Below are 72,089 nucleotides of genomic sequence, written 5' to 3' on the forward strand. Positions count from 1 at the left end.
CCTTCAGTTTCACTGGCAGCTTCATCGGTTGTGGCAACGGGGACCTCGGCGGGATACTCCTTGTAAGACTCTACTGTGACATCAATCCCGCCGATGGTTTCTTCTGTGATGATAGTCTCCCGCTCCTCCTCTGATCCAGCAGCAGTACGCTCAACCGCTCCCGGCTGGTTAACGGGTGTGATTTCATTGCCTGATCCAGCAGCAGTTGGCTCACCTGCCCCCTGCTGGTTGAAGGGAACAAGTTCATTGCCCAGCGGACTGAGTGGCTTGAGTGGCACCCCCACCGTCGCTGGCCTCACTGGTGAAGGTCTTTCAGGTTGAGCGGTGGGTTCTTGAATTGTGATCCCCTTCCGTAGTCTGGAAAGTGGGATCATGTCTTCACGCGCTTCTTCATCCACCGCTTTCCCTTTCCCTTTCTCCTGCCTTGTCGCTCGCCGAGGGGGTGTTGGATTTTTTTGCAATGCTTCTTTGACCTTCGGTTTCTTGACAGGCGCTGGAGCAGGGTCTTCTTTTTTCTTTGACCTCTTTTCACCAGAAACCGCTCCCGGAGCTTTTCCTCCCTTATCTCTACTAGCCAGCTCTGCTCCAAATAGATCCTCCTCTATCTCCCGAGCGAAGTGGAGGGGTTCCTTTTCCTCATCGATGGGAGTTTCATTGGATATTGTTTTTTCAGAATCGGGTTCACCAGCGGCCTCTTTCGGGTCAACTTGGGGTGTCACCTCCACTCTTATTATTTTCCCTCCCCTCCCCCCCCCCCCCTCACAACCTTCATTTTCCTTTTTGGTGGAGGGGGTGCAGCCGCTTGCGCCTTCCTCTTTTTCTGCTTGGGGATGAAAGTGAACCCCTTGGACTCCAGCCATATTTTTTGGAAAGCCGCTGGAAGCAGCCGCTTCATTTGCAGCTCTGGGGCTGGAGTGGGCAGATCCACGCCCGCGCGTCGGCATAGCTCTGTAATTAAGGTCCCCTGACCAAGCGTTCTCTCTCTATTCCTTCTATCCAAGATATCTATGCTAATTATTGCGCCCAAATCCACATCAGCGTTCTCCTCCAGAATCGAGCGCAGGCAAAGGAGGAAGTCAGGATGGATGTCTGTGGTGTGCGTGGTGATCATCACTCGGCTCAGCGACCACTTCACCCATTCCTTCTTATCTTCGTCCACCGACCCAAATTTCAAGTTCCCCTTTTCGTATTCAGGGGTGGTGGCGAAGGTCCTGTATAGCGCCTGCAGCTCAAGCGAGCTACAGGTCTCCATTGCCCGTAGCCTGTCCTGCATCTCCAGGGAGAGGTAGTGGTGTTTCCAGCCTAGGTCTCCATTGTCCTGCATCTCCTGGGATGGGTAGTGGTGTTCTCGAGCAATCTTTTGGCGCGCTTCTCCTGCACGGGGAGAAGATCAAAATTTAAATATTTGATAGTCCAATATGTGCGATGCTCAAGTTCCAGAGGTAAGTGGTAGGCTTTTCCATACACAAGCCGGTATGGGGACATTCCTATTGGAGTTTTGAAGGCTGTTCGATATGCCCACAGCACATCATCCAATTTTTCTGCCCAATTCTTACGACTTTTATTTACTGTGGTCTGGAGAATGTATTTGATTTCTCTATTTGAAATTTCCACCTGACCGCTTGCTTGTGGGTGATAGGGGTAGTAAGATATTGACAAACACCATATTGTTGAAGGCAAATTTGCAGTGCCTTATTCACAAATGGGTGCCTTCATCGCTTATTATCATTCTGGGGACCCCGAACCTTGGGAATATAGTATATTTTAGGAAGCGGATCATAGATCGAGCATCATTAGTAGGGAGCACATGCGCTTCAACCCACTTGCTCACGTAATCCACCGCCACCAGAATGTATAATTTCCTATTCGAATTCGGAAAGGGACCCATAAAGTTTATCCCCCATACATCAAAAATATCCACAAACAAGACTCCAGTTTGGGGCATCTCATTCTTTTTCGAGATAGAACCCATTCTTTGACACTTGTCGCAAGATTTGGCAAAGGCATCTGCATTTTTCTGTAGGGTAGGCCAAAAGAAGCCCGACTGCAAAACTTTGGCCGCTGTGCGCAGGCCAGCGAAATGCCCTCCTACATGGGACCCATGACATTCATTTAAGATCAGCGGGATCTCAGACTCCGCTACACAGCGGCGGATTATCCTGTCTGAGCCGATGTTAAACAAATAGGGTTCACCCCAAAAATAATTCTTTGCCAAATTGAGCAATCTCTTCTTTTCCCGTTGTACTGTATGTGCAGAAAATTGTCCTGTAGTTAAGAAATTTTCCAGGTCAGCAAATCATGGCTTCTTCTCTTTCACCAGGAATAGCTTTTCATCTGGGAATAATTCATTGATTCCAGGAGATATGTCCTCTTCTTGCCTTAACCTACTGAGATGATATGCCACATGATTTTCTTTCCCCTTCTTATCCTTGATCTTGATGTCAAATTCTTGGAGCAACAGGACCCATCTAATCAAGCGGGTCTTTGTCTTCTTTTTCTCCATCAAATATTTGATAGTTGCATGATCAGTGTGAACAATGGTCTTGCTTCCGATGAGATACTGTCTGAATTTCTCGAAAGCAAAGACAATAGCTAGCAGCTCATTCTCGGTTGTAGTATAATTCTTCTGAGTGGAATCCAAAGATTTGCTTGCATAGTATATGGCATTCAATTTGGATTCCACCCTTTGTCCTAATACAACGCCGACGGCATAATCGCTTGTATCCGTCATCAACTCGATTGGCTCGCTCCACACTGGTACAGAAATTATAGGAGCGGTGGTCAGCTTCTCGTTCAAGACGAGGAAAGCCTCATCACACTCGCTTGACCAGTGAAAGTGAGAATCTTTGCACAACAATGCAGTAAGCGGTTGTGTGATTTGACTGGAATCCTTGATGAAGCGACGGTAAAACCTCCGCGTGTCCAAGGAAACTTCGCACTCCTTTCTCATTCAAGGGCACTGGCATTTTTTCGATTACACTAACTTTTGACCTGTCTACCTCTATACCGGCAGCTGAGATCTTACGGCCTAAGACAATTCCTTCATTTACCATTAGATGACACTTCTCTCAGTTCAGCACGAGGTCAGTCTCAATGCAGCGGAGAAGTACTTTTTCCAAGTTATTCAGGCATCTGGAAAATGTCTTGCCACAAACCGAGAAGTCATCCATAAACACTTCTATGCAGGAATCCAGGAGATCACTAAATATATGATACATACAACGCTGGAAGGTGGTCGGGGCATTGCAGAGCCCAAACGGCATCCTTCTGTAAGCGAAAGTATCATATAGACACGTGAATATGGTTTTCTCACAGTCCTCCGGCTTAATGGGAATCTGATGGTAGCCTGAGTAGCCATCGAGGAAACAGTAGTATTCGTGTCCTGTGAGCTTCTCCAGGCATTGATCAAGGAAGGGAAACGGGAAATGATCCTTCTTTGTAGCTGCATTCAATCTTCTGTAATCGATGCAGACCCTCCATCCAGTGACAGGCCTTGTCTTGAAGACCTCCCCCTCGTCGTTTGTCTGTTCGACAAAGCCTCCTTTCTTGGAAACCACCTGGGTTGGGCTGACCCACTGGCTGTCACTGATAGGGTAAATGATTCCTACATCGAATAGCTTGATCACCTCTTTCTTCACCACTTCTTGCATATTTTCATTTAAACGCCGTTGAGGCTGTCTGCATGGCTTTGCATCAGCGTCCAGCCTAATATGGTGCATACACACCGCTAAGCTGATTCTTTTGATGTCAATAATTTACCATGCAAACGCTGTTTTCCTTCTTTTGAGAAGTAAGACGAGCTGAGCCTCTTGGTCCGGCAACAGTGAGGCGGAGATTATCAGCGGCTAAGTCTCCTCCAGGCCAAGGGATATATACTTTTAGGTGCTCAGGTAATTTCTTCAGTTCATCCTTTATGCAGGTGTCACTCGTTGGTTCCCTCGTGGCTTCGTCTATGGACTCAGTGGGCGCTGGTCTCTCACCGCTTGCCTCACTAACGTCCTCTTCAGCTTCCAGCTCGAGCGACCCATTATCTGAAATTCTTTCCAGATTTTCAAGTGTTATGCAGTTCTCAAAAGTTGATAATTCATTTAACTCATTAATAAAATCACATTTTTCTTCTTGAGGTTGGCGCAGTGCTTTGTTCATGGAAAATGTGACTTTATCACCACCAAAGCTCAGTGATATTTCGCCTTGGGCGACGTTTATAGTAGCTTGAGCAGTGGCCAGGAAAGGTATCCCTAGGATGATTGGAATTTCACGAACTTCGCTCATTTCCATTATAATGAAATCTGCAGGGAAAATAAATTTGTTTACTTACACGAGTACATCAAGAATAATTCCTTTAGGAAGTCTTATTGATTTATCGGCAAGCTGAATTAGAGTTCTGCATGCTTTTAATTCATAAAACCCTAACTTAGAGAAAAGAAAAAATGGCATAAGATTGATGTTTGCTCCTAAATCACATAATGCCGTAATCGGCTCTAAATTTCTTATAGTACAAATAATAATAAAACTCCCAGGATCGCTGAGTTTCTTTGGGAGATCCTCCTTAAATACGGCGTTGCACACACTTTCCAACTGTATCGCTGCTACTTCGTCAAGGAATGCCCGCTTTCGATTGATAATGTCCTTGATAAACTTAGCGTAATGTGGCATCTGTGACAAAGCATCAGCAAACGGTATAGTAATTTTAAGACTACGAAAAGTATGTACAAACTTATCAAATTCCTTAAAATTGTCCTTTTTCCCAAATCGAGTAGGAAAGGGAGCCCTAGCCAATGGCTGAGCGGGACCTTTTTCCTTCGGTTCAGGCACCCGAGCGGCTAGTATCGCTCATGGTTGGGATGGACCTTCTTCCTCTACTGGAATCTGGATAATTTCATCTTGCACAGGCAAATTAGCAGCAATAGGGGTAGGAGGAGTATTAGTACCTCTGTCAGGCAGCGGTGGTGATTGTGTCCGCTTCCCACGCCTTGTTACGATGGCCTTCGCTTGGTTCGGGACGGTCTCGACTGTCCCAGGCAACGTTCCTTTCTGCTTCAACTTCATAGCTTCAGCTATCGGCCTGACCTGGATCTCCAGCATTTTGATCGAGGCAGATGTATTTCTTTGGAACTCCTGATTCGCGTGGTCTGTGTTCCTCCAGAGTTCCTCCAGACTCAACGGTGCTTGGGCCGCTGTGGAAGGTTGGGCAAAAATAGGTGCCTGCTACGGAAAGTGGGGGGCTTGAAAATACTGTTGTTGATTTGGATAGAATCCCCCTTGATGATATTGTTGCGCAGCGAACTGTTGTGTCCGTTGGAATTGTTGCTGAGGACACAGTCCAGCGGGGCCTTAAGCATGCCCTTTTTGGAACTTCTGGAATTGAGGGGCATTTCTGCCAGCCATATAGAAGACCTCCGCTAGGTTTTGAGCCTCTTCAACTGAGCACTCAGCAACCTGCGGGCTTTGTTGGTCTGTATAAGCGCATTCTTCAATCTCTATGGCCTCATGCATTGCCTGCTTTCCTTTATTACGCAAATCCTACTTCATGAGCTTAGATAGCTCCTTGACTTGGATAGGCAAACTGTCTATCCGTGCATCGTGGGAAACCAAAGCCGGAACCTGGTATAAACCCCTCGATGACTCCGGCCTGTTGGTCTCTGGCCAACTTGTCAGATTGGCCGCCATTCTCTCTATTAAAGCCCTAGCTTCAGAGGCACAACGCTCCATCAGCGAGCTTCCTGCCGCTGCATCCAGAGACATCCTCAGTTCAGGAGTGATTCCTGAGTAGAAAATTTGCATCTTCATGAAGTCCGAAATTTCATGATGAGGGCAGTTACGGAGCAGTTATTTGTAGCAGCTCCAGGCTTTAGGAAGGGTCTCATCACTCGCCATCTTGAAACTTAATATTTCATTCCTTTGGCGAATGGTTTTTGATACAGCATGGTATTTACTCACGAAGGTCTGCGATGCTTCCTTGAAAGTGACATGAATGGGATAGAGATTATCAAACCATTTCCTGGCTTCTCTTGTTAAAAAAAAAATAGAAACAGAATTAATTGCGCAGCGTCCTTTGTGATGCCGTGTGATTTGGAGGTGGCAGCGATCCTGTTGAAGTTCTGTAAATGCTCGTATGGGCTTTCATTGAGCAGCCCATGGAATTGGCTCTGGCTTGCCAGGCTGAAGAGCGTTGGTTTCACCTCAAAGTGGTCAGAGCTTCTGGGCACAGAACTTGTAATAAGTGTATGATCCAGGAGGGACTGATAGTGAACGTCCATGGGGACTTCAGCAAGCGTGCGTTCAGTAGCCCTGTGTCCCTCAGGGCTCTGGTTAGGCTCACCAGTAGGTGGGGGGGAGTGATGGCAGCGGGTGTCACAGCGGTGTTGGCAGCTTGGGCCGCTTGGGCAGTGATGAACGCTCCTTGTGCAGCTTAGGCTTTCCCCACCTAAGCAAGGTGCGCTTGTAGTCCAGCCATTCCCTGTTGGATGCTGCCGAGGGCTCTCATGAGCTATTCCTCGGTTGGTGTCAGTGCGTGGAGAACGACAGTTGGGACAACAGTGGGGATATAGAGCGGCCCCTCCTGCGAAGATGCAGATGTGGCAGAATTCGAGGAATTCCCAATGGCAGTCTGGAAAGCTGGGACAACAGTAGAAGGAGCGGTGGCGTTTCCTTGATTGGCCATGATCTTTTCTCTTACTTGCTCTCAGAACAGACGTCTCTATGAATGAGCGGAAAGAATAAGACTAGTGGGTCGCTGAAAATGCTTCGGACCCCTACATAAAGATAACCACACCAAAATAAAAAGTTAGAACCAGAGTTCATAGGACACAAAACAAAATTACAATGATTAAAGGGTAAATTATGGCGCTTCAAAAGATCTTAACAAAATACTTTTCATGAGTTTAAAATCCCCGGCAACGGCACCAAATTATGATAACTAAAATTTGTTGAAACGTAATTTGTACATTTTCACAGGGAATTTATATTCGGAAATCAATGAATGAATGACTATAGAAAGCGGTCACATATAGTAAAAGATTGTGGTTGTAAACCTTGAGTAATTATCACAATTATTTATACTCTTTTTACTAGTGAGTTTCCAGGTCGAACACAGGGATTTTAAGTCAAGAATTTCAAGTCAAGTGTAAATCTTGAGAAAGCGGCGAATAATGCATTAAAGGACCCGCTCTGCAGCGGATCCAGATTTCTACTCTATGGAAAGCGGTAAATAAAAGTGGTAAAAGTGAGCGGAGGTGAGCGGAGCGGAGGCGAGCGGTGAAGTGCCAGCGTTAATCGAGTGAATGGGGCATGAGCGGATGGCGATTATCGAGTGAACGGGACATGAGTGGATGGCGATTATCGAGTGAACGGGACGTGAGCGGATGGCACAATATGTATAAATATATATGTAAGCGGTGGAGAGTAAGGGAGAGGTGTTGTGTCTTACTTGTGCGTTACTTAATGGCTAGGTTTTCCTGGATGTAGTGAGCAAGCGGTGTAAGTGTGTTAACGAAGGTATATGTATAATACGGAAGCGGTGGAAGGAGATAATGTAAATATATAAACAGAATTATAAAGAATTCTTCACACTGGAATTTGACCTTAAGGGATTTACAACAAGACTTCAATGACACCCATAATTGGAATATTATAAAAAATAAACCCTACTGTCACTAGGAATTTCTGTGACCTAATAGACCACCGTCTGTGCCCCGTGAATTATCCCAACTTCTGCCTCATTAGTGGCTTTACCCTTCTGTTACCTCTTTTTAATCAAAATTGAATTCAAACCAATAGTTAAGCAGGTCGACAAGGCTCTCGCATACTTAACTATACTAAACTACCTTAAAAACGCTTTTGGCAAAAGACAAGGCTTAGATAATTAATTCTTCTCGTGCTCTAAAACAGTGAAATGAAATTCTTTAAATTCAAAGTTTATATAAGTGTGAAGAAATTGTGAAAGAAATATAGATGAAGAACTTAATGATATTTAATTATTTACTAATAAAGCTGGAAATGCTAGAAATACAAAGGTATAATTAAAAGCAGTAAGCTACTCTAACTAAGCGGTAAAGTCTTGGCCAAGGGAGAAGGGAAATCCCTACTCCCTTGGCCATTCCTGTGGAGAACTCCTTTACAGGGTTGGAGCTCTCGAAGAACAGGAAGACAGCTAGAATGCGCAGGAAGTTAATTGCTAAAATACTCCTGATCAAAGTATATTTACATAAAGATATTTGGGCCTATTTATAGTAGGTGAAAATGAACGGTTGCAAGCAGTTACAAGGCAGTTCCTACTGCTCGGCAGTTAGGCGGTTGATGGCAGTTATTATGTTGAAGCAGTTGCTGGTCATAACTCTTAGGGTGTCCACTTCGCTTGCATAGAATAGTGAGGGCTTAGATCTTCCTCGCTTGCCGGAGGGCTGAAGGGCATCAGCGCAGCTAGGATTGGTTGTTCTGGTTGGAAATGGAATGGCTAACCCGCTGCAGGTGGAACACTTAGTCAATATCTGCTGTCATTCTGCAGCGGTGGACGTCTGGGCCATCGCTTGTAAGCAGGAGAGACTGTCGCTTGCGAGCGGTGGAAGCTACCGCTTGTCTCTCTTGCCTTAGTCTTTTCTAGGTGATGCAACGGCCGCTTGCAAGCGGAGGTGGCTATCGCTTGTGGCGTCTGCCTTAGCTTTTCTAGTACCAGAGTATCGCTTAAAAAGGGCAAAAATCGTTAATAATCTCAACAACGAAATTTGGATCATACCAAGCGATATAGATCAATAATGTATGCCATTAACAAGTTATTATGATGATTTTTATACAGAAATTCAAGTAATACACAGTTTTGTCAAGCTAAGAATATGCTCATATTTGGAGTCATCACCGGTGAAGGAATCAAGTCATAACGTATTTCAAAACAAATTGAATTTGTTTGTTATTATTAAACAGTTTATTCTCGTATTTAAGAGTCTTGTTAGAAAGTTTATCCTCATTCTCAGGAGATTGAAGAAAGTTTATCCTCGTTTCTAGGAGATTTTGGAAAGATTATCCTCGTTTCTAGGAGGATGTAGAAAGTTTATCCTCATTTCCAGGAGATTGTAGAAAGTTTATCCTCGTTTCCAGGAGTGGTGAAGCTATGATTTTCCCCACGGTTTGAAGTGTTGTATTTCTCATCTTCTGATAAATCTTCAGTAGGCAGCCATACATTCCAATAGACATTATGCTCAATTACATATCATGAGCACGAGTGGCGAGTTCTTTAGAAGTATGGGGTCGGATCCCTTGTAGGATGTATTTCAAGCCCCATTGCATTCCTTGGATGCATATTTCTATGCTGGAAGCCTCAGACAGACGGTCTGTGCAGTCGAGGTTTAGACTTCTCCAGCGGTTGATGTAGTCGGTTACTGGCTCATCTTTCCATTTGTGGTTATTGGTGAGTTCGGTTATGCTGACAGTTCTCTTTGTATTGTAGAACCAATTCAAGAACTGGTACTTTAGTTGTTCCCAATTTTCGATGGGACCAACCTCTAAGTCGATGTACTAGTCGAACGTGTTGCCTTTTAGTGACCGCACAAATTGTTTGACTAGGAGGTCTTCATATGTTCCAGTATTGTTGCATGTCTCGAAAAAGTGCGTTATATGTTGCTTTGGGTTGCCTTTGCCGTCAAATTTTTGAAACTTTGGTGGTTGATAGACCGTTGGCATTTTGAGGGCGTCAATCCTTGCAGTGTAAGGCTTGGTGTAAGTGTGCGTCGGCCTTGAACTCCCTTCGAATTCTATTTTGATTGCCCCCTTAATGTATTTGTCAAGTTGGGATATATGGATGAAGGAATTGGATGATCCTTGAAATGTATTTGATTCTGCCACTTTTTCTTTGCCATGACGTTGCTCCACAGATGTTGCCGCTTTATTTTGGACCGTTGGAGAAGATGGTTGCTTTTCGATGGCATGACTGGATTCTTCAGGCTTGTCCAGCTTGGAGAGAAGTTTTTCAATAAAGGCGTCTTATTGGTGCATGTGTTGAGACATCCCTTCAACGATTTTGACCAATGCGGCGAGCAGGTCCTCCATATTTGATGCGTTAATAGTCATTACTAAAGCGAAAGCTGATGCAGTCGAATGACTTGAAGTTGGCCGATGAGTAGGTAGCATGAGAGTGCCTTTGAAGCTTTGATTTTCCTTGCAAAGCAGACTTTGATCCACAAGCTTTGGGTCCTTAATATTTTAAGCGTTGGTAGTCATCACCGGAACAGAGCTTGATGCGGTTGAATGACTTGTAGTTTGTTGAAGGATGAACGATGCGGGAGTACTCTTGAAGTTGTCGTCTTCTTCATAGAGTGGACTTTGCTCTGTGATTCATGCTTCTTGTTGTCATTCAAACATTTGTTGCAGCGTTTGATTTTTTTGATGCGGTGGATGCAGCGACTCCTTTAGTAGTGATGGCGGCTTGAACAGCAACTTTCGATGCAACATTGGAAGTTTTGATCTTAAAGGAAGCCATTGATTGTTGAAAGTTCTTCGAAATGAGAGATGAAAGGTAAAGAGGTCCCACTAGGCATGCCAAAAGTCTGTGGACAAAAAATTGTGTTATTTTTAATAAATACAAAATTTGTACAAATAATATTTGATTTGGATTTAAAGCGGATCCTATTCTCTAAATGGGTCATTTGATTCTCTTTAAAGGTCGATTTGTTTTCCAACTTGGTTTTCGATGGCTTCTTTGATCCGAAGAGATTTGGTCTTCGGTTTGACTTTTCTAGACTTTGGAGGGCTTTGGCCTCCGTATGGACGATTTGATCGTCGCCTTTGGATTTAATGTCTTCTTTAGATGATCTGCGGCTTTGATCTTTGATTTGGCTTTGCTGCATTTTGGAGAGTTTTGGTCTCCATGTGAGCGATTTGATCATCGACTTTGGATTTGAAGTCTTCTTTAGACGATCCGAGGCTTTGATCTTTGATTTGGCTTTTCCACCCTTTGGAGAGGTTTGGTCTCCGTGTGGGCGATTTGATCATCGGCTTTGAATTTGATGTCTTATTTAGACTATCCGTGGCTTTGATCTTGATTTGGTTTTGCCATTTTTTGAAGAACTTTGGTCTCCGTGTTGGCGATTTGATCATCGGCTTCTCTTCTTTGGACGATCCGAGGCTTTGATCTTTGCTTTGCTTTGGTTTTTCCGCCTTTTGGAGGAATTTGATCTCCGTATGGGCGATTTGATCATCGGCTTTGGATTTGATGTCTTCTTTAGACGATCCGAGGCTTTGATCTTTGGTTTGGTTTTGCCACTTTTTGGAGAGCTTTGGTCTCTGTGTAGGTGATTTGATCATCGGCTTAGGATTCGATGTCTTCTTTAGACGATCCGACGCTTTGATCTTTGGTTTGGTTTTGCCACTTTTTGGAGAGCTTTGGTCTCCATGTGGGCAATTTGATCATCGGTTTCTGATTTGATGTCTTCTTTAGAAGATCCGTGGCTTTGATATTTGATTTGGCTTTGTCACCTTTTGGAGGGCTTTGGTCTTCGTGTGGTCGATTCAATCGTCGGCTTTGGATTTGATGGCTTCTTTGGATGATCCGAAGCTTTGATATTTGGTTTGGTTTTGCCGTTTTTTGGAGAGCTTTGGTCTCCGTGTGGGCGATTTGATCTTTGCTTTGGCTTTTCCACCTTTTGGAGGACTTTGGTCTCCGTGTGGGAATTGATCATCGGCTTTGGATTTGATGACTTCTTTAGACGATCCGAGGCTTTGATCTTTGGTTTGGGTTTGCCATTTTTTGGAGAGCTTTGGTCTCCGTGTGAGCGATTTGATCATCGGCTTTGGATTTGATGTCTTCTTTAGACGATCCGTGGCTTTGATCTTTGATTTGGCTTTGCCACCTTTTGGAGGGCTTTGGTCTCCATGTGGGCGATTCAATCGTCGGCTTTTGATTTGATGTCTTCTTTGGACAATCCGAGACTTTGATTTTTTCTTTGGCTTTTCCGCCTTTTGGAAGACTTTGGTCTCTGTGTGGGCTATTTGATCATCGATTTTGGATTTGATGTCTTCTTTGGACGATCCGAGGCTTTGATCTTTGCTTTGGTTTTTCCGCCTTTTGGAGGACTTTGGTCTCTGTGTGGGCGATTTGATCATCGGCTTTGGGTTTGATGTCTTCTTTAGACTAACCGAGGCTTTGATCTTTGGTTTGGTGTTGCCGTTTTTTGAAGGGCTTCGATTTCCATGTGGACGATTTGATCGTCGGCTTTGGATTTGATATCTTCTTTAGACGATCCAAGGCTTTGATCGTTGCTTTATCTTTGCCGCCTTTTGGATGGGTTTGGTCTCCGTGGGGGAGCGATTTGATCGTTGGCTTTGGATTTGATGTCTTCTTTGGACGATCCGCGGCTTTGATCTTTGGTTTGGCTTTTCCGCCTTTCGGAGGGCTTTGGTCTCCGTGGGGGGGGCGATTTGATCGTTGGCTTTGGATTTGATGTGTTCTTTGGATGATCCGTGGCTTTGATCTTTGATTTGATTTTGCCGCCTTTCAGAGGCTTTTGGTCTCCGTGTGGGCGATTCTATCGTCGGATTTCGATTTGACGTCTTCTTTGGACGATCCACAGGTTTGATCTTTGGTTTGCCTTTTCCGCCTTTTGGAGAGCTTCGGTCTCTGTGTGGGCGATTTGATCGTCGGCTTTGGATTTGATGTCTTCTTTGGACGATCCGCAGGTTTGGTCTTTGGTTTGCGTTTTCAGTCTTTTGGAGAGCTTCCTTTGGCTTTTACGAATTCCTCAACGGCTTTGGGAGCTTTGATCCTTTATTCGGCTTAGACATACGATGAAGAACGTTAACTTCATCGATTCGTCAACCAATATTGAATCATTTGTCCAAATCAGTGACTTTCGACAAAGAACGCTTCGAAGGACACGAAGAACATGAATAACAATACAGAGAGAGTCTAGAGACTTACCCATTTGCTTGAATCCTCGATTCAACTTCGTGACACGTTCTGATTGGCCAACAGGAAGATTTTATTATATTTCCTTTTTCAACGGATGGTGTTTTTCATTTTTTAAGGATTTGATCGCGCGCCTTCCTTTCCCGCCTAGATCTTTATATCATTGTCTTTTTGGAAAATATTAATTTATATACTTCCTTTATTGACAAGATTAATTTATTTTGCTGCCAAATTTATTATGGCTCTATTTATGCACATAATATTTGTATGATATCTTCCATTTTAAGCATATTTTTGCATTAATAGTTGATATCTATTATACAAAAATTAATATATGTGCATAATTAATTGCCATATATTAATTTTATGAAATTTTATTTTCTTCCAAAATAGATTATATTTAATTAAATTTAGTCATATATTTTTAGTATCTAAACTAACATTGATTAAAAAAAAACACTTCAAAAAAAAAAGAAAAAACACTTCCAATTAAAAATATAAAACAAACACATATGGCTATCTATTTATTCTTATAATTATATTAATTTTATTGATTTTGATTACAACATATTCAACAGTTTAGGAAAGGCGGTGGATATATTGTTGATTTTTGTGTGTATATACTTTTTTTTAATCAGTATGTTGAATCAATATATGATACATATGTTACGAAGTATACACGTAGGTCATTCGTATATATATATATCAATGCTTTTATTATGCTACGTCATCATGTAATGATTACATTTACTATTATATATGTAGGGGTGTCAATTCATGTTTTTGGGTCGTGTTTATGTCGGGTTGAGCCATGGGGATAACAAAAAAACTGTCAACCCGAACCCGACCCGAACCCGAAATTTGACCTGAAACCCTAAACCCGAATACCACACGAATTCTTTCAGGTCGGGTTCAGGTTGACCTGAATTAGTTTCAGGTCACCTGAAACCCAAACAAACCCGATACGAACCCGACACGAAACAAACCCGAAAATTTAAAAAAAATTAAATTGACCTAAAAAATATCATTTTTATATTAATTTATATTTAAAATAATATAAATATTATAAATTAAAATAATAATAATAAAAGTTTCAGGTCAACCCAAAACACGAAATTCAAAACCTAACCTGATTTTTATATTTCAGGTTATCAGGTCAACCCGAAACACGACCCGAACACGACACGAATTTTTTTCATTTCAGGCTCGGATCGACCCGAATTTTTTCAAACCCGGAATACCCAAACCCGAACCTGAAAATTTTCAGGTCAAACGGGTTCAGTTTTTCGGGTCGGGTTTACTTTTGACACCCCTATATATATATGTAATGAGTCTTTGCAATTGAAATGAAGAAAAACTACTGCCCATCTCCATTATTCAAAGCCTCTCTCCCTCTCTTGTCTCTCTCTATATTTATATATAAATGTCATACTTATCATAATACGTACATATATTATATTCTCATACAAATATATATACATATATGTATACCTATATATATATTTATAAACTTACCAAATAGTATTATATTATTATTATATAACACGTTATCAGTACGAGGGCTCTTGCCTTTTTTTATTTTTGGTAAGTTTCATTTTTATACTATCTATATTATCTATTTTCTACACTATGGAAAATCTTACAATATTTTCTTTTAAACCTCTCTCTTTCACCGGCAACAATTTTCTGACTTGGTCCCTGGATGTAGAAATGTATCTGGTGTCAATGGGCCTTGTTCATACAATTGCCAGTGAAAATACGGCTACAAGCCAAGATCGGGCTAAGGCTATTATTTTCATCCGTCATCATTTGGACATTCTTCTACAGTCTGAATATTTGACGGTGAAAGAGCCACTGGATTTGTGGAATGAATTGAGGGAGAGATTTGGGCACTTGAAATATATCACTCTCCCCAAAGCCCGACATGATTGGCTTAACCTGCGATTGCAGGATTTTAAAACTGTTACAGAGTACAACTCTGCTATCCATCAGGTTACATCTCAGTTGAAACTCTGCGGAGAAAATGTTACTGATAATGATAAATTGGAGAAGACTCTCTCTACCTTTCATGCTTCGAATGTTGTGCTGCAACAGCCGTATCGTGAGAAAAACTTTCAAAAGTACTCACAGCTCATTGCATGTCTTTTATTAGCTGAGCAAAATAATGAGTTATTGATGAAAAATCATCAGTCCCGGCCCACTGGTTCCAGTCCGTTCCCTGAAGCGAACGTGACATGTTCTGAACGAGGCCGAGGACGTGATAGAGGCCGTGGACGTGGTCGCGGTCGTGAGAGTCAATGCGGTCAATATACTCCTTACAATCGCCGCAGTTTTGACATTGACATGATGCAGAGTAAACCCCAACATGGGGATATAGCCGAAAAGGCTAAACAGGGAAAGAGGCAAATCGGCAGTTGTAATCGGTGTGGCATTGAAGGCCATTGGGCCAATACCTGCAGAACAGCCAAACACCTAGCCGGTCTTTATCACACCTCACTGCAAAAAAAGGGGAAGGAGGTCGAGACTAATCACGTTGATAACGATGACGACCCCGATGATGATCTTTTGGATTACGACACAACGCATCTTGATATAGCGGATTTTGTCGTAGATCCAGCAAACCCCCAGTGATAGACATATTATGTCATTTTACATTATGTTTTGTAATATTTAAATTATCGCATATTACCTTTTTGTAATGCATTTTGTAATACTTATATCTGTCTTTATTAATACTGCGTTTACTTATATTTGAAGGTTAAATGGATGCCAATCAAAATGATGCAAATATGTGTTTCATTGATAGTGCAACGACACATACTATATTGAAACACGAAAAATATTTCTCCCATTTGAAAAGGGAAAAAATGAATGTCAATACAATAAGTGGCAGTGCGAAATTAATTGAAGGCTCTGGAGAAGCCATTATGTTTCTCTCCGTGGGGACGAAAATTGTCATACAGTATGCACTGTTGGCCACTAAAGCTCGAAGAAATCTACTGAGCTTTCATGACATTCCGAAAAATGGTTATCACATTGAAACTATGAGTGATACTGATGGTGAATTTTTATTGATCACCAATATTATTGATAAAAGGAAATGCATTATTGAGAGATTACCCTCACTCTCTACTGGCTTATATTATTCCAGATTAGGTGTTGTTGAAACACACCTCACGGTAGATCAAAAGACTACCGATTTTCAGATATGGCATGATCGCCTTGGGCATCCTGGCAGTATAATGATGAGGCGAATAATTGAGAATTCGCATGGCCATTCATTAAAAGATCAAAAAATGTTAAACTCAAATGAGTTAACATGTGTTGCCTGCACTCAGGGAAAATTGATAACCAGGCCATCGCCAACTAAAGTAGGTATTGAATCACCTATATTTTTTGAAAGAATACACGGGGATATATGTGGACCAATAGACCCACCGTGTGGGTCATTTAAATATTTTATGGTGCTTATTGATGCATCTACCAGATGGTCACATGTCTGTTTATTACCTACTCGCAATATGGCATTCGCGAGATTGCTTGCCCAAATTATTAAATTACGGGCACAATTTCCCGATAATCCAATTAAAACTATACGTCTGGATAATGCTGGTGAATATAGATCGAATGCATTTGATGATTATTGCATGTCGATTGGAATTAATGTAGAGCACCCAGTTGCTCATGTTCATACACAAAATGGCCTGGCAGAATCACTTATTAAAAGATTGCAATTGATTTCTAGACCATTACTAATGAGGTCTATGTTGCCCGTTTCAGCTTGGGGGCATGCAATCTTACATGCAGGAACACTTATAAGAATGAGGCCGACAAGCTATCATAGCTATTCCCCAATGCTATTAGTATTTGGTCACGAACTAAATATATCTCATCTACGTATTTTTGGGTGTGCTGTTTATGTTCCTATTCCACCCCCCAAACGTACAAAAATGGGTCCGCAACGTAGATTGGGCATTTATGTCGGATATGAATCGCCGTCATTTATAAAATATCTTGAACCTATGACGGGCGATTTATTCACTGCAAGATTTGCAGATTGTCATTTTGACGAATCATATTTTCCGACATTAGGGGGAGACAAAAACGAACCGAAAAAGGATATTAATTGGAAAATCCCATTGAATTTTTGTGATCCTCGTACAAAGCAGTGTGAACTAGAAGTTCAACGCATTATACATTTGCAAAATATTGCAAATCAGTTACCGGATGCATTCAATTACTCGAGCAAAATCACTCGATCATATATCCAAGCTGCTAATGCTCTGGCTAAAATAATTGTCCCTGATGGACAAATTGCAAGTGCTAATGAATCAGCGAAACGCTTAAAACATGGTAGACCACTCGGTTCCAAGGATAAACACCCTCGAAAGAAAATAGGAATTAATGATGATAATCATGAAAATATCAGGAATTAATGATGATAATCATGAAAATATCAGGAATGACATTGATAAACCTCAATCCAACGAGAAAGTCAACCCTGAAATAATTGCTCCAGAAGAGCACGATCTTGAAGAACATGATGAGATTATTGAAAACTCAATTAACTATGTTACTTCAAGAAAATGTTGGAACCGTAAAGAGACAATTATTGATAATGCCTTCGCATACAATTTAGCACTTGATATAATTGAAGAAAACGAGGATCCAGAGCCAAAATCGGTTCATGAATGTCGGCAAAGAAATGACTGGCCAAAATGGGAAAATGCGATTCAATCAGAGCTTGGCTCATTAAACAAAAGAGAGATCTTCGGACCAATTGTTCAAACACCAGAAGGTATAAAACCAGTTGGATACAAATTGGTGTTTATACGAAAAAGAAACGAGCATAATGAAATTGTGAGATATAAAGCCCGTCTTGTAGCTCAGGGATTCTCACAAAGACCTGGAGTAAATTTTGATGAAACATACTCTCCGGTTGTTGATGGAATAACATTTAGATACCTTGTGAGCCTAGTAGTGCGAGAAAAGCTCGATATGCGTCTGTTAGACGTAGTTACTGCATATCTTTATGGCTCATTGGATACTGATATTTATATGAAAGTTCCTGAGGGATTCAATATGCCTGAAGCATACAAATTAAATCCAAAGAATCATATTCCATCAAATTGAAAAAGTCATTGTATGGACTTAAACAATCAGGACGAATGTGGTATAACCGTCTTAGTGACTGCTTAATAAAAGAAGGTTATACTAATGATCCTATATGTCCATGCGTCTTTATAAAGAAAAATGGATCAAATTTTGTCATTATTGATATATATGTTGATGATCTCAATTTAATTGGAACTCCTGAAGAGATCCAAATTGCAGTTGAATATCTAAAGAAAGAATTTGAGATCAAAGATTTTGGGAAGACAAAATATTGTCTGGGTTTACAAGTGGATCATGCGAACAATGGAGCATTTATCCATCAATCCACATATACCCAGAAGATATTAAAATAATTTTATATGGATAAATCTCACTCTCTGAGTACACCAATGGTGGTCAGATCCCTTGATCCCAGTAAAGATCCATTTAGGCCAAAAGAAGAAAATGAAGAAATACTTGGCCCCGAGGTACCATATCTCGGCGCTATTGGCGCATTAATGTACTTTGAAAATTGTACCAGGCCAGATATATCTTTTTCAGTAAATCTACTGGCCAAGTTTAGCGCATCCCCCACAAAACGCCATTGGAATGGTATCAAGCACATTTTTCGTTATCTTCAGGGAACTCATGACCTCGGTTTATTTTATTCGAGTAAATCTCAAAATGAATTAATTGGTTATGCTGATGTTGGTTATCTGTCTGATCCACACAAAGCAAAATCTCAAACTGGCTATTTATTTACCTGTGGTGGAACTGCAATATCTTGGAGATCTGCTAAACAGACAATAACAGCAACTTCTTCAAACCATGCTGAGGTTTTAGCAATTCACGAAGCCAGTCGTGAATGTGTTTGGTTGAGATCTATGACCCATCATATTCAGAAAAATTGTGGATTAACTTATGATGATGTATTACCTCCTACAATATTATTTGAAGATAATGCAGCTTGTATAGCTCAATTAAAGGGAGGATATATTAAAGGCGATCGGACAAAGCACATATCTCCGAAGTTCTTTTTTACTCACGATCTTCAGAAAAGTGGTGAAATTGATGTGCAACAAATTCGATCGTCTGAAAATTTTGCAGATTTATTCACGAAGGCGCTACCGACTGCAACATTCAACAAACTGGTGCAAGGAATTGGAATGCGTCGGATGAAAGACATCAAATAAAGTCCAAAACAGGGGGAGCGCATTAATACAAGAATGATGTACTCTTTTTCCTTCACTATGATTTTTTCCCACAGGGTTTTTTCATAGTAAGGTTTTAACGAGGCACATTCTTTGTATAAAAGCATTCAAGGGAGAGTGTTACGAAGTATACACGTAGGTCATTCGTATATATATATATATATAAATGTTTTTATTTCAGCAAGATGCTACGTCGTAATGTAATGATTACATTTACTACTATATATATGTAATGAGTCTTTGCAAGCCTCTCTCCCTCTCTTGTCTGTCTCTATATTTATATATATAAATGTCATACTTATCATTACATATATTATATTCTCATACAAATATATATATACATATATGTATACTTATATATATATTTATAAACTTACCAAATAGTATTATTATTATTATATAACAACATAATGTTTTTATAATAAATTATATGTTATTACTCTGACCTTCGTCCGCAAAATGAGCATATTTGGAGTTAATGCGAAAGTGAAGAAAAATAAATATTTTTTTAAAAATTAAAAAATAAAAATAAAAAAGTAATTAAATGTATTTTTAAAATTTTTTAGTCAGTAATTAAATAAAATGAAGAGATGGTGTAATAAAATTGTGGCAATTATGATAAATAAGTGTTGAATTGAACATAATAGTTAAATGTTGAAAATTTAATTTTATTAAAATTAATAATTTGATAAATTTAACATACAAACAAAAAAATAATAATAATAATAAATTTGACCAACGGAAAGAATACCTTATAATAAACATTATAAGTTTTTTTTAAGTTATTGCTAAAGCATATTTACGTAATTTATTAGGGGGTGTTTGTTTATAAGCTTTGAGTTCTTAAACTTCAATTTTGAAGAATAAATTTTTTAATTTAAAAAGTTATTTTTATATAATATAGGTATATATATATAAATGTTATATTTAGAATAAAAAATTAAATTTTAATACTACAATATAGTAAAATTTTAACTTAGGTTTGTTTTTTTTACACTAGACTCTTAATTTTTTACTATTTGGAATTTGAATTTATTGAAAAAGATACATTTTTTTTCTCATAAAAATCCTATCATACATTATTTTGATATCAAATTCAAACAAAAATATTTTTAAAACCAAACAAACGAAACACACCCTAATATGGTTTAAAGAAAATTTTTCTATAAATAATAAAACAATTTGGGTAAAAACTTTCAAACTAAAACCTAAGAACCTATTATTAACATTCCGTGTTTAGTTTGAATTTGAGATTGAATTTTTGTATGTGAAATTTGAATTAAATATTATTTTAATTATTATTTTATAAGAAAATTAATAATGCTTTCTCTTATTCAATTTTTTTTGGATTGTTAAAAAAAAATTACTTTATTTTTCAGTAAAAAGTACACAAATATTTTATTTTTTACCATAAATAACAAAAAATAATTATTATTATATACTGTTATTGAAATTTGTGTCCAAATATTTAAGTACACCTAAAGTTTTTACGAAAAACTTCCAGTTGATCGAATAATAAAAAGAAAAAAATAAATTACGAAAAATTTGCAGTTGATGAATAATAAAAAAATTAAATAAATCAAATTAAAACCTAAACCAAACAAACCAGGAGTTACTATAATATATGCAAGATATTGAGTTATATTAACATGTTTATATAGTATTATTGTAATATTAATATATTATTCTCTCCGTGTCGGATAAATTATTTATATTACTTTAAATACGAAAATTCAGATAAAATATTATTAATAAATAATTAAAATGTATTAATAAAAATATTATTGTATAATAAAAATAATTATAAATTAAGATAACTAAATAATATAATTAAAATTAAAAAAAATATAATATAAAAAATTTAAAATATGATTAAAATACATAATTATATTTTTTTAAAAAAATTATATGGAATGAATTGAAATAAAAAAAAATTAAAAAAAAATGACATTTTATATGAAATGGGAAGAGAGTATTACTAAATAATATAAATTTCTTTACATTTAGAATAATTATTTATTTGTATAATAAATTGAATATATAAGTATATTATTAGGAGGTGGATCCGGTGCTTATGGTCATGCCGATAGAATAAGGACCGTCCATCACAATAGATAAATTTATATAGTTTAGATTGAAAAATGATAGGATTGTCATTTTAAATTTAAAAATTTAAATGATGGGTTTGTATGTACGCAAATGTCTCTTTCTGTTTGTTCCCTCTTTCTCTCTTCCCTTCCCCTTTCTCTCTTGCTATCGACCGAATCGCGCCAACAATTGCCACTGCCCAGCCGCGGCAGCGCCTCCCCCAACCCTCGCAGCCGCCGCCATCTTCTTCTTCTTTATCTATCTCTTCCTCACTCTCTTCTTTTTTCTCCAAATAGTTGACCATCAATTGCTCAGATCTTTGCCAAAAACTGTCGTTCTTCTGCTAACCCAAGACCCGCCGCGAACCACTACTTTCGCCCAATTGACCCACCGCGAATCCAAGTTTATTTCGGCATTTTCTGATCTGATATTTTGATGTTTTTTTCTATTTGGATATTAGTTTAAATCAGTTGTGTATATGAAAACATGTTTAGAGTGTTTTTATGTGGCAATTTCTGAATAATACTCATAATGTTTGATAGTACAGTAACATGCTAAACACAATACAGGAGATGCTTGTTCGTATTAAATAAAATGTTTAGTTCAAAATATGTAAATGCTTATTCATCTTTTTTTTTCTATTTGTGTTAATAGGTTTTGGAAAGTATATTTAGAATTTATTTTTTGTGGCATTTTCTGAATAACATTTATAATATTTGATAATACAAACATGCTATATACAATAAGCAAATATGGTTATTGATATTCAGTAAAATGCTTAGTTTAGTATATGTAAATGCTTATTATACGATGCTTATAATATTTTGCAATTAAATCATATGCACAAATACTGATATTTTGTTGGCATTGTTTCCCTTAGTGCTAGAGCCATATTCAAATTTTGATTCGTAAAAATAATTTTTGGTGAACAACCACCCATGCACTTCAAAAATATATTGAAAACCCACTTCAACAAATCTTATGTTTTTTCATACAACAATGTTGCCATAAATATAGATATTTTGCGGTTATTATTAAATCCCACGAAACACCTAATATTGTAGTATTTTTACAATCCAATATATGAAAATAACTAACGAGATACTTACGAGATGTTGTGTATATTGTATCAAGATGTTGATTTATAGAAGATGAAATATTGGATAATGGAAGATGAAATGTTGACCACCAAAGTATTGTATTTGATGCGGATCGTTTTTTATAATAGATAATTGATTTTGCTTGTCTCCATTAATTTTGTTGGAAGAGTCTTACGCATTTTTCTACGTTAGGAGAGGAAGGAAAATACAGGTCTAAGTTAATTATAAAAGTTAAAAAAATTTAAAATTACTATTAAAACCCTGTATTAATACAAGTCTTAGAATTAAAAATTATAATTTAATGGTTAATATTGATTTGGCATCAGTGAACTTTATAATTCAGCATCTAATCACATCCTATAATATTAATTTTATATCCTATGAAAGAGAAATGTTCTTTTTATTTACCAATAATATATATTATTTATTTTATTAAAATATTGTATTAAATTTTTAAACAGAAATTCAATCTTTTGTTTTTTGAAAATGCACAGAAAAAAAATAATAATTTGATTAATATTTGAAATTTATTGATTTATAGTTTGGACAGGAAGTGGTGGCTATAAATGATAATAGAATTGAAAAGGAATTTCTTTTAAAGAAAACACATGCACAAGTGCTCTCCCACTTCCAGATGATGCCTCTTTTTCCATTATAATTTACAAATATAATATTATTATATCTAAATAAAGAAAAAAATAATAATATATAGATGTAAATATATATATATAGTCCATTATAATTTACGAATATAATATTATTATATCTAAATAAAGAAAAGAAATAATATATAGATATAAATATATCTACATATAGTTCATTATAATTTACAAATATAATATTATTATATCTAAATAAAGAAAAGAAATATATATATATAATAGAATAGCAGCACATTCTCCCCACTAACAAAATATAATGCACTTAATCCCACTTAGCTGGTTTATCGGTGTGAGATTGAACTCGACTATTAAATTGTGAGTTCGAATTTCTTTGAAAAAGTTTATAAAAATTAAATATTTGATATGAATACGGAGCACAACAATATTTAATTATAACATTTTTAATTTAATATTTTTAATATATATATATATATATAAATTGAACCTCGAATCTCATTACTTAAATTCGCTCTTACCCTATCTCTAATGGAGTATATTATTATTACTCTCTCAACATATCCATCCTTCCAATTATGTCTGTTCAATTTATTTTGTTATTTTTTTTAAAAAAAAATTATATATTTTTATTTTATTTTAAATTTTTTAATTTATATCTTTTTTTAGTTTTAATTAAATTAATTAGTTATTTTAATTTTAATTTATAATTATTTTTTTATTATTTTAAATTATTTTTATTAATTAATTATTTATAGCCGACATCAAAAGATTATTTCATTTTAATGAAATAGATGGTCAATGTCTTAGTACCCGACATATTTTGACAAAACAAATTGATACGAAGTTGCGTGCATATGAACAAAAGCACCACTCAGACTGCTCTCTGCAATCAGTTCCAGTGTTCTCTTCTATTACTATTATTTTTATTCTAATATAATTAAAATTTATTAATTTTGATCTCAATATAAAAAATTATCAATTTTATTCTTAATATAAACAATTTCAATCAATTTTAGTCTTAATTTTCAATCAATTTTGGTCTCACCGTTAAAAAACTAACGGAAATTGCTGAATACACGGTCATGTTGTTACATGATCGTATATATTTCAGTGTATAATTATACATGATCATGTTGTTACACAATTATGTACAATTATATACGACTATATTGTTACATGACCATGTTGTTACACAGCCATGTAAAATTCTACACTGCCGTATATCTTTCTGTTTCGGTCTAAATTTTTTTTTTTTTTTTGTTATATTTTTATTTTTATTTTTAATTTAGAATAATTGATATAGTTAAAATGGAAAAAAAAAATCAATAATAATCATAATATAATTAAAATGTATCAATTTTAGTTCAAATATAAATATGTATCGAGTATGTTCTTTTGGAATATTTTGTCTAAAATTCTACTATTTAGCAAAAAAAATTCTCTTATAAACATCCAATTACTTATTGAAATAATAAATAATATTTTAATACTACTATAATATACAAAATTAAAAAATAGTTGTGTAATTGGATGTTTGAAAGAAGAAATTTTTTTATGAATAATAAAATTTTAAACAAAACCTTTCAAAAGATTATATCTTATAAATTTTTATATTTGAATTAAAATTGATAAATTTTAATTATATTATAATTACTATTGTTTTTGTTCATTTTAACTATATCAACTATTTTAAATTCAAAATAATTTTTTTAAAAAAAATATAACAAAAAAATAAAATTTAAACTAAAATAGAAATGTACCCGTGTATAATTTTATATGGTCGTACAACATGATCATGTATAATTATACACTAAAATATATATGATCATGTAACAACATGGCCATGTACTTTCCAGGTCAACTGCCACGTCACGTCCGTCATGTCCACGTCAGTAATTTCCGTTCGTTTTTTCAAACGGTGAAACTAAAATTAATTGAAATTGTTTATAATGGGACCAAACTTGATTGAAATTATTTATATTGGGACTAAAATTGATGAGTTTTTTATATTGAGACCAAATTGATTTTTTGCCTTATTATTATTATTATTATTATTATCATTATTATTAAACAATGCAATTAATACTCACCTGTGATCAAAATATATTTTTCATTTTTTTATTGTTATTTAATTTTATTCTATTTTTTTATGTAAAAACAATACTTCATTTGTCGCATTGAAATGTTATTATTTTTTAATTTAATAATTAATTGTACTACTTATTTAACCTAATAAATATCATTTCAACTTAACTTACAGTATATTACATAAATATCATTATTTTTATATTACACTATACTAATAGAGGTATTTGTCTTTTTTTACTACAATCAAATATAATACTAATATTCAAAAATTTACGTGCAAAAAGTAAACGCCACCTTTCCAACTAGACAAGAAAAATACTATTTTTTATTTTTTTATTTATTTTTATTTTATCTATTTTTATTAAAATATGGGCTGGTCAAATGAGAATATATATATATATATATTTTTATAACGGACGGAGTAATAAAACAGTATATATTTATAGAAGTAAAAATGTTATTTTAATTTTTTATTTAAATAACATATGATTGTTTTATAAAAAGTTAAAATTATATAAAGAATAATATTAATTTTAATTTAAAATGATAAAAAAATTATTGAAATGTAAATGAAAAATTTAGCTAATGGAGAAGAAGATAGTTATCAATCATAAAAATATTTCTTAAAAACAAACTATTAAATTATATTTATATATATTAATATTAATTATTTAAACTAAAAAAATCTTATTAAATATTCAAATTTGAAATTCAAACTCGCTGTAATTACTTGTGCCTTTACCTAGTTGCTTGCAACCTAGGATACCCTTCTTTCTCCCCTCTTTTAAATCCCACTCCGATTCTGATTCTCGTTTTATTTATTTATTTTTATTTATTTTCCATTGAAACAAAATTTGCCTTCTCCCTATTTCCCTATATATATATATATATTTTAAAGTTCAAATAGTAAAATATTTTAAAAACTTTGCCAAAGAAACATACTTTCTAACTTGTACTGTAACAAATGGTTTTTAAGTTCTTTCACATTTTTTATACATATAGTATTCTAGAGCTTCAATCTTGACCATCAGATCAAATCAATTTTACCCTAAAGTTAAGGCAGATTTCAAGGGTGGTGGGGTGGGGTGGGTTATCTTCTTCACATAAATAATCAATCGGGGTTTTAATTTTCTTTCTATTATTATATAGTGCTTGCTGTATCAGCAGCCTCAGGCATGCATTGGTGCCATTCTTGAATCATTTGTACCAACACCAATAGTGAATCAATCATCCAAATTATAATAATAATAAAACTCTTACTTCTCTGCCCCTACTTTTCATGTGACACATACATCAAATTTGCTGTCATTTTAGACCAATGTGAATAAAGCCCAGCAATATCATCTCCTCCCTCCTGTCGTGTCGATTGATTTTTTCACATAATATTTAATGCTTGTTATATTGGACTAAATCCATGGGGATCATTGTGCAATTTTTATTTTTAATTGAAAAAACATTGGAATTTTTTTTATCCCTCGTTTAAAATTTTGAAATTACCAAAGGGCTGAATTTACACATGACAGAGCGTTTCGTTTCTGCGATTGGAGTTGTGCCGTACAGTTTCTGATTGATCTCTCTCAATTCCGCCCACAAAATTTGGCACCCCAAAAATTTTCTACTCTCTTAATTTTCCATTTTCACCCACCCCTGACGTTCACGCCGTTAGCTCTAACTCTCCATTGCGTCGTTAAAATCGCCGTTTAAGTGATGGCCGCCGGCGATATCACCGTCGTCGTCGGCCCATCTGTCGACGGGCGAACACTCCGCCTTGTGGCGGAGCTTCCAATCCAGCGCCTGACAGGCACGTGAGCAGTAGTTCACAGCACCGCAGACCGAACACCGGCGGAACTCGTGCCGCCGCGTCTCCGGCCGGCCACAGCCGGCGTGGGAGCACAATCGGGGGCCCTGACCGGAACCATCGCCGGCGCGAGATGAGAACCAGTCGGTGAGGAATTGATTGGCCGGGTGAGGCGTCGGCGAGGGAACATTACAGCCGAAGTCGCTCAGCAGCGGGCAGACGCCGTCGGCGGAGGCGGCGCGCTGGGGGTTCCCGGTCAGCCACGACGGCGGCGGCACCATCGCCAGCGGGCAGGAGAGGAGCACGGCGGCGAGCTCGCGCGCGTTGGCTTGTATTAAGAGGCGTCGGCCCTCGGCGATGTTCCGCTTCACTCCATAGCCGTCCTGCAGACAGTGACCGAGCTCGCGGAGGGCGTCGATGTGGCCGAGGAAGGCGGCGCGTGCGCAGAGCGCTACACCGGCGCGTAAATCCTTGTCGTTTTTGGTGCCTCCGCTGCCGTTGAACTGAATCACGGCGAGTGAGTAGAGCGCCGACGGATGGGATCCAATAGCGGCCTTCGCCATTAACGACGCTCCACTAGCTCGATTTTGAAAGCAGTAGAACCGAATCTGCTCGAGAAATCAAAAGTCGGAATAAATCCCAGAGATCGATAATTTCCACCCACCCTAGGCAGATGTTTCCAAGAGCCTATCACATTGGAACAGACGATTCGAGAAGATGTTTGGAAATACTAACCATGCCTAGAGTATAGGAGGCTTCGGCATTTCCGGCGTCGGCGCAGAGTTTGAGGAACCGGTGAGCGGATTCCGACCAGTTTTTGGCTTTAACTGCTACCATTTTTCGAGACGCTTTGGATAGAACCAGCGAGTTGAGACCTAATCCGTTGAGTCTTTTGCACCTGTTCAACCAAAACACATCTTCAGATTCAGAGAAATACAAACTTGGAGATCGATAAACCAACTAAAAAGTCCAGAAATTCAATTTTTTCAACATCAATTGCCTTAGATAATCTCTTAGGCCATAAGTTTAGGCAAACAAAAACATTTTCCAAATCATGAAAACGTATCAGAACTCCGAAATCGAGAACAAACGAGAAAGACAGAGCTCTTACTTATCATCAAGTCATTCAACGAAAAAGGAAAAGGAAAAGGAAAAGTAAAAATCTCGCGAAGCATTCTTCAAACAGAACTAAGAACAAATATCACAAAAAAAAAAAGCAACAAAAAAAAGCCATACGTTATCAGAACATTAACGAAATCCGCCGGACACTGGGCAGAGGAGCTGAGCTTGCCGAGAATACACAGAACCAGATCATCCGGCAACGCATCGAAAAATTCATTTCCTCCGTCTATCTCCTCCGAAACATCCAAAAGTTTCCGGCAACGCATTTTCTCCCCGGCGACGCTCTCCAGTTTCCTTCTCTTCACGAGGCGGTTACAGTTCTCATCCACACGAATATCCATCACTCTCGGATAATACAATCCCCTCCTCGTCCTCATCACAATACACAAATATATATAGATATATATATATATACGTACGCACCACCACAGCTGTGCCTAGCGCACCGTTGGCGTGATTCTTCTTGCTTTTCTCGCTGTGTATCTGCTCTGCTAACAACAACGATAGAGAGAGAAAGGAGACGAAGCGGACATGAGAAACGCAAGAGGAAATGCTTTAGGTATTTATATACAAACACAGGAGAAGAACAGATTGGATTTTGAAGGGTCTCTGTAATTTACAAATAATTCATAATAATACCAAGTTACCAAAATGCCCTAAATGGTTTCACTTTTTGTCTTTAGTGTTACATCGCTGGTCAAACGGCGTTGACAAGATCCGCACGTCCGCCTGCTTTCTGTAACAGTTCCGTTTTACCCATTAACAGGTGAAAACGCCGTTACGTATTAAGGCCGCGTTTGGATGAAAATTATTGACAATGTTTTTCTTTTCTGGTGCCGTTATTTTTTATTTTATTTTAATTTGCAATTGGATCGGAATGTATCTGATTTAGGGGTTAAAATTAAATTGGGGTAGATTTTATTTTATCTATATTAAGTAATTAGGAAACTGACTGTAGTTAAATTTGGGACGAGATGCAGTAATTTCTCCCGATCCACACACGGTGCGTGAGTAGTTGATGCACGTGAGATGCACGCGTTTCATTACAGTAGGTAACAGAATTAAGGCGCCATTCAACGCACTACTATTTAGTCCCTACATGTTTACTATTATAGGTTTATTTATTTATTCCATATTTTCTTGACTTTAAATATTTAATTTTTAATTTAATATTGCTCTGTTTAAACATAAATTTTTAAAGATTTTTGAAATTTTGATTGTCTCATTTTTTATTTATTTATTTATTTTTTATCTCAATTCAATTGTCATGTTTCTATTTTTGACAAATTTTACTAAATTTAAATATACTTAACAAATATAAATCAATCTAATTAGCTTCATAACACATAATATCATATATCACTTCTTACCTATTTAAAAATATTTATTTTTATTTTTTTCCTTAATAAACAAATATTGTTATCTATAATTAAAACTCCCTTTTTTTTATAAAATTAGTTTATTTTAAATTTAAATAAATAAATATATATTTTATTTATTTGTATTATTTGAACTTTTATTCTCTACAAAATAATATCTATATCCATATATTTATTAAAATATAATATTTAAAATATTTAAACACATCTTAAATTTATTTTAATAATATATATTAATTCTTATTTTAAACTTATAATAATAATAATCACATAAAAAAATAATAAAATAATATCTTAATTTAATATTATTAACTAATTAAATCACATTACCTTAAATACAGTATCAGTATCACTAATAAAACGAGTCAACTCAACCGGGACAAAGGAAATATAATATTTATTTATCATTTAGCATATCTCCGTATAGTCCACATGTTTCTTTATTAAATAAATATAATTTCCATAATATTGCTTAAATATTAGTATTTGATTTCATATATAAAGCTATCATTTTAAACATGCATTATTATTATTTTTATTAGTTTTTACACACTTATATTTAATCTATCAAATACAAAATACTATTTCAATCATTTAAATTTAATTTTATTGAGATATTTTAGATATTCAGATTTAGATTTAGTAGATTTATATGTAAATTTGATCTTATTCATAGAATAGATTACTTTTTGTGTTACCTAGATATAGGCTCCTTATTTTGACGATCAATAACACAATCTCATTATTTTTCCCCAAAATTTCTAATAAATTTATTTTTATTCCTTTTAGATTTTCATCAAAAAATTATTTTATTTCATCTTTTTTTTAGTAAACTATTATTTTTATATAATTTACTATAAAGAATAAAAATTAATTATTATTATTATTATTATTTATTTTTACTAAAATTCCTATTCAAATATTTTAATAACATATAAAATATTATATTTAATAAACGTGTAAACAATAAATATTTTTATTATTTATTGATAGAGTATATTTTCTAGGGTATGTTTTTTATTTTTTTTTAGTGGAGTTTTCTCAAATTTTACTATTTAAATTTTGCATTTTTTAAAAAAATATATTTTTTTTCTTTTACTAAATATTTTATCAAACATTATTTGTTAGCCCTATATAGGTCATGTCTACATATATATTTTTATTATATTTTAATAATATTCATCAATAATATATATGTTTAAAAAATATAATCTCAATTATTTTTTACAATGATCTTTGTTTATTTATTTATTTATTTATTTTAAATAAAAAGAATTATATCAAAAACAAAAATTTTATGCAAGACAATATATCTAACACTAGTTATTGATATTTTTATTATACTTCCTCTGTCCACGTACAATGTTTACATATTTTTATTTTGAAACGTTCTATTATAAAGTTAATATTTCATTAAATATCTTACTTCTTTCCACAAATATCCTTACTTTACATCACATCATTACTTTTTACACAAAAAAAAGTAAGGACAAAAATGTCATTACATTACTTTTAACTACTCACTATAATTAAAATATTGTTATTTCTTAAACACCGTGTCAAAAGTAAATATAAACTTTGTAAGTAGACGGATGGAGTATTTTTTAGTGTTTGTTCCGCTACTGTTTTGAGTTTTTGAAATTTTTGTTGTTTGATATTGAAAATTATAAAAAGTTTAGAGAGATTTGTGATGTTTTCTTTAGTGAAGTAATTTGTAGGTGTGTTTGTTTTGTATTTCAAACAAAAAATAATATTATTAAATTTGTTTGATTCTCAATAAAAGTATATTATACCCTTTTACAAAAAAATTTATACTTCTTTCGTCCACTTTAAAGTTTATATTTGCTTTGTACGTGTTGATATTTGAATATTAATTATTATATAAAAATATAGTACAAATTAAAAATGACAAAATTATTTCTATTAGTGTCTTATAATACAAATATAATGACATTTGTATAGAAATATAATGATATTTTTAACGTTAAGTATAATGACATAGAAAGTAAATATAAACTTTCAAAGTAGACGGATGGAGTATTATTTATGAAATAAAAAAGTATTTTTATTAAAAATATGAATAATATTAAGCATTTTGTCCTTATAATTCACAATAAAATAAACTTTGGGTGTGTCTGGTATAGAGAAATGATGCCAGAGAAATAAAAATGGTCTCATTCCTCTTGTTTGTTTGAATCAGATAAATGAACTTGAGAAATAAATTATTTTCATTTCTTTTTTTTTTTTATTTTTTTCCATACGCAAAGAATAAAGAGAAATAATATTACAATATATATATTTTTTTTTATCTTTTTGTACTATTTATTTTTTATAATTTTTTAATATTATATTATTTCAATTTTATAAAAATCAAATTAAAGTAGTTAATTTTTACGTTTTTTTAAGAAATTGTACGAAAATATAATTTTAAAAAATATTGTATATAATTTATAATTTTTTTAAAAAAAGTCACCAAAAATATTTTTCATGAATTCACATTCGTTAAAACTCTTTTTTTTTTTAATCCGATTAATCATTTATTCTGTTTTACATTTCTTTTATATTTTTTAATTGAATTCTCTCTTTTACCAAATAGAAGAATTAATTTTCATTTTCTACTCAATTTCATTTCTCTCCAATTACATTCTCTAATCTCATTATCTGCAATTTCATTCTCTATATCAAACGTCCGCTTACAAAGCACAAACATAGAAACGTATTAAATGTGATTAAAGTTCTCATGTTTTAAAGTCGATGTCCGATCACATTCTAGACATTTTATCTTAGTGGTTGTATATCTCATAAATAGAACTCTTAGTTTTTTTCTTGGAAACAAAAGTCCATTTGAACTTGTCCATAGTGATTAAACCTGATTTACCTGCACTAAAAGCATTTGGATGTTTGTGTTATGATGTTGATTTAAATCCTTTAGATAAATTATGTCTTCATGATATTAAGTATTGTTTCATTATGATACGCTAAAAATAAGAAGGGGTATAAGATTTTGGACCTAAATACTCACATTCACATTCACATTGTCTTTGTCTCGTGTAATGTTACTTTTCATATGTCAATCTTTCTGTTCATCTCTATTGAAGCAACATAACTTCCTATTAAGAGCAGTCATTCTATCTCAAAAGCCGTCTATGATGATTATTTTCAAATTTGTGAAGACAATCATAGGGAGACATAATTGAATGAAGCCCAAGATGTTTTCTTGGGCTAGCAACCGGATGTCTTCCATGATAGTAACACAACTGAATATTATGACAATAATATTATCACATAAATGGTTCCTTTAAAACTTCAGGCTGGTCATGGTAGACGTCAATTGACAAGTTCTTACTTGAGAGGTTATCAAGTCTCCATTAGGAGTGCCTCTGTGTAATATCGTCTCCATTATTTATGTCATATTCTTGATTTAATTTACAGGAGCAACTTGTGTCTCTTCGCAAACTTAGATAAATTGGTTGAGCCTCAAACAGTGCGGGAAGCTCTTTTTGACCCTAAATGGAAGAAAACAATGGATTCGGAAATAAAAGTTGTCGTAGAAAATAATACATAGGTCTAGTGTGACTTTCCACAAGATAGAAAACATGTAAAATGCAAATAGGAGCTTAATATAAAATAAAATTATGATGGTAGTATTGAAAAGTACAAGAGTTGTCTTGTTTGCAAAGGTTTCAGTCAAAAGGAAGCTCTGGATTATTTTGAAACCCTCTCACCTGTTGTCAAAATGGTGATTGTCTGTTATGTCTTATCTCTTGTTGTGAATCGTGGTTGAAAAGTAATTCAACTTGATGTGAATAATATTTTTTTCTACAAACACTTTTGTAAAACAGTATATATGTCACCCCTAGAAGGGTACACAAAAATGTTCAAAAATAAAATTTGTCTCATTCAGGAGTCTCTCTACAAACTTAAGCATGTCTTAGACAGTGGAATATTAAGTTAAAGTCTGTTATAAATGAATTTGGGTTTAAACAATTCCTGCATCACTACTCCATATTCACTAGAACATAAAACAAACTGACTGTTGTAGCTTTTGTGTATGTAGATGATATTATTATGTCTTGGAATGACTTGTAAAAAATTAAACAGTTTAAAAATTATTGGATGAAAAACTCAAAATAAAAGACCTTAGTACAATTCATTATTTCTTGGGTATAAAAGCTATAAAGTGTCGGGAAGGGCTTGTGTTTTCCTAGAGCAAATACACATTTGATCTCAACGCTGAATATGACTTACTTTATTGTAAACCTGCTCTAATTCCAATGGAGCAAGACTTGAAGCTTGATATAAGTGATGATGATTCTTTTATCACTACTGTTTTCGGTACTAATAATTAGTTGGTAAATTGATATACTTGACTATAACTTGCCCTGACATTGTTTTCACTATTCAAGTTTAAGTCAATTTATGTACAAACCTAAGTAATCACATATGAATTGCTCTTAAGGTTTTCAGGTATTTAAAATATTCCTCGGTTAAGGTTTGTTATTATCTAACTTTGAAAAGTTAACTCTTAAGGCTTATTCTGACTCTAGATACACCTCGTGTCCAATTTCTAGAAAATATGTTACAGATTTTTGTATATTCTTAGGCAACTTAATGATATGGTTATGAGCAAAAAATAGACAATAGTCTCGCGCTCTTTAGCAGAAGCAAAATATCAAGCAATGGCTTAGACATGTGTCGAGATACTATGGAATCTTGGTATTTTTCATAATTTACTTATACTTCATACTAATGTTGTAAGTTTTTTCTATGACAATACATTTGCTTTGCAAATAATAACTAATATGGTCTTTTTATGAAAAGACAAAACATATAGAAATTGACTTTCACTTGGAGCGAGATTACATTATTAAAGGATTGTGAAAATTTATTTAGTCTCGTGCTGATTTACTTACAAAATGTTTGGACAGTAAGTCACTTTTATATCTTTGCAAAATTAATAATCTCTTAATTCTTTTTCAAATTGTTGATGAAAGTGATTCAAGTGAGGGCAAGTGTTATCAGTGTAATATTTACACTCTTAGGCATAGTTGACGAGGACGTCAAATCTTCAAGCATCCAAATGCCCGTGGGACCCATCACTCAAAGCCGAGCTCGTCAGTTTCAAAAATCCGTCACTGCATTGATCAGACGATTTTTCATGGAGAATCAATTTAAGGATAATGCTTGGAGACCACTTAGCCCTCACCTGACGCTCCTTCAATGGGACCCGCAAGAATCCCAATTGAAAGATCAAGAGAATCGCTAATCATGGAAGGTTATCAAGGGAATCATAACTTATGGAGAGAATCACTAATCATGGAAGTATATCAAGGGAATCCTCACTTATGGAGAGAATCGCTAATCATGGAAGTATATCAAGGGAATCATCACTTATTTCCTTTTATTATAAGTTTCCATATAGTATAATTCCATATCTAAAACTTTCCTAATGATTTATTTCCTTATAGTTAGACTTACCTTTTGGTTTGTTTCCTTTCTTATTTCTTGCCTTTTATTTTCCTCAAGTACCTCTATATAAGGTCCTTGCCTATCATTGTAATTCGAACCTTTTTTACATCTTGAATTAAATTTCACTTTTATATTTTCTAGTGTTAGGGAGTGATTTCCTCGCATTTAGAATCTCAAATCGGGTCTTTGGAGTGATTCCATCGGTTCGTGGCTTCCAATCCTTTGCAGTGGGATTTAGCCTATTGTTTGTGTTTTACCTGTGGATTGATTTCAGGTCCGAGACTTATTCTCGTGGTTGGTTATCATCTATACTAATTCACATTCTCTGCACTATCCTTCTTCTTCCTTCTCTTTTCTTTTATACATATTCTTAATCCATTTGTTCTATTGAACCTTATGGGTAAGAAAATTATGTTGGTTATAATTATACGCGGCCGGGCCGTGTCAATAGTCCATTGGGCTTGGCCTTCATATATATATATATATGTGTGTGTGTGTGTGTATGTATACATACTTATTAACCTATATAATCAATTTTCGTTTCTCCCACTTCGCTCAGGTCTCTCTGCCTTGATCAATTTGCTCTCACTTACCACCATTATCCCTGTGCAAAACATCACAAACCTCCGTACACTTCATATCACACACAGATCATTTCTCCATCTGTATTTTTCACTTCTATACCTTATACTTTCATCACTTGTGCACAAAGTTCACACGATTACCTGAATCGCTTCATTCCATGTTCTCTTTGTCTATTTCTTAATCGGTCTTCGTACCTATTTTTCTTCACTTTGCCTTGCAGTTCTAACACTTACAGTAATTATTGTTGGATTTCCATCATTCATCTCTCTTTCGAAGGTGTTTCGCTCAATTTGATGTGATTTTATGATTTGAAAGTTGTTCATAGTGTACAAGCTTAAAGGAAAGCACTGATGGTGATTATTGATGGCTTCTATCATTATTTATGATTTTATTATTCCATTTTGCTTACTGGTTAATGTTTGGTTTGAGCATGTTCTGGTTTAAAAAGTATTCGTTTATACATTGGGTTTTTCTGTGATGATTTATGTGTTGTAGGTCGTTTGAATCCTTTGAGACTACAAATGATTAATATTCTGATTTGTCTCTTTTGTACACCATTGATTTGAAATAAATATTGTGAACTGAGTGTAACTTTTATTCACTCAAAACTATATGTTTGTGTGTTGTTCTTTTATAAATTTCAACACATGTGCTATTAGGTTATAGCTTATATACCAAAGGTGTGTATTTCGTATGTTGCCAGCACTACACTGACTAATTAGAGTCATCACCGTAAATGTAACTCACTCTCAATACATATATATCTAGCACAATTTAATATTAGATAAAACAAAATTTTATAGATAACTCACTAAAGGTTTAGATACAATTTGATATTGTTTATCTTAAACATGAAAAAATATTCTCTTGTTATTATTATAATAAAATTTTTGGGTAAATTAAATAACACTATTTAGTATTTAGTAAAAATATACAAAACAATTCATAATTTATTTATTACGTAAAATTTCATTGTATTAAATTAAACTTTGTACAAAACATCTTCTTCATCCAAAGCTAATTTTTTATTGTGAATACATACTTAATTGTGGAAGTTTTATAAAAATAAAAAAAGGTAAATATATCCCATAAGGGATAGCCTGGTGTGGTCATGAGGTCATGGGTTCAAACCTCGACTCCTCCAGAACTATCTGTCATACGTTCGCCTAGTGTGACTTGTCTTGTCGAGCCTAGTTTGCAGGGTATTATGTTCAGTTAGAAGTTTACCCAGAGTGCATTCATCGGGTAGCGATTGTAGGTTTCCACATTATAAAAAAAAAGTAAATATATTGCATAGTATAACTAAATAAGTGATTAATCATTTATTTTATAGTTTTTTTTTAGATAAACTGCTTTTTAAATTTTTACAAATGTTATAGAAATAAAGGATTAATCAATTGTTTATTTATTTATTTATTTTTTTAAAAAACTTATTTAATATATTACCTATTTCATTTCTATAAAACTTAATTCGGTTTATATTTACAATCAAATATTAACTTTTGACAAGAAAATGTATTTTGTGCAAATTTTAATTTAAAACAATGAAATTTCATACAACAAATAAAATATAAAGTATTTTAGGCATTTGTATTAAAACACAATGAAATGTTATATAATTACCGTAACATTTTAGACCATTAGAAATTTATTTAAGCTCTATTATTATTTATTTTACCACTACGATCAAATAATTATATTTAATGGTATATGTTTTAAAATATGTGGTTATGTGTTAAATGATAAAAAAAATACTTTTAAAAAGATAAAAAATTAAAATTAAAGGGAAAATACTAATAGAATAAATATTCAACTCATGGAACATAATGGCATGTTTGGTTGAAGCTTTTTAATTTATTTATTTATTATTTACTATTTTCTTAAAAGTAATATTAAATAATTTTCTTTTTTTATATATTATACTAAAAAAGCAATGTTAAATTGAAAAAGATAAAATATAATAAAAAAAATTACATCAATACTGATTCAATAAGAGACTTGAACCCATTTGATCGGTTTAGATTTGAATTTGAGTTTAAGTTTTAAGTGAATATGTTGGAAAAAATAACAAAATTCTTTTTTCTAATTTTGATATATGACCAAGATTACAAGTATGTTGTTGCAGTTGTTGTGTTACACAGTTTTGGCAAACTCACTTCAGACAGGTACTGTGGCCGAGTTGCCACTTGGACAGGTCAAACCTGCTGGACATTTAATGTTTTGGGACAAATCGACTTTTCCCATGTCGAGGATGTGCAGAAGAAGACATTGATGTGATGCACTCACCCTGGAAGACATTTAATGTCTCGTACCCGCTGTCCTAAAACTACACAATAGTCAACTTTGTTTCTTGTGTGTTGGTTTTGTATTTTGTATATATGGATGTGTTTTTCGTGGAAGAGTAAGAAGAACTTTCAATGTGTTATTCTCTCCACCAGTTAGAGTGTTGAGAGGTTCATCCATAGAGGTTTTAAGCGACAAGAAGAAAGGTTTTTGGAAGTGAAGCCAAAGAAAATAATCAATCAGTATGCAACCTTATTCTTAGCTTGGTCGCTGATCTGCTAAAGTTGTTACGGTGTAGTAATAGCCGGTCCATAGAATTTCTAAAAACTAAATGGAGCTTGGGTAGAAGATAAATTGATAGTTTTGTATGGTGTCTTATATGGTGTAAACTAATTGTTTGATTTAGTTGAAACTCTTGGATTGGAATTCCCAAATGTAGGTTATAATACCAAATTGTGTCAACAAATCGTGTGTTGTTTGTTCTTGTTTTACACTTGTTCAACCATAGAATCATGCATACATACACTGCAGTTTCAACCACGAGGCAACTACATGTTCAAAGTTGTTTCAATCATCGACGGTTTCATATTTTCGCTGCTCATAAAACTCGGAGGCGTTGGACCTCTTTTAGAACCGATCAAATATCTAACAGAATACATTCAAATTACTTCAAATTTAAAAAATATCTCATAATTAAAATGATTTGTTTGATTATATGTATATTTGAATGATATAATAATAGATATAAAAATCATGGTGGGATTTGGAAATTAAAATTTATTGCTTACCTTACAAAATTATAAATTTACCAAAGACATTTAACATACCTGTAACGTAAATATATTAAAAACCAAATCCAAATGAGACCGAAACATATGGAAATTTTTTTACCCATAATATTTAAATTGATAGTGTAGGCATTGAAAATTAAATACTGAAAATAAATTAAACATCATATATTTTGGAAGAAAATAAAATTCTAATATAATAAATATATGTTATTTAATTATGCACATATGTTAATTTTTGTACAATAAATATCAACCATTAATGCAAAAATTCGCTTAAAATGAAAGACACCGTACAAATATTGTGTGCATAAATAGAGCCATAATAGATTTGGCAACAAAATAAATTAATTTTGTCAATAAAAGAAGTATATAAATTAATATCTTCCGAAAAAAGACAATGATATAAAGATCTTGGCGAGAAAGAAATGTGCACAATTAAATCCGTCAAAAATGGAAAACGGCATCTGATGAAAAAAGAAAGATTATAAAATCTTTATGTTGGCCAATCAGAACGCGCCATGTGACATCATTCAAAAAAGAAGCCGAGGTCACCCTTCCCCTATAAATAGAAGCCTTGGCTAGTTCATTTGACACACCGAAGTTGCATCGAGGATTCAAGCAAAGGGGTAAGTCTCTAGACCCTCTCTGTATTGTTCTTCGTATTCTTCGAAGCGTTCTTCGTTGAAAGTCACTGATTTGGACAAATGATCCAATATTGGTTGACGAATCGATGGAGTTAATGTTCTTTATCATATGCCCGAGCCGGAGGAAGGATCAAAGCTCTTAAAGCCATTGAGGAATTCGTCAAAGTTGAAGGAAGGTCTTCAAAGTTCCTCTTAAAGGTTCAATATGTTCATCGCGTTCTTAAAAAAAGCATCAACTAGGCTCTCTTTGATCCAAAAGTCAAAGGGACACGCCGCCAAAAGTGTTATGGAGCACCAAATCCACCTCTTCAAGGATCAAAGCTCCAAAAGCCGAAGTTCATCCCAAAGTTTCGAGATGGTCATTGCGTTTTCTACCAAAGTATCAACTCGGCCCTCTTCGATCCAAAAGTCAAAGGGACGCACGACCAAAAGTGTTATGAAGCACCAAATCCATCTCCTCCAAGATCAAAGCGTCGGATCGTCTAAAGAAGACATTAAATTCAAAGCCGATTATCAAATCGCCGACAGGAGACCAAAACCCTCCAAAAGGCAGCAAGGCAAACCAAAGATCAAAGCTGCGGATCGTCCAAAGAAGTCATCAAATCCAAACCCAACGATCAAATCGCCCACACGGAGACCGAAGCCCTCCAAAAGGCGACAAAGCCAAACCAATGATCAAAGTCGCGGATCGTCCAAAAAAGACATCAAATCCAAAGCCGACGATCAAATCGCCCACACGGAGACCGAAGCTCTCCAAAAGGTGGAAAATGCAAACCAAAGATTCAAAGTTGTGGATCGTCCAAATAAGACATCAAATTCAAAGCCGACGATCAAATCGCCCACACGAAGACCAAAGCTCTCCAAAAGGCGATAAAGCCAAACCAAATGTCAAAGCCGCAGATCGTCCAAAGAAGACATCAAATCCAAAGCTGACGATCAAATCACCTACATGGAGACCAAACCTCTCAAAAGGGTGGCAAAGCCAAATCAAATATCAAAGCCTCATGTCGTCTAAAGAAGACATCAAATCCAAAGTCGATGATCAAATCGTCCACACGGAGACCAAAGCCTTCCAAAGTCCGGAAAAGTCAAACCGAAGACCAAACCTTTTCGGATCAAAGAAGCCATCGAAAATCAAATTGGAAAACAAATTGACCTAGAAAAAGAATCAAAGAACCCGCTTTAAATCCAAATCAAATATAGTTTGTACAAATTTTATATTTATTAAAAATAACACAATTTTTTATCTACAGATAGAATGCTATATTATTCTAAAGCATTAATATAAATTGTTAGATTGAATTGATTTTGACCTTCCATTTAAGATATTAATTTGTATATAAATAATCAATAGCCCAACAAAATTGCTAAAATTTTCAATATATATGTAATATATATTTTATTTTTCTACAAAATTCAATGCAAAATATTATGTTTATATTATCAATATAATTTTTTATACTTCATATAAAATTATTACTTTAAACTAACATATTAAATAAACAAATCTAATATATATTTTTTTATAACGTGGGAATCCGTAGCCACTACCCGAAAATGCGCATTAGGTAAATTTCCAACAAACTTAATATTTTACATGTAATATATAGTGTATAAGACTATAATGAATAAAATGTTTTTAAAGGATTAAATAAATGGTAAATTGTGACATTTTTGTTTGGGGGTTTGGATTTGGAGTTGGGATTTGAATAGTAAAAATTTTGAATTTGAATAGTTATATGATGTGATATAAATAGGTGTTGATGTGATATTTTGAATGTAAAATTGATTTTTAGTATAATATAAAAAAAGTAAAAAATAAGTGTTTGATTTGATATTTTTGAGGAAAAAAATAGGATGAATAGTGTATTTAAAATTCAACCCCCCAAACAAACACACCCTTGTAATATTCTGTAAAATGTAAAATTATTTCCTTGAGAGACTTCTAGGGAGTCACCCATCCTCAAATTACTTTAGGCAGGCACACTTAACTCTAGAGTTCTTTCAGTAGGGCCTCTGAAAAAGAATGTGCACATTGTTGACATGAGTAATCTATTCAATACATTTAACTTATATTCAACTTCAGGGGTATTTCATCATTCCTTACTCATATCACTATTCAACTCCAGGGATATTACACTACGTATGCGAGATTCTAATCCAAGAGACTTAACTAAATCAAACACTTGTTTACACTATATAAGACACAAAATCGAACTACCCAATTTATTTTCTACCTAAGCTCCATTTAGTTTATACAAACTCTCATGAAGTGGTTGTTACTGCGCCGTGACGAAACCAGCAGACCTGTGGTCAAGCTAAGAATAAGGTTGTTTATCAGATGAATTACTCATTCGGCTTCAGCTCCAAAAAAATCATTCTTCTCGTCTTCAAACCTCCATTGAAGAACCTCTCAACACTCACTCAAGGTAGAGAGAATACACTCACAAGTGTTCTAATCATTGTATGTGAGATCCACAAACGCAAACATACAAACAAAATATATACATATTACACAAAGGACAAAGTTGACTATGACAACTTTTGGGGTAGCGTGTTCAAAGTCATTTGGGTGTGTTTGTTTGGGGGTTTGGATTTTGAGTTGGGATTTGAATAGTAAAAATTTTGAATTTGAATAGTTGTATGATGTGATATAAATAGGTGTTGATGTGATGTTTTGAATATAAAATTGATTTTTAATATAATATAAAAAATAAAAAATAGGTGTTTGATTTGATATTTTTGGAGGAAAAAAATGGGATGAATAGTGGATTTAAAATCCAATCCCCCAAACAAACACACCATTAATGTTATGCAGGAGGTATAAAACACTCCACAGTCACCTCTGCATATCTTCCACATAGGACAAGTCCTTTTGTCCCTTAGCATTTAAAATCCTATGGTCAAATTTGTTTTATGTCAGATTTACGTTATTGGGTAGCTTCAACAACGTGTCAGTGCTTATTTACTTTGCCAAAAATAGTAAAAATAGAGTTTTGGCTTTTAGCTTGTTCCAAAAATCTCTCCATTTTTGGCAATGAAGTAAGGCATACAAAACAACAAGGAAACACACCATACATACACACACATAATTCATTCACAGTTATTACAAGCCATCAATTCGAGAAGCCACAGGTGGCTTCGCTATTGAAATGTTGTTGTAACATCCAACAAACATCAGAAGATCACACAACATGATAGGAATTAAACATAGTTAACAAATGACAATACCAGCATCCAAGCACTCCCCCTTAACTGCACACGCTCCCCCTGGCTCGTTGCATTTTCTCCCCCTTGCACTGCAGCAGATGCCAAAAATGAGGGATCAAGGGTCGGCTTTCTCATTATCATGCACTTTCTCCCCAACAACATATAATCTCAAGTAGAGGGGCAACAACAATGATTTCTTTTCTTTCAAGTCATTTCAAAAAAAAAAAAATTTAATCCTTTTTTTTTTGTCTATCCTTTTTTTTTTATAATCGGAAACAAATCAATAATTGCAAGTGAAGTGAAGGGATAGAATTTCATGACCTTCAAGTAGAGCCATAAGGATCCAATCCACGAAACAAGTTGGTTCCTCGTTGATCATATCGTGAATGCATAAAATGTCTTTTTGCTCTATCAGATTGTTGTTGATGACTACCTTTGCATCTTGGAGTTTCTAGAACAATATTGCATCCTATTAGTTTCTTATTTCTTTTGGGTCTCCACTCCATTGTGAATTTAATGCGTTGCTTGAGCTCTTCAGAAGGCCAATGCACCTTTCTTCCAGCCATCAGATCCTTTGCTAACTTAAAACAATGAGATTCAGCATGACCAAATTGATAGCAGTACTTGCAGTTACTTTGCTGTTGTGACATCGAAGTGATACATTTTTTCTTTCTCCAATTTTAATTCTGCCTCTCCTTTCTGTTTTGCTTAAGACCTTCAGTCACCTTTTCCTTTTGGGGTTTCTCTGGAATTTTTACATCAGTAAGAAGACCTCCCTTCACAAAGGTAGTGGGTTTCGGTACCATTGATTCTTGATAATTAATTTCTTTATGATCTCCGAATGGCTTTCCGATTGATAACACTTCATCAAGCTGTTCTTTCTTTTAAAAGAACCTCTCATTTTCTTCTGTCATGCTTGTCATTCTCCACTTTTAGTTGTTCGATTTCGTTCTGAAGACTCTTATAACTCTCAAACATTTTTTCATTCATTTCGGCTTTCTCAACTCGAGCTTCCAATCGATAAACTATGTTGATCAACTTCTTATTTCTTGCAACACAATCTTTTGTTCAGCAAAAACCTCTTCATAAGCTTCTATCAGCTCATAAATATCCATTTCAACGGTTTTGTTGCTATCACCACAATCATGTTTGGAACATTCTTCAAAACATGCATTCTCATGGATTTTTTTGATTCACCATTTTTTTACCATAAATGCAACAACTTCTTCATCATCAGAAATAGAAATACCTTCACCAACATCAGTCCATGTAGCTTGGAATGCATGTTTTCCTTTCTTTTTGAATGTTGCATATTCCACTTTCACATGACCTACTCCACCACATGTAAAATATTTCGAGTCACTTGAGTTTTCTGGACTATAAGCTATATTTAACTTCTTTGTTAGACCACTTTGAGATGCACCTTTGAGCTTACTGACATTCAGACAATTTTGCTCAGAAAATCTCTTTTGTTGTGTTGTTGCTTTGACATCTGTCTGATTTCGAGTATGGGACTTACCAAAATATTTTCAAGCTCGTTTTTCACTTATCATTCGAGACAACTTCTTAGATAGTAGGGTAAGTTCTTTATCAGATTCGACAAGCTCCAGATTTTTCAGTAGAAAGAGCACTCTTTTGTTAGCTTTCTTCTTCAATATGATTCATCTCCCAATTCATGAAAATACCATTTAATGTTTCAAGAGACATGTTCTTGGTTTTCTTTTTATCCTCGAGAGTAGAGACTTTGACTTCGAAATTTTTGTTAATAGATCTCATCATCTTTCGAACCAGCCTTTGTTCATCATATTCCAAGTCAAGAGCATAAGCTTGATTCACCACATCTTTGAATCGAGTGTAGAACTGAGATATTTTTTCATCATCAGTCATTTTCAAAGCTTCGAACATACTTTCAACCCTTTGAAGTTTTGATTCCTTCACTTCAGCGGTTTCTTCGAAAGCATTTTCCAATAATTTCTATGCATCTTTGGCCTTCTTACAGTTGGAAATAACACGAAACTGAATTTCATTGACTTATGCAAAATAGCATTTACCGCTTTGGCATTTCCAACGACTGCAATCTTTTCTTTGATAGTCCATTCATTCTTTGGCTTGAGGGAAATCGTAAGAGGATCATTATGAGTTTGTCCAGGCACAATTTTTTTTGGAGCAGTCCAGCCAAGCTCTACAACTTTCAATGTTTTATCTCCAAGTGTCAGCAAGTAAGCTTTCATTCGATTTTCCCAATAGCCATAGCTACTTCCATCAAAGATTGGTGGACAGATGGATGAAGTTGTTTCACGACTCATCTTGAACCACAAATGGATCTACTTGGGGTATTGAGCATGCTGCTCTGATACCAAATGTAGAAAATCGCGAGCGGTCCCAAAGAGGTCCAACGCCTCTCAGTTTTATGCGCAACGAAAAATATGAAACTGTGGGTGGTCGACACAACTTTGAACGCGTGGTTACCTTGTGGTTGTAACAACAGTGTGTGTTCGTGCACAAATCGATGGGTGAGTGAGTGCAAAGAAAAACAACACACAAGAGGTTTGTTTACCCAGTTTGGATTTCCAACCTACGTCTGGGGAATTTCAATCTAGGAGACTTAACTAAACCAAACACTTGATTTACACCATATAAGACACCAAACCGAACTACCCAACATATCTTCTACCCAAGCTCTATTTAGTTTATACAAACTCTCATGGACTTGTTGTTACTGCGCTGTAACGACACCAGCAGACCTGCGGCCAAGTTAAGGATAAGGTTGTTTATCGGATGAATGACTCATTCGACTTCAACTCCAAAAAATTCTTCTTCTCGTCTTCAAACCTAAAAAACCTCTCAACACTCACTTAAGGTGGAGAAAATGCACTTACAAGTGTTCTAATGGTTGTGTGTGAGATCCACAAACACAAACATACAAACAAAATATTTACACACTACACAAAGGATAAAGTTGACTATGACAATTTTTGGGACAGCGTGTTCAAAGCCATTTAATGCTATGCAGGAGGTATAAAACACTCCACAGTCACGTCTGCATCTCTTCCACGTAGGACAAGTCTTTTTTTCCCTTAGCATTTAAAATCCGATGATCAAACCTGTTTCCTATTAGATCTGCGTTACTGGATAGCTGCAACAACATGTCAGTACTTGTTCATTGCAAAAAATAGCAAAAAGAGAATTTTGACTTTTTGTTTGTTCCAATATATATTGATTATAGACTATTAAAAATTCTAAATTAAATATATTAATGGTCGAGTAAAGAAGTATTAGATTATATATAGTGAACTTGATATAAGTAGAAATAAATATGCCAAATTGATATTTTAATATTTTCGTAAAAAAGAAATTAATACTATTTAATAATTAGATTAAATGAATTTCATGAATAGCTTAATAAAGTTTTACATATTGTTCTATGTTCTTTTACCATTATTATTATTATTATTATTATTATTATTATTATATTGTTGAGATTTATTTAAAGTTTACTATTACTTTTTAGTTTAATAATATAAAAGAAAAAATAATGATAGTTCTATAATATTTTGAAAATATATAATTATAATTTATCTGGAAAGTATTGGATTGAATTATTGGAAATAAAAGAATCCAAACAATTAAAGACATAACAAATTAGGGCATAAGAAAAGTAATATTCTATACTTGATTTTGCGAAAAAAATTGATGGTTTTTATTGTTGTGCTTTTGTCCAAAGAATCTTACCCACAGCATAAATATTCGAACAATATTCTTGCACTATCGATTAATTTTTGGCTTTCGACAAAGTCAACCACCAAAAGATGTAACTAAATTTTTTTACTTTAGGTTCTGATAAACTACCGAGGATTTATATGCTTTATAATAAGAAATAATACTCTCTTCGTCCCATTAAAAGGTTATCATTTTTCATTTTCGTCCGTCCTAAATTAAACAAGGTTACAATTTCTTAATTTAGTAATTGTACTACCTACTTAACATAATAAATATCCTTTCAACTTACAATATATTATAAAATGCCATTACTTTTATATTACACCATACTAATAGGGGTATTTTTGTCTTTTTTACTACAATCCAATATAATACTAATATTAAAAAATGTACATGCAAAAAGCAAACGCTACCCTTCCAATGGGACGGAGGGAGTATATTTTTATAATAATTTATAAGGATAATATAAATAATAAAAAAAAAACGAACAAAATTTAAAAATAAACATAACCTTAATAAAAGTATTTCATGTATTGGTTTGGATACAGTTACAATAAGAAAATAATAATAATTTATTTATTTTTGATAATATATGAATTCGTCTCCGCTAATTTAATAAATTTTCTATCGAATTTAATAATTTAAAAACTAATTTGACAAGACAAATCACACTAGATGAAGTATATATGTCAGAAATACAATAACAATGAGAAGAAATAAATTTTAATGAATGATTGCAATATATTAATATGGATGAAGGTCAAAACGTGCTTAATTGATTAATTAATAATATTTTAATAAATTAATAATGGTAATGATAACAACAGTGTGAAAACTTAGAAGGGAGAAGTATTTGCGTGAAGCAGCCGACAATGATTCCACAAATAGTTGGAATCTAATCAAAATCGCATTTTACTAATTAATAAGGTTTGCGTCATTTCATCTATTAAAGGCGTGCTTTCTGTTCTGCTAATAATAATAATAAAATTAATCAAGGCAAAAACTAGTTAGTCCCACTGTTTTCACACTCCTCTAATTAAAGGTCGGCAAAAGGTCCGACTCCAAGCTAATTGTGAAATTTATGAAATACTCTTTTGAAACGAAGTACTCTCTCCAAAAATTACTATTTCCTAATTTAGTAATTGTGCTATCTACTTCACATAATAAATATCTTTTCAACTTACAATATATTACACAAATGTCATTACTTTTATATTACACCATACTAATAGGAGTATTTTTGTCTTTTTTACTACAATCCAATATAATACTAATATTAAAAAATCTACGTACAAAAAGCAAACACCACCCTTCCAAAATATATTTTATTTTATAAATATTTATTTGTTATTCGAAAAAATTATAATTCTGATTATTATATTTTAAAAAAAATAAATACAAATAACAAACTACAACAATAATAATATAAATATTTTTTTATTCTTTTTTTTATTCAGACAAGATATATAATTTTTTAATATATTTTTATTTATTTATTTTTTCCTATATTACATATATTTAAATAAAAAAAATACATAAATTTAAATAAAAAAAAAAAAAAACTGGGGTGGATTGGGGAGGGGCTGCAGCCCACCTTGCCCCCACCTCCGTCCGGCCCTGGTTATATGTATTATTCCTAATGATCAATTTTTTCTACGTACGTGCCTATGGAACAAAATTTATATATTAATATATTTTAAATTTCATTTTAATGTATTGTGGCTAATCTAAATTATCATGGGTTTCTTCTCTTTTAAACATTTTTATATTTTTTTACTCTTTTCTTTTTCCATTACAATAAAATTAAGTATATTAATTTTCTAATAAATATTACTTAATATTATTGTTTAAATAAAAATATATGGGTACAAAATATATAAAAAAAAATATCACTAAATAAATATATTCATCCTTTTTCTATATTTTGATTTTATTATCTGATATAAATTATATGTTTGGCATTTGCAATATACTGCATTAATATTTATTATATAATTCACTCGCTTTTATTTTAATTTTATAGTAATAATAATAAAAAATTAAATTAAACGAGGGAATGCTTGAAAACAAAGAAATAATAATAATAATAATAATAATAATAATAAGAAGAAGAAGAAGAATAATAGTCTAAATCACAAATATTTTATTAAATTATGGGAAATAGACAAAAGCCGTTGGGGCTGAGGCAGTCACAGCTTGTCTTATGGCGTTTAGTGTTTTTTTTGGAAATAATAATAAGGGCATATAATGGTCACTTTAGATATTTGAAATATTTATTTATTTATTTATGTTTATAAGTACATAGTTGTAGAAGAATCAAGAGCCGTATTTGAAGTAGCTAGAATGCCAAAAGGCAGAAACCGACCTTAATAATTTTTGACAATATGCAATAAATTACTCATGTCATTTCAATCATTTTTATTTATTTTAATCCAAATAGGCTGGCATATAATTTTGCACTAATATTTTTATTCTACAAATAACATGAGGATATATCAAATGGTAGATGACGTGGTGGCGAGAAGGCAGATTCAGACCAATCATATCATGCCACGTGGGATTCACATAGGATTTATCCCAGCACACTTCAATTATAAGAAAATTAAAAAAAATCACTACCCTTCTTTTTAAACTATAATATAGTCTCTTTGTCTCGAAAAAGATATTTTATCGGAAGTGGACACTGGAATTAAAAAATAATATTTTCTCCCTCTTAAAAGTATGGTATTAATTAGATTAGGCACATGATTTAAGAAATATTGATATTATATTAAGAGTTGATAAAAAGTATGAGTAAAAGATTTTTTTACCCTTGTGAGTGTCTTAGTGTAAAAAGTAGTGACAATTGTGTAATAAAAATGAAAACGTAGGGGTTGTTTTATGGTGATATGATTATTTATGAAAATAAGACTATTATTTTAAGACGGACAAAAATGGTAAATAAGATTATTGTATTAGGACGGAGGGAGTAGTATTTTATTGAAAGTGTATATAAAATAAAATTTAAAAAACTAAAATTCTCTTATTTTTTAAATGATTTTAAAAAATATGTTAGAATAATAATTAGGAATAGTTTTAAAAAGTAGAAATAATTTTATTATAAAGTGAAGACCACGATTATTAAATAAATAAACAAAAAAATTATTTTGATACAGACGAAAATAGAAAAACAAAAACAACTGTACTAGCACTTGCACGGAGAGTATTAAAAGAACAAAACCAATAAAAAATCAATACTCATATTTATTTCTTCCTCATAATCACACATTAACTGATAATAATAATAATAATAATAATAATAATAATAATAATGGCGCCGTATTAACAATAGAATAGAGGTGGATAATGAATCTTTTTATATAACACAATATAATAGTGCTATATAAAATATGTGTTATATAATTTATATATATATATATTATATTATATAGTATAAATATATTTTTGTGTTAAAATCAATAATATATTATGTGAAATTATATAATGTATTTTCATAATGTGCGGTATCATCAAATATGCGTTGCTTTCTTATTTTGCTGATTTGATTATGTCAACATAAAAATCGAAATGATAATAATAAATGGACAATGTAAACTGAGATTAATCAGTAATGAATTGGTAGTACATGCAATATGGATTGTCAATACACATAAGAGATTAGACAATACATATATGAAATATAATATGACAATATATGATAATAATTTACACAACACACACTATATATATATTAATTCAAACTTTGATGATAGTTTATACTCCCTCTGTCCCATAATAAAGTATCTATTTTTCCATTTTAGTTCGTCCCAATAACAAAGTATCATTCATTTCATTTTTAGTAACTGTACTATCTACCTAACATTTCAAATATCCTTACAACTTACAATATATTACACAAATGTCATTACCTTTATATCACACATACTAATAAGGTTATTTTAGTCATTTCTACTTTATTAATACTATATCCCAATATAATACTAATATTTCTAAAACTACGTTCAAAAAGCAAATGGATATTTAGTTCCGGGACGGAGGGAGTATTTCACGTTCTATCAATAGTGATTATTCCCTAGTTAACGTTCTAACCTTTCACAATAATAATAATAATAATAATAATAACAACAACAACGACGGTTGCAGATTTCCACGCTATAAAAAAATATAAAAAAAAGAAAATAATAGTAATGATAATAATAATAACTAAAAAAAAATGAAAACATGTCAACACCTATATCTAAATTCAAAACTACTTTCCTAAATGGACGGCATTAACAATAATTGTCCATACAAAGTACACTTTTTATTTCTACAAAATATAATTAATATAAATATTTTAATTAAGCAGTTTTATTCTAAATAATTAATTGAAATTGTTTGGATTTAGGGTTTTATTTTAATTTTATTGATGTTGACAATTAATGCATGCATGCATGAATTTATTTGTGTTTGACAATGATCCTATGATTAGGGCATCTTATTAATTAGTTCAAGCAGTTAATTAATAATTAATTAACAAATAAATTAATTACTCATGCACATCGCAATCACTTATCGTCCAATAAGTCAAATATATCTGCTGAATTTATTTTCTTAAGTGATGAATACATTTATTGAATTGCATTGTAAATATATTTAATCAAATTTTAATTCTACTCTATATTTATGTATTAATCAAAATAAAAAATTGTGAAATTTTTATGCAAATTGATATATTGAATGATAAAGTAAATATATTAAACCATACAAGAAAACATGTTTATTATTTAATCAGTTAAATGAAAATTATATATATATATATTAACTGATAAAAAATTGAATAAAGAATAGTAAATATATATATATATATAATATGGAATTTAGCAGACAAAATTAATAAGACATTTTAAAACCGACTTGATCATTCGACATGACAAGAAATAGATATTTAATTTAATATTAATAGAGTGAGACGGTGTTTTATATGTATAAAAAAATTAGATTTTTTGAGTTAATATTTTAAATTAAAATATCTTTAATATAATTATTTTTTTTTATAATGTGGTTTTGCAACTACTAGCCATCGAATACTTCGGGGTAAACTTTTCAATCGAACCTAATATATAGTCTGTAAATTAAGGCTACAACTTTTTAAATATTGTATAGTTGATTAATAATGTCAAAAAAATTTTTTGTAACATATATAAACATAGCCCCCATATTTTGCTTGTTTATAGTTTCAAATTTATATATAATACAAAATTACAATAATATATTTTTCCTTTTTAAAAAGTTTACTTTCAATATATATTGAAAGTTTTGGGTTTTGGATATAATTTTGAATATTAAAATATTATATTTAAACAGTTGTTTTATACGATATAAACATGTATTGAATAGATGTTTTAAATATAAAATTAATTTTTAATTTAATATAAAAATAAAAAATAGATATTTGATTTGATTTGATATATTTTGAAAAAAAAAAATAAGAATGTGTTTGTTTCTTTATTTCAAATTAGAAAAATATATATTCATCTTGCAAGGTTACCAATAAAAGTACATTATTTTCTTTCATAACATATCATATATATATATAAATACTATTTAAATAAAAATTCATTATCTATTGTTACAAAAGCTCTATTTACACAACAATTTTTAAGATTTTGACACTATTCAATTTTATTTTATTTTTTTTACACATGAAATATATAAAATATTACATAAAATATTATTTGTTTTTTACATTTTTCCAAATTTTGAAAACTTTAATGTGCTAAATAATTTATAATTGATCACAGTCGGCTAAGAAAAATAGTAACATATAGACAATGTGATTTTCCAGTAGCATTAATTAGAATAAGAATAAATGCAGGAAATTGAGGGCACATATATTTGTATATATTTATTTAGGTAAAAGCTTTAATCAGCATAATTATTATTTGATTAAAAAGAGTTGACTAATTGCAAATAATATTTAATGGTAAGGAGGCGTGATTTAATTCGTCATCCATCTCTGGTGGTTAAGAAATCCCAACCCCCCTAAACTAAATTAAATTAAATTAAACCATACATATAATTAATTATTTAACCATTTATTAAATATAAGCATGCGTGCGTGCGTGCATGCATGCAATTTCATTTCTCCATTATTATTATTATTACTATTCCGATTTAATAGTTTTATTTATTTATTTTTTTTGACGAGTTTTTTGTGTGTTTGATTGGGGAGATTTTGCCCAAATTTTCCTATTCAATTTCTGTTTATTTATTTATTTTTGTTTAAAAATATCAAATTAAGTACTTATTATTTTTATTTTTTATATTATATTAAAAATCAAATTTATATTCAAAATAATACATCAGTTTATATCACATTGTACAATTATTTTTTTTGTCAATTCAAACTGCAATTGAAACTCAACGATACCGGACAATTATATAAATTGTACATCCTCCCTCCATCAAATTTATTTTCATTTTTATTTTTAGTTTATTCTCTAAATTTACTCGATTACTAATTTTGGCAAAGTAGATAAATTAATATTTAATTATTATCCTTCATTCAACACTTATTTACTACAAATATCACTACTTTTATAACATTTTCTCTCTCAATTTTATTTAAGTTCTAACTAAATTTCTAAAAATAATCTCAACTTTTTTTTTTTACTTTTTTATCATTTTTTCATTAATATATATATTTTAATTTTTTTCGGACTAAAGTATTCTAATTTTACGGAAAGAGTATTCAGAAAAATAAAATAAAATCTATGTAACTAAATATATATATATATTGTAATTTTTTTAATTTTATAAATAAAAATTAATAAAAAAAATTGGAATAGAGATAATATTGTCTATTAGGAATAGGAGCCTACATGAGGGCGACAAGTGACCGTTTTAGATAATCGAAAGTACCATGATAAATTTATATGTATATATATATATATATTTGTAACATAAAGTCTAAATAAAAATTAGATTAATTTTGCGAGTACGAATTAGGACAACAACGTTTACGTGGTGATGTGGACATAGTCGTGGTTTAAAGATATTTTAATATATTTAACTGGTTCGAACTCAATATTTTGCAAAAACAATTGAATAATTTACACTACTTTAGTCTCCACAACATATTTTAAATTTACAAATCTTCAACTTAGGGTCTGCTCAATTAATACTTTTTTATGATATAATTTTTAATAAATATTATCAAAAAAATATAATATGTGTTTTTACATACCTTCCATAAAAATATAATACAAAATGAATAAATACATTCTTGTTTCTTCATCAACAAAGTAATTTCGGACATATTTCTCAATTAATATTATAAAAAGACAAAATATTCACATATATTTACAAAAAAATATATAATATATATTATATTTAGTTAAACAATTAATAATATGATATAAAATATTTTTTATATTACTAAAAATATTTTGAAGAATTTTTAACTTATTTAACGGCTTTTGGGCGTGTTTGGCAATTAGCTGATAGCTGTTAGCTGATTCGATTAGCTGTTTGTATTAAAATATTTGGTAAAACAACTGTTGATATTAGCTGTTTATACGTAAAATGACAATCGAGAACATTTCTATTTTATTCTTGTTTCTAATATATTCAATTATGTTTTTTTGAATTTAGAATGTTTAAAATTTTTTGTTATTTGTTATTGAAAACTGTAAAAGTGTTATAAAAGTATTTATTTTTAGTACAGTTAGATTTAAAAAATAATATATTTTTATTAAAATATATAAATAGTTTTTTTTTATTGAAAATGATGTAAAATATAAAATAATAAATTTTTCGTGTATATATTTATTATGTTAGTTATCGATTAGTTCATTATATTTATAATTTTCAATAAATATAATTTATTTTTAGTATAAAATTTATATAATGTAGTCTTAATAAAAAATAAATTATTAATATTTATATTTTTTATTTTATGTTGATTTTAATAAATTTATATATTTTACAATTAAAATAATTTTTATATAAAAATTAATTATTTTAAATTTATAAAAGTAAAACTATAATATAATAAAACATTCTAATATAATCAATAAATAATCAAAATATATTTATTTGTGTAAAATTTATAATAAATTCTTAAGAGCATATAAGGAATAAAAAAAATTTTACAGAAAAAACTATTTGAAAACGCTGGGTAAGTTAGCTTTTCAGAAATTAGCTTTTTGGGTCCAAAAAGATATTCCAAACAGCTAATTTACCAAACACCTAAATTAGTTTTTTGACTGGTCAAACAACTAAAAGCTATTCAATAAGCTAAAAACTCTTAAAAAAAATTATTTGCCAAACACCCCCTTTATCTGTTTGACCGATCAAAAAGCTAATTTAAGTGTTTGATAAATTAGCTTTTTAAAATAGCTTATTGGTCCCAAAAAAACTAATTTCTGAAAAGCTATATGACCAGCGTTTTGAAAGAGTTTTTTTCTATTTTATTTTCTTTATTCCTTATTTGCCCTTAAAATTTTATTATTTATTTCAACATACGTATAAATATATTTTCTACTGCAGTAATTATAAATTATTTTAATATATTATTTATTAAATTATAATTTTATTTTTATAAATTTAAATTAATTAATTTTTATATATAATTAATTTTATTTGTAAACTGTATATATTTATTAAAATAAAATAAAACATAAAACATAAATATTATTATTTTATCTTTATATTAAAATTAAATAAAATGGAATAAATTTATTAAAAATTATAAATATAATAAATTAATCAATAATTAATATAATAAATATATATACTAAAATTTTATTACGTTATATTTTACATCATTTTTAATAAAAAACATTCATATTTCTTAATAAAAAGATATACTCCCTCCGTCCCATTGGAAGTGTGGCATTTGCTTTTTGCACGTAGATTTTGAAATATTAGTATTATGTTGGATTATAGTGAAAATGACAAAAATACCCCTATTAGTATGGTGTCATATAAAAGTAATGGCATTTGTGTAATATATTGTAAGTTGAAAGGGTATTTATTATGTTAGGTAGGTAATACAGTTACTAAATTAGGAAATTATAACCTTGTTTTGGGACGGACGAAAATAAAAAATGGTAACCTTTCAATGGGATGAAGGGAGTACTATTATTTTTCTCACATCTAAAATTAATAAAAAAATATTTTATAATACATTCGTAATTTCAAATAACTAATAACAAAAATTTTAAAATTTTCAAAACTAAAAAAACACAATTAAAAAAGTTTTAAAAGTTAAAATATAAATATCTTCAAATGTTATTTTACATATAAACAGCTAATATCAAACCGTTATTTTACCAAACATTTTAATACAAACAACTAATTAAATCAGCTAGTCAAACCAGCCAATTGAATGAACTAAACGCCAACAGCTAATTGAATCAGCTAAACGCTAACATCTAAAAGCTATCAGCTATTGCCAAACACACTCTAAAGTATTATATATATTGAAAATGGTATCAATAAATAAATTATTTTGTAAACAAAGCCAAAATTGAAAATATAAGTAAACAAGTGTAATGGTTGGACAATAAAAATATATAAAACACACACTTAAGAAATTCAAAAGTTTTAAACAAAAAATTATCTATATATGAAAATATGAAAAAGTCATAATAAAAAATAATATTTTTAAATAAATATAAAATCAAATAATTATCTTTAATTAAAACTAAACCAAACATAAGTTCAATAATAATTAATTAGGTGTGAACTAAAAATTACATTAACATTTAATAAAATTAACTATGACATATCTATACACGACTCTGTTAAATGGGAATTTTACTTGCACGCTAACAAAAACTCGAATGCTGCGCGCATATATCTTTATATATACATACATACATATCATCTTGAGATATATATATTTTTTTAAACTAGAGATTTTAGAAAATTTTAAAAATATTAGAAATTTTGTAAAATAGAATTAATAATTAATATATTATTTTAGAAATTTATAAATTATGCTAAAACTTTTTCAAAAATACGTGCAATAAATAAAAGCTAAGGAGTGTGATGGATAATATTAAAAAATAATAAGAATGATAAGTAGAAGGTAAACAAAGGCCGTTGGTTGACCGTTGACAAGGGGGGATGTTGCTTAACATAACATGTTGGGGGGTTTCCTCGTAATTTGAGAACATCCGCACGTGATGTCAGCCCCATGCGCTCTTCAATACCTATAAGTTATACCCATTCTTTTGCTATTATCTCTGTCCGAAAAAGGAGTAATATTTATTTTTTATAAATAAATTTTGAATATTAATATTATATTAATTTATAGTAAAAAAATAAAAATTCTCCCAATTAAATTATGTGATATAAAATTATGATATTTGTGTAATATATTGAAAATTGTAAAGATATTAATTATGTTAGGTAGATAGTACAATTATTAAATTAAAAAATGATATTTTATTTTTTGGAACAAAAAAATAAAAAATGGTATCCTTCTTATGAAATGGAGAGAGTATTATTATTACTATTATTATTACTCTCTCGTTCAACCTATTTTGTCTCATTTAGCTTAGACACAGAGTTTTAAGTATGGTGTAATAGTAAGTAATTAAGAAGTGTATTAGTAAAAATAATTATAATTTAATAAAAATAATTATAAATTAAGATTAAGATAACTAAATAGTTTCATTAAAATAAAAAATTATAATTATGAATTTTAAAGATGTGATTAAAATGAATAATTATACTTTCAAAAAAGGAAATGATAAATTATGTGGGACGAACGAAAACAGAAACAATAGACAAATTAAGTGGGACGGAGGGAGTATTATTTATCATAATTTGTTGTTGGATAATCGGTTATATTGCAATCGATTATTTTCTGAGTGAAAATGTGATGGACCGACGTACCAAATTTTAATTTGGAAGAATTTATTTATTGTGTATGGGATTTGGTTAATATTTTGGCTATTTTGTCTATCTCAAGACAAACCAAATTGTGCAACCTCAAATTAAACTCGGGTATATGGCCTAAGTCACAATATTATTTGGATAAAATATTATCTGTTGGATAGATTTATTATAATCTCAAATGAAATGTTTGAAATTAGAATAAATTAAAATCGTTTCAAACGGAATGTTTGAAATTAGAATAAATTACGATTGTCACAAACGAAAATTTTGTAATTAGAATCAATTATGACTGCTTCAAACGGAATGTTTGAATTTAGAATAAATTACATCGATAATTAAGGTCATAATTATGATCGTAATTGATCCCCTGCCATTTTAGCCGAGTGGAAACGCCTATATAAAGGGTCTCCTCTTCATTTTAAACAGCAATATCAATAACTCTCTCCTCCTTTTTTCATCTCTTCTAGCTTTCCGACAACCTCCCCAACTCAGTTTTTCTCTCATTTTTGTTTACCGGAGCTCCAACGATTAAAGGTGCTACTCTCATCGGAGACGGAAACCATTTTACTCTCATTGGAGACGGAAACCATTTTACTCTCATTGGAGACGGAAACCATTTTATCTTTGGGTAAGAACACCAGCCACCGAAGGCACTACCGGGGCGTATGTAATTTTTGAAAAGATGATCCATCATCAACTCGGTTTTCGGTAGAGTTTATTCTCGTAATACCCATATATTCCAACATTTGCCATCTTTTTTTTTTTTTTTTTTTTTTTTTTTTCATTTTGGTTCGTTCCACGTCATTTGTCCTTTCATTTTTTTCTAATATAATTATACACTTTAATCATATTTTAAAATTTATAATTTATTTATTTTTATTTTAATTAAACTATTTAGTCATTTTAATTTTATCTATGATTATTTTTATTATATCATAATTATTTTTTACTAATATACTTTTTAATTACTTACTAATTATATAATATATAAAACTCCGTCCCTAACTAAAGTGGATAAATTAGTTGGGGCAGAGAGAATATTATTTAAGAAGAATATAGGGTTTGAGTTATTATTTGAAATTGATTTGAAATATAATACTATCTATGTACGGCTGTAAAAATCTCATTTATTTTTTGCGGGTTGATCTTTGAATATTAATTTTTATATCTAAACGTAGTACAAATTAAGAAAAAATTGCAAAAATTTTTTCATTGGTGTCTTATAATACTAATAGAACGATATTTGTACAAAAAAATCATACAAATATAAGGATATTTTTAATATTAATACGCAAAAGGTAAATGTGACCTTTAGAGACGGATAGAATGAATATTTATTTAAGTTTTTATTTAAATAGTATTTTGATATAATATTTTATGAAAAAAATATAGGTGTATTCTTTCAATTTTTTCTCTCACCAATTTTTTAAAAAAATATTAATATATCATATATATTTATTATTTTAAAATTTTTTACATAATCTCTCATGTCTCATATAAAATATATCCATTCAAATTATCTTACAAAACAAATACGCCTATAATATTCTTATTATAAACTGTGTAGACTGAATTGTGTGAATTTCAGTTTGAAATCACACACCGAAAAAACAATTTTTGAGTTTGAGTTATTTTTTAATGTTAGACATAAAAAATAATACTAGTAGTAATATAAAAATTAATATTTTATTTTGAATTGTTTAACTTTTTTTTAAATAAATATGATATATGTACTTGAATTTTGAAAATTTTGATATATATTGATTTGATAGTTAATAATATAATAATGTAAATATATATATTTTTATATGATTTATAGATATACATATTACATATAATTTATCAAAATTTAATTATTAAAATAATTAAATAATATATTTTTTGCAAATTACATGGTCGTGCCAAGCCGCATGCATGGTCGTACCTATTGATGTGATGTTAGGTGTCAGCAAAAGAAGAATGAGGGAAGTTTGACGCTTGTTTTTTATAAACAATGTTAAAATAGTAAGTTTGGCAATACCTTTGCTGTAGAAACACACTCTAAATTTTTTGGTCGAGAGAATATTATATATATTGTGTAAATAAATGCGTATATTGTATAGTATATATGTATTTTTTTTATAGTTATAACAAATTTTTTTGATTGGACGAACAAATTCATTATAACTTTTTAGAAGTTTCTTTTTTCTTTTTCTTTTTTTTTCTTTTTTGTAATTTTAGTTTTATTTCTTTTTTTTAGAATGTGTTCTTTTATATTTATTTTTTATCATTATTTTATATGAATAAGAAATAATATTTATAAAATGAAATAATATAATTTTTTCTAAAAATCATAATTATTATATAATAAAAAATTAAAGTTAATCTTCAAAATAACACACCCTTACTATTTATGGTTTTGATTGTGTTATTTCAAAGAAGTTAATATTATAGGTTATATTATTTAAAGTTATAAACTAAATAAATACATAATAGTTAAAAATATATATATATCAAAAATTATAAAGTTATAAAACACTAGTATAATCATTATCTTTTTCAATATTTTGGCATGTATTAGTTTACTTAGTATTTTTTTTTTATGATTAAAAAACAGTAGTATTTAATTAATTAGTAAAAATATGTATGATAATTTTAACATTTTTCCTTTTAAATTAAAAAAATAAATATTTTTGTAAAAATTAAAGATATTTCGATATTTAAATATGAGCATTTTTAATATAATTAGAAATAAATACTTTTGAATTGACGAAAAAAATAATAAAAATAGTACTTTGAGTTATGACGAATAAAAAAAAAATATTTTTTATAGTGTGTTTGTTTGTACAATTTTGATTAAAGATATTTCGATATTTAAATATGAACATTTTTAATATAATTAGAAATAAATACTTTTGAATTGACGAAAAAAATAGTAAAAATAGTACGTTGAGTTATGACGAAAAAAAAAAAAAAAAAATCTTTTTTATAGTGTGTTTGTTTGTACAATTTTGATTATAATTTCACTATCTCAAAATTCCTCTTAAAAGATAATTAAACGCATATTTTTATTTATTATATAATAGTAAAATTTAATTTTACATTAAAAATTCACATCAATATATATTTATATCATATTAAATAATTTTTTCAAATTTAAAAACTTTTTCAAGTTAAACTTTTTCTATTAAAAAATGAAACTGAAAATCAAAATCTACAAAAGAAACACACCCATAATACATTTTCACTTACTCATGTCTTACAATAAAAATATTATAATTATACATTCTTAATTTTTAAAAACATTGAATTATCTTTTGATCAATACAATATTATAAAAAGTAAGAATTTAAATACTTGAAGAGTATCATGAGTTTTTTCGTGTGAATATTTGAATATTAATTATTATATCAATATGTGATACAAATTAACAGAAAATGAAAAAAATATCGATATTAGTCTCTAATAATATAAATACAATGACATTTGTGGGTAAATTATACAAATATAAGAATATTTTTAATGTTAAATACAATGACGCAAAAGACAAATAGTATCCTTATGGGACGAAGTAGTATAAAAATTACTTTTAACGGACATAATTAAAATATTTGTAGTTTTAATATATATCACCTTATTTATAATTATTTTAAATATTATCTTAATAATAATTTTTCACTATTTATATTCATATTTTATTCTATAATTAAAACATCCTATTTAATAATAATTTTCTTTAAAAGTTTTATTAACATAAAAGGGCGTGGAATTATTAATATCGCTTCAAAATCAATACAATGATTCATACTTCTTTTATACTATATGCATATAAAATATTAATATTAAAAAATTTATATGCAATAAACGAAACTGAGGGAGTATTATGAACAAAAAAAAATTAAAATTAAAATACTATTTTAAATATCTATTTACTTTATATATGATCCAAAATCATACTATTTATTTTGTTTTGAATTGTAACAAAAAAATACTTTCGTTTTTTTTTTTTGGTAATAAAAAAATATTCCCTAGGTCACCTATTCATATTATCTCTTTTTTTTTCTTTAAAGTCATAATAAAAATATTCTTATTTTATCTTTTACTATATATTTTCTTCGTCCCACTCAATTATGCCACATTTTTTTTTAGTTGTTCCATTCAGTTCTATCACTTTCCAAAAAAACTAATAATTAACAAATTTTAATTAGAATTAAATCTTAACAAATCCAAAAGAATCTATTTAGTTTTTTATTCACAAATAATTTATAATTTTATTTTTAATTACTTTTAATTAGAACGGATAAAAGTAAATATGATTCAAAAATATAAAAATTCAACTCGGACATGATATGAAAATTCGAATTTAGGCCGGATGTAGCTGAAATTTTTAAAAAATAAAAATAATTTAAATTTTAATAATTTTTAAAACATTCCATAATTAATACATTTTAACAATGTATTTGGTTTTAGATTTTAGTTTGCGTAAATAAATAAATATGTATCAATAAGATGCTTTGAATGCGAAATTAATTTTTTAACATAATATAAAAATAATAAATAGAAGTTTAATTTGAAAAGTTTTAGAAGAAAAAATTAGTAAATACACTCGAGTGTATTTGCTTAGAGTTTGTATTTTGAATAATATTTTTTGAAAATTTAAATAGGTTACTTGATTTAATATAAATATATATATTTTTTGGGATGATATTTTAAATATAAAATTAATTTTTAATATAATATAAAAATAAAGAACTAAGAGTTTGATTTGATAGTTTTAAAAAGAAAAAAAATTAAAAAATAAAATCTAACAATATATTTTGTTGGAGGTTTAAATTTTGGATTTGGATTTGAATAACAAGATTTTTTTAAAAATTCAAATATTTGTTATGTTATGTAAATAGTTATGGATGCAATATTTTTTATTTAAAATTGATATTTAGTATTATAATATAGTAAATAGAAAAATTAAGAGTTTGATTTGATATTTTTAGGGTGTGTTTGTTTGAGGGATTTGTTTGGATTTATACTATTCATCGTATTTTTTTCCCCAAAAACATCAAATCAAACATCTATTTTTCATTTTTTATATTATACTAAAAATTATTTTTACATTCAAAACATCATATCAACACCTATTTATATTACATCATACAACTATTCAAATTCAAAATTTTTACTATTCAAATCTCAATCCAAAATCCAAACCCCCAAACAAACACACCCTTAAAGAAAAAATTCAGTGAATAAACTTAACAATGTGTTTGGGGGTTTGGATTTTAAGTTTGCGTATTAATAGTAAAAATTTTCAATTTAAATCATTATTAAATGTTATATGAATATGTATTCATCTGTTATTTTGATATAAAAATAATTTTTAATATAGTATAAAAATAAATAAAAAATAAAAGTTTGATTTGATATTTTTGGAGAAAAATTATGTGAATAAACTCTAACGGCTAGTTTGGTTGGGTGTTTAAATTTTGAATAGTATTATTATTATTATTTTTTAATTTGAATAATTGTTTTATATAAATATGTATTGATATTATAATTTTAATGTGAAATTTTTAATATAATATAAAAATTGTGAATTTTATTTGATATTTTTTAAAGAAAAAAATTGATGAATAATAAAAATTTTGGGTGATCCAATAAAATATAATTTTTTTTATTTATATTTTAAATAAGCATGTATAAATAATTTAAATTATTTTTTAAAAAATAGTATTATTAGAACTATTTATGTTAATTGTTTGTCCAAATAAAAAAATTGTTTATGCGAAAATGTTTAATATCTATTTATTTATAAAAGTTTAAATAAATTAATATATTATACTCTATTACAATTCTTGTATCAATTAAATTAAACACAATTAATCTTTTAATATACACTTTCTTAACAAGTGTGACAAAAAAAAATAAAATAGCATAATGTCATAAGAGGAAGGGAGTATATATTTGCATTTTTTAACTATAGAAAAACAAAAACATAACCAAAAAAAATGCACATTCATATTAAAACATATGCCAGAAAGTACGAGAATACTTTGGTGATGGAGAAAATTTTCAATTTTTTTGGGTACTTTTTACTAAAGATATAGTATTATATTTTTATTAACTTCTTTATTATAAAAGATAAAAATAATAATTTATATATATATTTATTAAAATTTGTATATAAATATTTGAATATATATTTGAATAACGTACATAATATACTTCATCCGTTCCACTTATCATGTCCGAATTACCGTAAATACGAGAATTTAAGATAAATATAATTAGTAAATAATTAAGAATTTATTAGTAAAATAATTATTCTATAATATAAATTATGATAACTCATTAGTCTACATTAAATAAAAAAATTTACAAATTAGAAATTTTAAAATGAGATTAAAGTGGGTAATTATTTTTCAAAAAGAAAAAGTGACATGATGTGTGAGACAGACAGAAACGACAACATGGACACGGTAAGTGAGACGAAAAAAGTATCATATTAAATATTATTCAATTAAAATTTTACTTTTTCAAATCCAAATTCAAACTTAACATAAAAAATATATTTTGTATATTCATGGTAGTTTTTGTCAGAGCAAAAATAAAAAATAGTCTCGTTTAAACTCTTTTTTTTTTTTTTTGCCCCACTAAATAAACTTCATCAAAACTAGTCTTATTTTTTTTTAAAAAAAATCATTAATTTTGTCTCATTGCTAAAATTTCAACGGAATATGCTGATGTGATTGTTATGAAGGCTAATGTAGCGTCTGAACTGAATCCAATACGTCCATGTTTAATAGTCAACATGTCATACACGAAATTGTTTACGTTTATGTTCAAACACAACTGTGTTCATTTCAAATAAATTGTGTTTAACTATCCAACACGGCTACATGAATCACTGTGTCTAAACACAGTCATGTTCATCCACTAAACACGGTTGTATGAGGTACTGTATATGAACACGAGCGTGTTGTATTTGGAACAGATCTTTGTTTATCTAATTTGGTCGTTTTGAATCCGTTCTTGAAATACGGTTGTTGTTTTCGTAGAACACGGGTGTTTTTCATTAAAACAACACCAATAAATGTTTGTTTATTGTTACGTTCAAATTAATTGGTTACAATATAATTACAGTTAATTAAACATTAAGAATAAGTATTAAACTAATAACATATGATATTTAATGAAAAGATATACTCCCTCCGTCCTACTTAATTTGTCTCCTATTTCTATTTCCGTCCGTCCCATATAATTAGTTCTTTTTTTTTGGAAATAGAATTATACACTTTAATCGCATCTTAAAATTCATAATTTTTAATTTTAATTAAACTATTTAGTTATTTTAATTTTAATCTAAAATTATTTTTATTAAATCATGATTATTTTTACTAATAATCTTCTTAATTACTCACTAATTACATGATACTTAAAACTCTGTGCTTAATCTAAATGGGGCAAATTAGCTGGGATAGAGGAAGTAATATATAAAAACCAATTCAAGTGTTTTACATTATGAAAACTAACAACACATCATAGATCGAATAGATATACGAAAAAACAAAAACACTATATCATCAACTCGACCCGACTCATCATATCAACAAAACAAAGTATATGTATCGATGATATCATCACCTTTATGTCCTGTGATATTATCATCTACAGGTGTTGGTGCATGCGAAGACTCCGGCATGACATGAATGGACAAATGCACATAAATATATGTAAATAATGCTCTCATCTCCTTCTTAATATCATATATGTAAATAATGCATCTCTATACGCCAATGATCAATAGTTGACTTCACGCAGCGATACTCTATGTTGAAGCCGGAAACAAGGTTAAACTCATGCAATGTCGTCGCCCTGAGTAGGATCATCCTGATGCATCACCTTATCAACCCTACCAGTCAACACATATTATTCTCCCCGTGGTGTCCTTACCTTTATAATTATACCCATCAACTGTAGTGTTCAAAAACTACACGGCATCATAGTAGAACAAGTTTCCTTAGTCACTCAATTGAATACCTTAAGACCATTTTTAAATCGAGTGACATAAAGCCCAATAATAATGCTCCCACGACGGTTATCCTCAACTTGATCTATAAGAAAGCGTGTAAGTATAAATCCCAAATTTACAAATACATGTTTATGCATAATCTAAAGATAATATAATCGTATACTAACATTGCACCAGTACTCTCCCTACAACTAGATTATGTGTTTGCCAAAATATAATGCATGTATTTTAAAAATTCGTACTGGAGCGTCAATGCCTTCGATCTTGTAGGATTGTGAAACTTCTACGTGTTAATCATCAACCAACATAGATAAAAAATTTCCAGTATCGAAATTGGCAAATCTTCATATTTGGCCGAATCCATGAACATTCTATTATAGAAACCCATAATCACAGGAAAATCATATAGAGAAAGTAGTAACATCTTCCCTCTCAGGCAAAAAATCAAACTATTTGGTTTTTCATAGTGGTAATTAATCGAGTTGTGTGACAAAGACACAAATTTCAACGTCAAGTTCTTGTAAATTGGCTCTATGATTTGAAAAAAAAAAAAAAAATGACAACGCTATGCCCCCATAGGTATCATCATCTCTACCCTTTCTTCCTTGCTCAGGGTTTTCCATGCTTTGCCATTAATAATTTTGCTCTTAAAAAAAAGTTATCTTTTAACTATTGTATCGTTTTGTATGTTTTTGTTCTTAAAATTTCAAGATAGGATCATTTAAATCCAAATCCATATTGCCCCCTGAAGAACATGCAACGGTGCGTGCTCTTTTGTCCTTTGCTCGCTATTTAGGTGCCATTTTTTAAGAAAGAAAGGAAAAAAAAATCAAAATTTACAATTAACGTAAAACAGACATTTGCAAAGTATTCGAAAATTAAGTATTCCAACTATTAATAAAGAAAATACATTCTTTGTCCGTAAACATTAGCCCTATTAAATCAGCACAAAAATTAAGAAAAATAAATATATTTTGAAAAAGTAGAAAAAATAAAAAAAAAAGTTGAAAATATTTTTGAAGTTTTAATTTTTAATTAAAAAAAGTATAATGTAATATAGATAATGACAATTATGATCATATGTGACCCACATATTAAAATATTAGCCTATTATTATTATTATTATTATTATTATTAAATTTTAATTTATATTTTTTTCTTCTTTATAACCCTGCCGCACTTCATCTTCTCAAACTCAATCTTCGCCTACACCTTTCCCCTTCACACTCCGTTGCGTTGCGCCACGCCCAATCATCCAAACCAAATCTGCCTCACTCTATCTTCTATCTTCTTCAATCCATCTCGCTTTTTGAACTTTCAGACACTAATGATAAAGTGCCACCGGTCCTTCTTCCATCTTCTTCTTCCGAATCGACACCGCCATACTACCGCCTTCAACTTCTTGCCCAACTGATGGCAACATCAGTGATATTATTTAAAAATATATTTAATTGTGTATTTTTAGGGTCTACAATTTATTTTTACTTAGGGCCCCGAAAAAGTTTGAGATGACCCTGATAATGATAAATAAGTGTTAAATAGAAGATATTATTTTTTACTTTGCCAAAGTTAGTAAAGAGTAAATTTAATAGACAAACGAAAAAGAAAAGTAAAAGTAAACTTAGTAGACGGATGAAGTAACATATATTGTTAAAAAAAAATAACAATAGCAAAAAAAAAAAAAAAAAAACAACAATTAAAATAAAAGAATACAATCGTTAATATAATATTGAACAAAAAATGTATTAGTAAAAACACAATAAAAACCCTAAATACAATATTTACCACAATACATTCTACTGTAATGTTAGAAAAACCCAAGCAAAACATACTAAAATGTTTTTTTAAAAAAGAAAATAAAAATAAAAATCCAATAAAATCATACAAAAAACTTCAAAAACCCAAATAAAACTTAAACTACTCACAATCTAAATCTATTCACACATAAAAACACCATATCAAACATAAAATATAAAATAAGTTATCAAAATTTTAAAAAATAGCCATAAATACCTCTTTACAAACTCTAAACAATAAAGAAATCATCACCGCTCGAAACTCTAATCGTCATTGCAATCCGCTGCCTTCAAATTAAATGAGAAAACATGGGAGGAAACATGGGAGAATTTTGGTGTTTTCTCTCCCGTATTCACCCAAAACTATTATTAAAAAATAAATCTCGTATTGTACATGGCTGTGTATGATCGAACATGGCCTAAAATATGCTTGTGTTCAAGATCTAGTAATTTTTGGTATTCTAAATCTACGAACATGATCATATTTTATCTACTTAAGCTATGTTAATACAAAATTTAATTTACATCATACATGCTCGTATGAAAGACATATACAGCCATATTTCGGACCTGACAAATTTCTATTTTGGAAACACATCTTCTTTTCACTAAACACGCCCTTATTAAATTTTACACAGTTTAGAAAATAATCATGTAGATGACCCAATAAAAATCTTTGTGTTATCAACATGCCCGTGTTTCTTTAAACATGACCGTATCGGTGTTTATTTTGGTGAGAATACAAGTGTGTTGAAGATCGGGCAATTCTCTGTTTCATCAAACATGCTTGTATTTCGTTTAAGACGGTCGTGTTTAGGTAGAATATTGTATATAGTTCATATGATATTTAAAGAATAAAAAAGGAACACCTATCCAAGAACAATTACGATAATAACATCCCTCAAATTTGTAATATTTATTCCATAAATCAATAATTCTATCCCAAATTCATCATTAGAAACGACATCAACACATGTCAAACTCAAATAAGTGATAACAATACAATAATCTATTACACAATTCAAAACCTTCCCAAACTTTTCAACTTATCCACAACTTGATAATGCAATCCTGAACAGTCCAAATTTATCTACAATAAGATAAGTTTAAACCATCCATAATAAGATAATCCAAAACCACATAAACATGCCTTAAATTCACAATTCTCTTGATGTGTTTTATTCAATGCTCTACATTTGTTCGATGTACCCTTTACAAGAGATTTTTTTTTCTCTCCTATCATACAAAAGTAAGAATTGATTGCACTAGAAAAGTCATTTATTAAGTGTACCATTATATCATTAAAAAATATAAATTACATACGGTAACTCTGTTCTCGAAGATCGTGTGGTAGGGCTTTCGACTTTCTGAGTTTATATAGTTTAAATATTTAACTTTGCGCCGGAATATCTCATCTGAGACAATGTGACACCCTAGACCACAAGCCACACGAAGCTGAGCGTGTCGGGATTGCAAACTGACCCCGCATATAATGCTCTGATTTTGGAGTGTATAAAATAATATTACTATAGCAAATAAATATTTTTATAATATTTTGGGATCAAGAAATTAATATTATATAAATTTTATTCCTATTTTGTATATTAATTATGATTGAAAAGACTGTTAAAAAGATAAATATTGATAAAAATAAATATAAATTATAATATATAAATATATAATAATAATACTCCCTCTGTCCGGCTCTAAGGGTCTGGTCTCATTTACTTTTTACGTTATTGTATTTAACGTTAAAAATATCCTTATATTTGTACAATTTTTTGCACAAATGTCATTATAATAGTATTATAAGATACTAATAAAAATATTTTTGTCATTTTTCCTTGATTTGTACTATATTTTGATATAATAATTAATATTAAAAAATCAATATGCAAAAAATAAATAAGACCCTTAGAACAAAAAAGAAGTAGTATCATAATAAAAAAGAATATAAAGATTAAGATGATGATAATTGTTATTAATAATAATAATAACGTTTAGTACTAATAATAATAATAATAATCTATCATCATCATCATATAAAGATAATAATAATAATAATAATATAAAATATATATATGTTATATAAATATTAATATAATATTATTGATAAATATTATACTATTTTCGTCCATTGAAAGGTTACCATTTTTCATTTTCATTCGTCCCAAAACAAGGTTACCATTTTCTAATTTAGTAATTGTACTACCTACTTAACATAATAAACATCCTTTCAACTTACAATATATTACACAAATGTCATTACTTTTATATTACACCATAGTAATAGGGGTATTTTTGTCTTTTTTTACTACAATCTAATATAATACTTATATTAAAAAATCTACGTGCAAAAAGCAAACGCCACCCTTCTAACGGGACGGAGGGAGTACATATATATATGAATGCGCGATGTTTAATATATGCAGATGCTACAATGAGAGTAGGAGATTGTATGTGATTTTCTTTTATGTATTTTCATTTCAATTTAGGGACATATATATAGGAGTTATGACTCAAAAAATTCACATGCCATCCACACTACACCTACGTAGCCAAGCCGTGTACTGATTGTAAGGTGATACATAATATATACTTGTACATAATACTTCAGGAAACGGACTGGAACCGGTGGGTCGGGGCTAATAAATTTTCATCAATAACTCATTATTTTGCTCAGCTAATAAAAGACATGCAATGAGCTGTGAGTACTTTTGAAATTTTTTTACATGATAGTGCTGTTGCAGCACAACATTAGAAGCATGGAAGGTAGAGAGAGTTTTTTCCAATTTATTATTCTCAGTAATATTTTTTCCGCAAAGTTTTAACTAAGATGTAATATGATGGATAGTAGAGTTGTACTATGTAACAATTTTGTAATCCTGTAATCGCAGATTAAACCAATCATATTGGGCTTTCGGAAGAGTGATATATTTCAAGTGCCTAAGTCTCTCTGTCAATTTATTCCACAAATCAAGTGGATCTTTCACTGTCAAATATTCGGACTATAACGGAATGTCTAAATGGTGACGAATGAATATAATAGCCTTGGCTCAATCTTCACTTGTAGCGGCATTTTCATTGGCAATTGTATGAACAAGGCCCATAGAAATCAGATGCATTTATACATCCAAGGACCAAATCAGAAAATTATTGCCGGTGAGTAACAAATGTTTAAAAGAAAATTTTTCAAAATTTCCCATAATGTAAAAAATAGATAATATAGATAATATAAAAATAAAATTTACCAAAAATAAAATAGGCAAGAGCCTCCATGCTAATAACGTGTTATATAAATATTAATATAATACTATTGATAAGTATTATATATATGTATGTGAATGCGTGTGAGATGTTTAATATATAATATTTATAGATATATATATATATGTATATTTATATAGTGGGAGAAAGAGAATTCATGCGGATGCTTAAATGAAAGAAGGAGATTGTATGTGATTTTTTTGTGTATTTTCATTTCAACTTAAGCACACATATATATAGAAGTTATGACTCACTATAAAACATCCATATGCCGTCCACACTACACCTATGTAGTCAAGCCGTGTACTGATTGTAAGGTGATACATAATATATACGTGTACATAATAATATATATAATACTTACCAAACAACAAACAAACCCATTACTTTTAGCAGAAGGAAGAACGCACGCAGAAACGAGAAGAAGAGAGGGAAGAATGGAAGAGAAAAAAAAAAAGAAAAAAAGAAAAAGATTTTGCCATCTCATTTCAATTCCGACTTCGGTATTGTATTCCCTGCTATACGTAGAGTTTGATTATAATTTTAATATGAATTTGGATATTAAATTATAAATTATTCGGGAATTTATAATTAGCTATTTGGCTATTTAATAATTTCTTTAGCTAACAGCCTTATCGTAATCCTAAGATTTTATTTTGAGAATTTTGTATCAATCCAAATGGAATTCAAAACGTGTAGTGTATTGCACCTACCTGTTTGTTCATATATTTAAGAATTTTTATTTATCAGGCGATATAAATATTAGGAGGTATAATGGTTTCATAGCTAAAATATCGTATTCTACTAAACATAAAAGTCTGAAGCCCGACGAGCTAATTATAGAAATTAGCTTTTGAATAAGCATGTAGCTCATATGAATAAACATATAGGTCATATGATTTGAGGAGATAATGGGGCAGATGTACATTGGAGGAGATTTGAGTGAAATTGCAAAAGTCAAGAAATTTAATAAGAGATAAGCAGTAGGGAATTAAATCTAATTTTAAGAAATTATATATGCATGTTGCATACGATTATGATTATATGCTAAAGTGTTATCATGTGGATCATTTTGTCAGTACATGTATATATTTATCTATATGTGTGCGTATGCATGTGGGAGACTTCGCGGTTTATGATACTTGATATACGTATTTGATCATGTTGGTGAATTTATGAAAACGATGATAGATTAGCTGTTTCATTAGCCCTTTTCAGTAAATTTACTTATTTGACATGCTGCACACATATTGCACGGTTTATAGGTTATGTTTTATGGATCCATTGTTTAGTCGCCGTGTGCAGTAGTGCTAGGCGAGAGCATCATCTGGGATTAGGATATTCGACCCCCATGTACCATAACACTTTAGCGATAGTGAGCGATAGTAGTTGGACAACTGGGTGACTTAGTCGCATGGTCATTCAGGAATTAGACCAATTGTAGTTGACATATTTGGTCTAATCATTTGTGTTCGGTGTTCTTCCACTCATTAGAGTAGCTACTAGTGAGGTCTACCAGTAGTTTAGGATCATATGTCAAACTCTAAATGTGATCCCATTAGGGCACGCGATGAGAAGTAGAGTTTTCGGGTTTTTCTTGGGTGATTCCAGGTTGCACAAATCCTACTACATTACATGGGGTAGGGCTAGATAGGAAAGTCCTATATTCACTATCACAGACTATCTGACGTCTTGTGGTTAATGGCGACAATGTTTGTTTATCCATGTATTGATTGTGGGAGTCATATGATGGGTATATGGAAGTTGACCGGATGACCGTTATATTATTATGGGTTTATCAAGTCCTTTCTTGAGCCGAGAATTTTCCGGCTATTTTTTTTATGATGCTTAGTGAGCTTGTTATTATGGAGTCGAGGTTATTCCGGTTGCTCAGTTAGACAGATGCAGTGAACCTATTATTATGGAGCCGAAGTTATTCCGGTTGCTCACTTCGACAGATGTATATATATGTGCATGTGCATGGTTGTTGAGTTCAATATCTTTGTTGCATCATTTCAATATTGGCATAGC

The 72,089-nt window shown here is 30.9% G+C and overlaps 2 protein-coding genes across 2 annotated transcripts; one reads left to right on the forward strand and one right to left on the reverse strand.

Annotated features, from left to right (window-relative positions):
* The first annotated feature begins 15,070 nt into the window (after positions 1-15,070).
* Positions 15,071-15,526, forward strand: LOC127245691 (uncharacterized). The gene has a single exon (XM_051266705.1). The coding sequence runs from the start codon at positions 15,071-15,073 to the stop codon at positions 15,524-15,526; it is 456 nt and encodes a 151-aa protein (XP_051122662.1).
* Positions 15,527-26,332: 10,806 nt separating this feature from the next.
* Positions 26,333-28,565, reverse strand: LOC127245706 (F-box protein At1g67340-like). Its single transcript, XM_051266722.1, has 3 exons — positions 28,131-28,565; positions 27,630-27,792; positions 26,333-27,502 (listed from the first exon to the last, which is right to left on the reverse strand). Exons 1-3 carry the CDS (start codon positions 28,391-28,393, stop codon positions 26,765-26,767), a joined length of 1,164 nt encoding a protein of 387 aa, XP_051122679.1. The 5' UTR covers positions 28,394-28,565; the 3' UTR covers positions 26,333-26,764.
* Positions 28,566-72,089: the final 43,524 nt, after the last annotated feature.

Source organism: Andrographis paniculata, unplaced genomic scaffold, assembly GCF_009805555.1.
Source record: "Andrographis paniculata isolate CXL003 unplaced genomic scaffold, ASM980555v1 Contig22END, whole genome shotgun sequence".
Classification (NCBI taxonomy): Eukaryota; Viridiplantae; Streptophyta; class Magnoliopsida; order Lamiales; family Acanthaceae; genus Andrographis; species Andrographis paniculata.

Excerpts from the sequence above, each read along its gene's own strand:
- LOC127245691 (XM_051266705.1), top strand. The coding sequence starts at position 15,071 with ATGAAAAATCATCAGTCCCGGCCCACTGGTTCCAGTCCGTTCCCTGAA.
- LOC127245706 (XM_051266722.1), bottom strand. The coding sequence starts at position 28,393 with ATGAGGACGAGGAGGGGATTGTATTATCCGAGAGTGATGGATATTCGT. Across the intron at positions 27,793-28,130 it reads TTCGTTAATGTTCTGATAAC|GTGCAAAAGACTCAACGGAT; the intron begins GTATGGCTTTTT and ends TTGGTTGAACAG. Across the intron at positions 27,503-27,629 it reads CCTCCTATACTCTAGGCATG|ATTCGGTTCTACTGCTTTCA; the intron begins GTTAGTATTTCC and ends TTTCTCGAGCAG.